Raw genomic sequence first — 72,089 nt, 5'->3', positions numbered from 1 at the left:
ATCAGAAAAAAATGCAAAATTTTGAGAGAATACAGAAGTTACTTCCAGACATCTAGGGTCAAATATCAAATTAATCAGTTTGTCTCATTAGATGCCATTATGGTAGGTAGAGAAGTCAAAGATTATGTAACTGGTCCTTGAGATTTTGGCATTATGCATGTTCTACAAGAAGTTAGACTCAACCCTAGGAGAAGGATGGGGGAGGCCAATGTTTACTAATGTTGACTTACTACTCAGGAGAAAGAGAGCCTTGCATAGATATTGTTTTACATAAGATTTTATAAATTGAATCAAAAATTAAAAAAAAAAAACAGTGAAGAATGTGATGTTATGCTCTGGTATGTCCTAGAAATAGACACATGCCACAATAGTATCCTATTTACTTCTCTAGAAATCTCTGCAGTACTATATGCAACAATTCACATTCACCTAGAGGAATGGATTATAAAGCAGCTCATAGAAGCAACGACAAGTATTCATTGCCATTATTCAAAGTGAAATTCCTCGTATGGCATTGGAGGGTGAAACAGGCAAATAGACTCTCAGGACATTGTCTAAAAAATAACACCCACGTTAAGCAGTGTAAGTATCATTCCTAACTAACTCGGTCCCTAGAAATCAGTCTTTAAACTGACCTTTAAACTCAGAGATCCAATGGGATAAAATTGCTAATTAATAGTTTAATTCTCCTATGAATTGTTGTAATGCATCCAACTATACACCTCCTTTAAATTCCCAACTTGGATTAGAATAGGCATCTATATGAGCACAATAAAAATAAATTAATATTGAAATTAATAAAACTACAGTAGAAACATGAGTGGTATGTATCTGGTGATGGAATATAAGTAACATCATTACTGTTTGGTAATAGAAGACTATCTTAGTGTAAATAAGTATGTTACACAATTTTTAAAAGGAACTGCTTCAATCATCCCACCAGTCCTAGGTAATTTTCTACTCGTTCCTCTCTTTTGATTCTTGTCACATCTCCTTAAGCCCTCTTCCTATTTGAGAGTAGATCCCAGAGGAATAGATAAAGATTCTTCCTCCCCAAGTGCTCTGAAAACCAAGTCTCAGATACTAGGAATAGATTCAGGCAATAACTTAGCTGGGTGGAACTGAGAAACTTGTGTGAATGGTACAAAGATAAAGCGGCTTTTCAAAATCAGTCATGATGTAATAGGGAAGAACAAATCTAGCTCCATATTAGATCAGTTTCTTTGTCTTTAACCTTGTGCTCTGCTTCCTGTGCTTAGTCATGCTGGATCCGTACCTTTTGTAAAAGAATGTTGCCTCTAGCCTGAAATATACAGGACAGCCTGTTCTCAAGGCTCTAACCTTAAGGGGTATTAACACTTCTCCATTCATATAAAGATAAAAAGTTGTAGAATAAAAAATAAACTTTTTTGTTGGAGGTTTACAGGAACACCATGACCTGACCTACTTGGACAGCTGCAAGAACAAAGGATTCCAATACCAAGAAATTTGCAACAACCAACCACATTCCCTCCCCTTTTTGGTATAAAACGCACCTGAATTCTGCCTTGGGAAATATTGTTCTCGAGGACATTAGTCTTCTATCTTCTCGGGCTGCCAGCTTTCCAAATAAAGTCATTATTCCTTGCCCCAACACCTCATCTCTGATTTATTGGCTGGTCGTAGGGTGAGCAGAATGAGTTTGGACTCAGTAGCAATGACAGTGAATTTCTGTAGTGGTGGCTAGTATTCTGGAGCTGTTGCAACTTTTGTCTGATCCAATTACTAATTCTAAAAGGTTATTTTTTGTTCATTGTATTCTATTTTTCCTTTTACCTGATACCCTAAAATCATCTTATTACTCATTCATCCAACACATATTTCTTCAAGGACCTACCATGTCAAAGGCATTGTTGAGGTATAAAGGTACAACAATGAATAAAATGAAATTTCTGCTGTCAGCTTAATAAAGAAAAATAACTTTGATAAAAAAGATGTCTTCTTTGATATGGTGAAATTTAAGTAAAAACCCAAAGCAGAAGCAGAAGGAGAAGCAGAAGCAGAAGCAGAAGCAGCAGCAGCAGCAGAAGGAGCAGCAGAAGAAGAAGAAGGAGAAGGAGAAGGAGAAGGGGAAGAAGAAGAAGAAAGAGGAGAGGAAAAGGAAAGATATTAGCTACATGACCGTGTGGAGTGGAAACTATATTTAGGCAGAAGAAACAGTAAGAAAAAAATTCCTGAGGTTGTTTATGTTTATTGTGTTTAAGAAACAGATGCCAGCAGAGTATAGCGTTTTTCATTTTCTAACAAAACTCAATCGTTTTATGAAACCCAGGGTTACTTTCTGTTTCATGTGTCAGAAAGCAGCTTCACTGATGTTATCAGTAACATGTACAGATGTAGAAATGTCTCTGAAAGATTTAATGTATTCTAAAATATATAAGGCCTACTTTTTGGAACTACTTATTCATTTTTTTTTAATGTGTGATTTTACATGTAACTATCTACTCATATAATTAACTATTCTTCCATTTATCTATTTATCACCTATTTATCTTCTACCATCTATCATCTTCTGATTCTTTCAAAGTATGACATACTTATTTAAGTTCTTTATATTCTGTTGGAAGCTGGCACCTACTGGTGACATTTAAAATTGATGTCAAAGTAAATGATCAGAAGAAATACAGAGAAGTCTCTACTTTTGACAACTGCAAGTAACTGTGGAAACAAGAAACCCACCAAAAGTACTCAAGGAAATTATGATGTGAAGATCTTAGTAAACTCAGGGTGAATGTGAGTCTTTTGTGCTTTACATTCAATTTACAAAATAGATCTTTTTTGTTGTTGTTACTTTACAGATGTTGTAACTCCTTGCTCCCTAGAAACACTGAAAGGATTTACTTCAGCCTGTAGTTCTCTTTACTTCTTTGTTTCCTTGATGAGATCTGATTATGATCTAAGTAGCTCTTACAAGAATAGCATAGAAAGGCTCAAAGAAAAATGTGGAGTATTTTATCTACTTTCATATAGTTTCTGGTCTTTACCTGTACTTTGTTTCTCAAATCAAATGGGTGAGATCTGTGCATATAAACAAAGACAATAACAAAAACAAAATCACAACTAACAGGTGTAACGGAATAATCAAATATGTCAGAAAGGAAGGTGAAAATGAGTTTCTATTCGGAATTTCAAGGAAAATGACAAGGAGACTGTTACATTTATAGAGAGCATTAAACATACATTAAATTTTTAAAAGATTTAGTACAAATAAAATTTAATTAAAAGGGGGGAATTGTTAGAGTCCTGCAAAACAAGAAGAGCAAAGGAGTAAAGGAATAGATGAGCAAACTCAGTGAGATGGTGTGAGGTCTGGTGTGGCTGGAACAGATTTTGTTAAGGACTGAGTAGAGATTAAAGTGTAATAGCCTTATTTTATCAGTGGAGAAAAGCTTACAGGCAGGGAAATTCATTGTATTTACATCGACCTATAGAATAAGGAGAGGTAGGAAATTAGGAGAACTTTAAGTAGCATATAAATTACACTACTTGTCCCAGCAAAATATTGCCGAAGATAAGAACTGGGTTACTAAGAGCATTCATTTAAGAATAATATGGAGGCGGAGGGTATAGCTCCAGTGGTAGAGTGCATGCATAACATGCTCGAGGCCCTAGGTTCAATCCCCAGTGCCTCTATTAAAGAAATTATTAGATAAATAGAACTAATTATTTCCCCCCCCAAGAAAAAAGGGTTTTTAAAAAGTCTCAAAAAATAAATAACAATATGGAAAAATTCATTAGGGATTTCTATTCCATAGACTTTTACGTGAAGTGTATGTTGGCAGTGATGAAGAAGTTCAAGGTGACATTCTAGGTTTCTAATTGGTAAAATGGTGATTCAAATAACTGAGAGGATTAACAGACAAATCACAGAGTGTGAATTAGTATCTCATTGTAGTTTCGATTTGCATTTCCCGAATGACTAATTGTATTGTGTCTTTTTATTTTATGTGATGATTATTTTTCAATTGTCTTTGGAAAAATGTCTATACAAGTTCCTTGCCTATTTTTTAATTGTGTTGTCTTCTTGTTGAGTTGTAGGGTTTCTTTATATATTTTAATATTGACTCCTTATCAAATATATGATTTTTAAATATCCCATTCTCTGGTTTAACAAATTAGGGTAAATTAAATGAGTAAATTTAATTCTATACAGTAATTACTTCAAAGCTCAGCTTGCTGATTCAGTGAAATACTGCCTTATTTTACAATTATTTATTTCAGATTATTAAGCTCATGATTTAAGGCTAAAATATATTTATTCCTACAAAAAAATGTAGCATAATCTTCTTTGCATAGACTTATAGAGCTGAAAGTTAGTATGTTGTAGTGGTGAAATTGTCTTACCAGAGAAAAGATGCAAAAAATAGTTAACTCCTGACCATGTGATATGATCAATTCACTCCCAATACGGTTTTAGTAACTTGACCATCTAAAACATTAGTTCTTGTTCATTTTTCTATTTAACTACTAAATGCTTATAATCAAATATTAACTGAACCAGCAACACTTTTTAACACACACCATTTTCCAGGCAAAGAAGTCTGTATAACGGTAAATTTTCAAATTTACCTCCAAGAAGTTCTTTTTGAAAAAAGGTCAAGTTTACACAAGTAAAGGCAGCCTATATAGTAATTCTATATCTCTAAGAAAATACTTCAAAATATCTGGTGAATGTATGAAAATGTGAGATGAAGCTATCACACCACAAGATGGCAGATTAAGGCCACTAAACCAGTATTTCTTGCAGGAGTAAGTTTCTATTTTCTCTTTTATATGCATGTTGAATTTCTACAGAATTTTTAATAATACAAACTATATAAAATTCAGGTGTAAGCTGATAGTTGGAGCTCTAGTATAAGTTAAACATTATTTTTCAATCAAGTATCACTTTACAGTTTTGTTATATTAAGGTATACTAAATAATTTTCTTAAATAAAGGGAATTATTTTCTATGATTTAAATGTGTGTGTAAGGATTTCCCTGAAATCCCCAAGTCTTCTCTGTACCCAATAAACATCAAAGTGAACACAACAAACTTTTGGCCTTATTTCTGGATAAAATTTACTTCTCGGCCATGTTTGGAATCATGAGACAATTATAGTTACTAAGAACAAACAAATTGAAACAAAAACTAAAAAGACTTGAAACATTTTTACTTTGAAGTCAGCTTATTTGAAAATTTTGGTGTTATTACTTAAATTCCCCAAAACTCTGCCTGCATGATCCTTTCTCATTTTGAACTTCAAGTCCTCTAATATCCTATTATCACCTTAAACTTCGCTTATATTTTAAAATATATGATACTGATGGTAACCCAAGTGTATATATATGTCAAAACTCACCAACTGTATACACTAATTGTATACAGTGTGTACAGTTTTTTGTATACCAATCATGCCTCAATAAAGCTGAGAAAAAAACCCTGCTTGTTCTTTAAATGAATAAATAATATATATAAGTAATTGTAATTATAGTTATATTTGAAATTGTATTAGAATTACCATTATAGGCTCAAGACGACTACATTATAGAATTAAAAAAAATCTATAGTGAGGCATTGGTGAAGTTGCAAATACAGGTTACATCTGGTGAGAAAGCTAGTAGACATAGAGAAATTGTAGAAATGTGTTTTTTGAGGGAATAGCAAGATGTCCAATGAGGCTGGGTCATAGAAGATGCATTTTGTTACTGTAGCTGGATAATGAGACTGAGAACATGTTTTCAAGGACAACTTCACTCCCAAGAGAAAATGCCTGGATGATCTAGCCAGTGTCGGGAAATTTTTTAAATGTTAAATAATTTGATTTTACATTTAAAAAGATCAAATTTCCAGCCCTATAGAAGATGACATGGACAGGAAGGGAGAGTCTAATTTGGGTCATAGAAAAACCAATTAGGAGTCTTTTCTGATATTCATGATAAAACATAATGAAGATTCAGACAAAAGAAGGGAAGCAGGAAATGATGCCTGAGATGGTGGAGAAATCACATAGTTAAGTGTGGGGAATTCTTAATTAGTAACCAGTTAGTTCAAAGATTACTATTTATTAATTTAACAAATTAATTGAATCCCCACACTATGATAGACACTTTTTTAAACATTAGATTGCAATTTTGCAATACAAAACCCAAAGCATTATAGAGCTTACCTAATACTGGGAACACATATACACACTGTGATGGCATGTCCCAGGCAGAGGAAACTAAAGTGCAAAAGCACTGAAACTAATATGTTTTAAATATATCAAAGAGGCCAAAACTACTATACAGGAATGAAAATGGGAAAAGGTATTGGGAAATACCTTTTTAAATCACCTACTAATCTGTGTATTAGCACTGCATAGGCATTAGATACATAGATGTCAGCAAGCATAACCCTCTGTTGATAGATCATGCAGTCCAGTGGAAAGCTTGCTATATTTGGAGAGAGGTGAGTCAGAAAAATATCTGTGGGTGTGAAGAAAAAGGAGTCAAGTCTAATGTTTGCAGTGGTTTCTTGGTTAAGCCACCTAGTTCTATAACGATGCCATTAACCTAGATAAAAACATCCCACACAAAGCAGTTATTGGTGAGACGTGATGAAAGAATCACAGTTACGAGGGTTGCTTTTCTTTTTTAAGAATTTGCCATACTATGGAACTGCTAGAAGATGTCAGCGCCAACTCAAATATTAAAGAAAATGATACCTAAGCGGCATTTTAAAGAAATAATGTAATTAGAATAAGTGAAGTGCATAGTCTCATGGAAGGTTGAAAGGAAGATCATATTAGGTTGAGGAACCAGAGAAAGTTTTCTGGAGTAGATACCAACTGACATAAAACCTCAAGAATGGGTAGGATTTTGGCAGAAGTAAGGTGTGTTAGGGAGAAACATCTGAAGCAGAAGGCAAAGCAAAAACACAATCAAGGAAATTTAAAGAATGTGGGAGAAGGGTTGTTTTAGAAACAATAAACAATACACTTTGGCTTATGCATAGGATATAAATAAGTAGGATTACCATCATCTTACACATGTATCATTCAGCTAAGGGAGTAAATTTTTCATTCATTCAATCATCTTATATTTTCCTTTAGTCAGCATGGTGTCAATGATAATGCAATGGTAGACTGAGACAAGAGGTGGTGAACAAGACAGGAATGAAAGTCCTATTTCTAACAGGTGAGGGCATGAAGATTGTGTTCACGTGTAAGATGAAAAAATGTGGCTCAAGCATCAATAGTCCGTCTGATTAATCATGCATCAGGCTAAACAATTCTCTACACAAAGCACTCTGTCATTCTTCAGGATGAATCTTGACCCAACACTTTTATAGTAGCTCACAAAGAATAACTTTTTTTTAATAAAAGGCACATATTGACTCAAAGGTTGCAATACCACATAAAGGGCAGGCTAGACTGCAGAATAGGCATGGAATTACATAAATTTCATAGATCACTAAGGTATATCAAATTGAGGTTGAAAGAGTAGTCTTTTTAATTAGTTATGATTTGCTAGGGTGAATGTCTGTATGGTGAATGTCTTCGTATACTGACAGACTGGGAGAGAGATATCAACCATCAGAGGAAAATAAATAATTCCCGTAGAATATGAGTAAGAATATGAGTCAATAGCTATACATGTATCTTGTTGGGCATAAGTGAGTGCATAGCCATCTTAAATACATATAGAATTTACCATTCCTAGGAGAGCTCTAATGGAGCATATAAGTGAGAACTCAGAGAAATGGTCATATGGTCAGCATTGACATTGATGTATCTAGAAGACGTTCATTTCACTTCTGTCTTCTGAGGCAAAGGGCAGACATGCCTTTGAATTTGCATTTCCCTCTGGCTGAACACTGTATCACAGTCAACATTTATATAACTCCATCCTTATTTCATTCCTGTCTCTCTTTTTTATGTCACTTCCTCACAGAAATCTTCACTCACAGACCTATCTAAAATAACCACCAGCCACGACTTTTGCTCTGCCCTAATATTCTTCATAATGCATTTATCATTTCCTGGCATTATATTGTATATGTTATTTGCCCAAGGCTATGAATCTGAAATAATTTAATCATAATCTTGGAAGCAGGGCAGATGGACTAGATAGCAGTGATGATCTCATCCTAGTCAGTGCTACAATTATAAAAATTGATTTCTATTAATTTTACACTATAAAATTATTGTTAGGAAGCCAAATGTTTTTGGCCTGTTTCAACAATCAGAGGGACAAATCTCTTTAGTTCAATTATAAATCGTAAAATTCTAATGTGAAGTTGTGCTCCTGCTTTTGGGCTTTCTGTATCTGCAATTTTAAATTTATTTTGGTGACCTACAATGCAAAACCTGACATCATCTCCCCCACCTTTTTTTTTTCTGATTGCAAATAATTAGATTCTATGAAAGGCTGTTGTAGCTTATGTAAGTGTTCATCAAAGTGGCACAGATATTTAGACCAGGTGGCACCGTGGGTGGTTCCTTGATGTCACATCTTTGGTTGGATAAATCCAATCTTACATGATATAGCCATGACTGACCGAAAGGAGATTATTGTCCTGATTAGAACTTCTGGTCATAAAAAATGTCTAATACAAGATTTTCTTCTATTATAAACTTACATTTGCCATTATATGTTACTTAACATTTAGTAATTAGAGATATTAGTAAGAAACCATATTTATTTTTCTAGTTTTTTTTTTTTTTGTCTTAGAGTTTTCAATGAGGCCTGACATTGGGTTAACAACCTTTTACAGTGAGAAGCTTTACAAGAGAAATTTAACTCAGGTTTCCAGAGATAACACACAGCAGCTAAACCATTAAGGTAATTACAGAGACAGAGAAGTGAACTGAGGCAGTTTGTCATACCAAGAAATAGTAGATCTAACTAAATTGAATTCTCTGAATAATAATTTTTTAAAAACGCATCAGCTGAGACAGAGAGAGGAGTTTCAAGCCAGTCCTGAGCCACTGGCAATATCTCATTATAATAGAAGTGGCTAAGTAGAATGATTTAAATGTCCTGAATGTAAAAAATGTGCTAATATATACAAAAATAGTATGAGTTTTACAAAGTTTTTATTATAATCTTGGAATATTTAAATATAAACAGATTCTAAGCTTTGTTCTATTTTTGCCAGCTTTAAAAAGCATAATTAGAGTAGATTAATTTTTCCATCAATAAATGAGGTGATACATGTAGGTGATTTAATCTGTTTTAAGTATATTGATTATTCAGGAAAATGATCCATAATAATTTAAAGGAGGATTTACTTTAACATTGTATACATACTAGGGAGAACAGATTGTTTTTGTGTTTGTTTATATCAGCTGGAAGCTTATACCACCTAAATAATTGTTTTATATTCTACTTACTGTAGTTCAGGTGCAGCTTACTGTAAATATTTCTAAAACAAAATATGTTTTAAGATATTTTAGATATTTAATAGTTTAGACATATTATCTACAAAAATGTCCTGCCTCAATTTTAAAATGACCTTGTTTTTTTCAACAGATCATGTAGAAAATTTGCTATTATTTCATGAAATATATTTAATAAATCATTCCTTCCTCTTCCCAACAGATTTGAAAAACCAAAAGATTTGAAAAACCAAAAGTAATCAAGTGCTTTCAATTATCTGAGTCTCTTTTGTTTTGTTCATTTTTAACAATTAGAAGAATGACAAATACAATTTCAGTTTTTGTGTAACGTGTCATATACTATCGATTATTTCATCTTTACAGGCAAGTAATCAGAGAAGGGTAATACATAAGCTTCTTATCATAACAATTCATTCCGTTAGATTTGCATCTAATATCTTTGACCACCGTGGCATTGACTGTCACATTTATCACAAAGTTTAAGAAGCTGTCAACCAAAGTAAGAGAATTTGATGGACCCCTCACTATAGAAAGGAGTCATTACTGGAAATGCAGTCTCTAATGTTTCAAAATATATTGATTTGAGTTTACTTTTAATATTTTTTTCCCTAAAACTGAATGCATGGACTCATTAAAATACATAATTTGGAACAGAACTTGAAGGCCTACTCCCGATTATAGCCAACGTGTTCAGATGGGAACACTGCTATTCATCCAATTTACCTCCTTGTAAAATCACCTAATTCTTTAAATCTCAGACCAGGAAAGTCCTGGGGAATAGACAAGATCACTCAGTCCATAGAAAGAGCCTACTTTATATAACCTTGCATGTAATGGATGATTGAAAATACATATATTTTTCATTAAGACCTCTATAAATTGTTTCTTTCCTTCACCTCACCAATTCAGACTTAGCTGCAGATTCTGCAGGAAGAATTGAATGTCTATTCATTATATACCATATCATTTATAATAAAATATGTAAGGCCACTTTTTGTGTCATATGGACCTGAGTGTGTTCTGTTATGACACAAGCAGATTAGAATTCTAAGATTTTGGATATTATCTTCATGGGTTTACACATGTGAAATTACTCTGGGGGTATGTGTGGAACCAAAAAACAAGGGTTTATGGAAGTTCCAAGGCTCAGTTGAACTTGGAAAATTTGACCTGGTTTCATTGATGATAAATATATTATTGAGTATATAAAATAGATAGAAAATGACAAGTATAATATGATAAAATCCTTTCTTATTTAATAGCTAATCAGTTTATCTAAACTTTGTCACCAAAATAATTAATTTACTTAATTGAGTAATTAAAAGGCAATGATCTTATAGTTTGTTTTACAGGTATTGCCTAAATAAGAAGTGAAAATTAACAGTTTAAAGAGTTATAAATTTTCTAGTTCAAGATATTAAACTGAGCACACTAATGAGACTCATCTTACTGGTAAGATCTCATTTAAACTATTGAATATAAAAAGATTTAAGTCTCTAACATGCAACAGAAAAGAAGGGGACATCAGTATATGAGAGATTTCAGTACACTTATAGGAAGTCAGAAAATAGACGAATAATTTATAAAATGGAAATAAAAACAGCAACATAGAATATATGCAGAGAGAATAGTAGGAACATAATCAGCACAATTGTGTGTAGATTATAGACTTGCTAAAACAAGTAACAAATATCAGGCAAAAAGGCCAAAAATCAGGCAAAAATTCAAGAATTAGTGCAAGTTCTGTATATGAAAAAGTGGATACCATTTACTTCCTTGTCTATTCTCCAACGCACATTAGGAAAAACAAAAAAGCATGCCCCAAGCAAAGAAAAACAATCATACAGAGCTTTCCCACATTATTTGATTGGGTGTCTTGAGAATCATGAAGTACTTAACATGGGTTTGTTACTTCTGTGTAAAGGCTAACATGACTCTTGCAAGTAGAATGACCCATGAGATTCGCAGAGCACCCAGTCAGATTTTCCAGTCTCATCGTTTAAAATCTTGAGAATTTAGGCAAGAATCCATGATAAACAAACAGAAAACACAGCTTCAGTTGAAATTATGTCTCTACAAAATTCATATGTTAAAATCCAACCCCCAAGATATCCTGTTTAGAGGTGGGATTTGAGAGGTGACTGTGTAAGGATGAATAACATTCCTTCCCTTATAAAGAAGACTCCAAAGAGCTCCTTCCCTCCTCCTACCTCCTAAGGATGCATCAAGCAGATGGCAGACTATGTACTAGAAACAGGGTCCTCACCAGACATCCAATTTTCTGGCACCTTGATCTTAGACATCTCATCTCTAGAAATATGAGAAATAAATGTTTTTTGTTTATAAGCCCCCCAGTCAATACTATTTTTGTTATAGCCACCTGGAAGGACTAACACAGGCAAAAAACTAAGAAAGACAAAGAGAAAACATGACTTGAATTGAAAGAGATAATGCAGAGAAGATATCTACAAGACAACTACAAAAACAACCATTCTCCTTTTTTTTTAAAAAAAAGAATTTAGAAGACCCTGCATTTAAGCCTGAGGACAAAATGTCATGAAACAGGAAAAATAGTAATTAAGAATGATATGTAGGAAATCAAGGATATTACTCAAAATAATAATAGAATGTTTCAAAGATAATGCAAAACAAGATGACAAAAGATTGACAATTGAGAACAAATTATTATCACCCCCAAACTGATCAATCCTAGCTCTCCAAAATAATACTAACAAAGAGAATTAAGAGATTTAAATTACAATAAAGCCAATAAAATATTTTTTAATGTTTGAAAGAGACAGGTCTTCAGTAAAAAAAGGCTAGCCAATCTAAGACTGAGTCAGGTAATACTGCTGCATAACAAATCACCCTTGAAACTTAATGATGTAAAATAATTTTTGTATTTTGCTAATTCTGTGGGATTCTCTGGGTCAGGCAGTGGAACAAGTCTTGTTGGGCTTGTTGTGCTTTAGCTGAAAAATCTCAAACTCTGGGAACAAATCAAAGTCTTGGGAGTATATTTTACTGAAGTTATCTGCACTCAATGTCTGGTAGTTGATACTGGTTACGGACTAGGACCTCAGCTGGGCTATTGGTGGGAACAACTACATGTGGTCCTTCCATGTGAAATCCTCGTATGGACTACTTTGTACTTCCTCACAAGATAGCAGCTGAGTTCCAGGAATGAGTACTCCAAGAGTGCAGGTCTTAAGGGAGTGGCTGATCTAGCCTTGCGATTCATATAACATAACATATCCTGTCCTCTGTTGGTCAAAGAAGACACAACTTTGTTATTCCAGATTCAGTAAGGGTGGACAGAGACCTTATCATTTAATGAGAAGAGTGACAAAGTAAGAAGACTGTGTATGATGGAAGATATTTTTATGGTCATCTTAGAAAATTCAATCTGCCACACTCATATTGAGAAAAAATTAGTAAGAAAATATAGAGAAATAGAAAAAGTGTATTCTTAAAAGCATCATCCACAAAGGATAAAAAGCATACTAGTATCTGACATTAATAAGTAACAAAGGATAATAGAAATTTAAAAAGGAGACAATGTCTTAATTTTGAGGGAAAAAAGGGATTTCTAACTTGACCTATCTACTAACCTATGTGCCAAGTATATAAAGAAAAAGAATATAGTAATTTATTTTTGTGCATGCTTACGTGGACTAATAAATGATTCTCCCTAGTCACTCTTCCTGAAGAAGTTACTTGAAAATACAGTTCAACAACAAAAATCCAATGAACAAATAAAGTTATAGAATTTAAGAGACAGTGGAAAATTAAGAGAGACGTATCATTTTACAAAAATATGTCTGTGGTCTCAATTAAGAAAATCTATATAGAATTAAATACAAACAATAGACATTTTAATACAAAGCTAGCTGTTATCACTAACATGTTTTGAGGAGGCACATGTTCATTTTCCCCAAGTAGAACGTAAGAGAAATAGAAATCCTAAGAAACAAATCAAAACTACCTTACAAAAATGGCAAAGCCCAAATGTGAAGAAAGGTAGAGTGTGATATATTTAGAGAATCACTGTATGTAATGAAGATGACTCAATTTGGCACATTATTCTATAAATTTCATAAGAGCTGCAACATTAGAGCCTATTCGTCAAGACATTTTGGGTCAATAACAAATTATATTCAGATTGCTACACAATTTAAATACTTTATTGCATTTCTAAACATAAGCCAACATTTGGGAAATGTAAGAGGCAAATAGAGTCACAAAGCAGAACCACAGTGATGTCAACATAAAGGGAAAGCTCGAGGTGACTGCTGTGGGAAGAGGAAGAGGGTGTGTGGAGGCAGAGTGGAGCTCTTTTCTGATGTTAGGAGCAACTTTTTTTGTAACAGTGGACAATCAAGAGAAGATACCAAAATCAACGAATCTCAAAATAAATTTTAAATGAAATATTTAAATAGATCACAAAGAGAAACAGCATTTTAAAAAAAGGAAAAGAAAATCAAGCAAGAAGAGACATTGGACAATTTGAACTAAATCTTTATGGAACTGAAAGGCTAATAAATTAGGCAATAGAGGTATAAAAATGTTATCTATAAATACAGTAATAACCACCAGACGATTCAACAAAAGGAAAAGAAATAATTGAGAGGAGTTGATTTGGGAAGTGGTGAGCATGGGGAGGTAAAAAAGAGGAAGGGAGAACTATCTCTTCTCATTAAAATTCTTACTGTGCAATTTCATTTTTTAACACAATGGTTGTGCTACTTTCATAAAAATTAACAATAATACAAACTCTGCTCACATTTATGTCTACTTATACGAACCCCATCATTGCTGGAATGATGAATTCAGGTCCACAGGAAAAAGGACGCATGCTATTTAAAAAATGGATGAAAGGTAAAAGGGCCATGACATATATTTTTAAGATGCTGTGACTTAACCATGGAATATTTCTTCATTGCTCATGCTGGGAGATAATGAGCTATGTTTGCATCGTAAGTGTCCTGAAGGATAGTTTTTCCATTTCAAATGAGAACCTGAAAATATTATGTAACTGACCTTCCTGGGAAACAAGATGACTTTGAAAATAAATTTATTCTACACAACTTAAAGACAAGGTCTTAATGAATGGCTACTCATATGGTTTATATTGTATTTTTTCAATAGATACTAGTACACTTGTCAAATAATTGCATTGTGTATAGACAGCTCAGTGAACACTTAAAGTTTCTGAGTGTTAATGAAAACTAAACAAATACAAAAATACTATATACAATTTTCATTGATGATAACTGCTGGGCAATTATAGACCTGCTTCTTCAGCCTGAAAAAAAAAATCATTTTTAACACAAATTCAGTCCTTGAAATCATCACTGCAGAAAAAAACATAAGCAAAACACTGATGTCTTTGCTCACATCATTTTGGAGTGAAACCCTTAAAGCTGTCATCTGTGAATATGGAAGACAATCAAATTCATGAATGTGAAACAAAGATTAATCTTATTCCTGATTGGAATGGTGGGTAAACTGTTTGCATTAGAAGGAGCAGGGCGTGAGAACAGAAGGGAACGATAGCATGCCTTTAGACAGAGAAATAAAGACTGTCTATTGCTCTAATTTTATATATGATGGCTCACTTGCTCTCTTCTGGGTTGAATATGTGCCACCAGCCACAGTTGTATAAATCAAGCTGCCTGATCAGCACTTCCCTTGAGCAGCAATTCAATCGATACATTTGATTTTAATTCCAGGAAGTCTTTGTTTTTAAAGATTCTAAGAATCTATCCCACTTTTAGGATTATGTGCCAATCATATAGTCCTAGTGACTCAATTAAGGAAATTAGAAATTTAAATCTAATAAAGTTTTGGTTTATATGAAATAAATATGAATACCTTTCTCAAGAAGCTACAAACTGAAATTTGATCTAAATGGTCTGAATTACAACTTTAATGGACATGCAATACAAAAATATACCATGAAATGAAGTAATGCAAAAACTAGTCACATATTCTTGAAGCTTTTATTTTGTAGTTTGAACAAATCATGAACAATTACATAGCTTCTATATGTATTTCACATTGCCTTTTACTTTTTATTAGGAAAAAAGACTGATTTAAGTATTTATTTAATTAGATTTCTTTTTTACAATAGTCTTCTATTCAGAGTCTACTTAAATTTAAGAAGCATTCATTTAGAACTCCCAGCTGCTCTGCATCCTGAAACATCTGGAAAGAGGAAATAACCTAGAGGTCCTATAAACCAATTAAGAAAAAAGAGTAGTAAAACATAATCAGATTTTGTTTTATCCTTTGTCCAATATTAGCTAATTTGATTTAAATTATCATTTTTTATAAAGGAAAACATAAATCCCACAGTTTCTTGTTAATGTTTAGGTTATTTTTATGTGTTTGTTTTCATCTTAAAGTGTTTCTTTATAGGGAGAAAAATAATATGGATGCCAAAATTTGTATATTCATTCAATTACCATTATTTTTAGCAGGACTGGGTTGTTGAAATTCTGCACATTGTGAACGTCTTTAGGACTGATGCTTGGTTGGCTCCTGGGATACAACCTCTAATAATATTATGAAATACTCTCTGTATTTTAGGCTTTTTGGATCTTTCTCAAAAATATGTCTAGGTAAATTATAGAAATTTAAGCCTATCTATTAAATGGATTTAAATAACTCTTAACCAGAAAATTTATCTTAGGAAATATACACCAACAGTATATAAGTGTTATCTGAAAATTGGCTTTCTTTTTTTAGAAGATATTGTAATTTTAGTTAAACTAAGTAATATAAAAGCAGAAAATAACAAACTCAAAGATGTGTCAAGTTAATACTATAATATAATTGAAAACATTTGCAAATATAAATTGAAATATGAAAATCTCTACTTCTCCTCTGCCAAATGTACACATGCACCTGTACAGAAGATTTCTTCTCCATCAATTTCAAAATTAATGCTCAGGGCTCGAGACTTGAAATGTAAATCCTAAGGCCACATCATACTGCCAGAGCATCAGCGTAGCGCTGAAATGGTACTGGCAACTATTTCACTTATTATGTAGCAAAATGAGACCCAGATACAGTGACTTGTTTATGGTCAGTTACAATGGGCAGTAAGTAACATCTGTATAGAGGTCTCATATCTACTATTTATCCATTTATTTACCTGTCCATCCGTCCATCCATCCATTTCTCCTTCTATTCATTATCTGTTTCAAAATATAATTCAAATCCATTTCCCCAATAAAATCTGTCTCTATGTTTAAATCTTTCTTGTCTTGCCATAAAATATGAATTTTATCAACTTTGTATTTCTATTCCCATATTGATTTTAAGATAATCTTTATTGCCAATTTCTGCAAGAAAGGAACCTAGCAATTCGATAAGAGTTGTGCAGAACGTGTAGATCAACTTGGGGAACATTTAATGTTGATTCATGTTGAAGAACATAACACAATCTCCCCTAGACATTAGCAAACATTCCACTAAGAAACAGGAACTCTTTCTCAATACCATGTGAATAAAATGAGCAAGTAAATCAGCCCCGGTTTGTAAAGGTGGGACATAACCTCAGTTTCTAAACAGCGGGTACACAAGCAGGCATTGTCAGATCCCAAGGAGCAGATACACAAGTGGGCATTTCCTACACATGGTATACATAAATATCTATATTTAAATCTTAGGCCAGGGGTTTTTCATCCTGTCTACCTGCTGCCACTTGTACGACAGTCAATTTTATGTCTGTAAATAGGAAAGGTCAAAAAAACTTGACTGCTTTCACTGTGTTACCCAGAAAGGTTCTCAGACTCTTTCTTAAAAAAATACAAGTCCTTCAACAGTCCTTTTTTAAGTCCATTTTATATGTTTTATGCCCTCACCCTCGTGTGACACATCCAATTTTATCCATTGGAAATACTCCTACAGTTTTTCCCCCATTGTATTGCTACATGGTGTTCAGTGCCATCATACTCAGTATTTTTCATTATTATAGCATATTTTTTATGCCCTAAAATATTGTCTTAGCACTTGGATATTCTTCACCTTTTAAAGACGGGATTTTTTTCCTGACTCATTGTTGGTTCAGCTTTGCCTCTTCCAGCACCAAATTGACGATGGTCTCCTGCTGAGAAAATTTTCAGCCTGCATTTGAAATTAAAATATTTCCCATCAGATGTTAGAGTTTATGAGTCGTTACAGTTTTTAACATTATCATTTGGATATTCATTGTTAAAATTGTCATTTTGATACATATTAAACAAGTTGTAGTAAAGTCAATGTGTCATATTATGTATTAAATATTTTAAAAACAGAGATATCTTTCATGTTGTATGTTCTCTAATTAAACTCTATGAATCTACTGTTATACATGAACACACATGCATGCTCACACATGTGTTGCACACACACACACACACATTTTCCTATCCGTAACTGTTAGCCAGGACCTGTGGGACAGGAGAATTAGACTTTCTTTCCCCATAGAGAGGAAGTCATGATACAATAAACATTTTTTTTCTACTGTTCTTGGAAAAATGAGTGTCTTTTTCCTTCACAGAGTGGTAATGATGTACTAGGTTAAAGGGTAACACTTATGTGTTTTCTATTTAACAGAATGGATAAAATAGATTTACTATGTCAATAGCCGCTCACAAGAGCCAGGGATGTATTGATTTCACCATTAGGGAGACCATGGCTACAAATGGAATCTTAACTTCATTAAGCTTAAGTAAGCGCATTACCATTACCCCAGACCCATCTGTCTTTTTCCATTGGCTGACCACGAGTATCAAGTGGGATGTAATAGAAATCACAGCACTTGTAGTACACTATAAGAGCAAAGGCATTAGAGTCCAAGTGCCCAGGTGCAAATTTAGTTTAATGTGGACTAGCAGTGGAACTTAGGTATGCTAGTCAATGTCTCCGGGCTTCAGTTACCTCTTTCATAAAATAAGAATAGTAACTGTGTCTGCTTCCTAGAGTTGTGGTTTGGATGCAATGAGAGATTGCATGTAATATTATCTTATATCAAAACTATTAACATAATAATTATAACTATTTTTATTATTATTCATAATGGGTTGTTATATCCATTTTGATAAATTTAGGAAGGGAAGATTAGACTGTTTGGCTTGGAATATCTTTGACAGTCCATTACTGCATTTTAATAGAAGGTGTTTATTGAAAGTCAGGATCCATGTATGGCTATTTCATGAGGGAAAGTGTCTGTGCATGTTGTGGCATTAGGGTTCTATGGCAAAGTGCACAGGTGAGCTAACTTACCAAGGGGGAACACAGAGAAACTACAACTGATGGTTTCAGGTTTTAGTTAAAGACTTGATTGATACATAGAGTCAAATTACCCTAATCAGCATGGAGACATAGGTAGGTTTTTTTTTTTGAAAAATGAATTATTTTTGGATTGTCTACAGCTCATTAACTTATATTACTCAAAGGAACCTATAATGAAGGTCCTGCATGTGGCTATCAAACTATTGTTTACATCTAGAAGCAAAGGGAACGTAAAAGAAAGGAAGGACTTGGATCCATCCAAGAACACACACAAAATGAAATATACAGCCAACTTAAGGCAAAGGAATCATCAGATGTTACTTGCATCTATCTGAAGGAAATGGATATATATATATATATATATATATATATATATATATATGAGACAGAGCAGTATCCCATAATACAGATAAAGAAGAAAAGGCTATTAATGCTACCTATGAAGTGGAATAAATTGCTCAACACTGAAAAAATTAAAATTCAAAAATTAAGAGAAAGAGCGTTTCTCTGAAATCCAAACATTTCTATTTAGCTGTCTAGGGTAGTAGCTATGGATAGGTAAATAACAATCTCAGTACAAAGAACTGCTAAGGGTGAGTCCACAGTTGGGGTAAATGTAGAAATCAGGGAGCAACCTCTCTTACCCTCTCTTAGAAGAAGATTTATTTTTTCTCAGCTCCTTATTTTCCAGAATAAGAGATAGCAGAAAATACAAATCGTATGTTTAGAGAAGAAGGAGGAAGAAGAGGAAGAAGAGAAATCTTATGATCTCAACGAATATAAAACGAATGGAAAGAAGGACAAGTGTTCAGAACGATTATGAAAAATGCATGGTGAAAAGATATCTTACAGTGTTGTCTTATGTATATAATAGAAGATATCTTGATCACGTGAAGAAGGTGGGAGCTAGATTTACTGGCAGAGTCCACATTCAGTCAGCATAGAGTCTACACTTATTCAGCACCATAGTGAGAACTACCATGTTTTTAAGGTTCTCACATGAATTGGAAACAGAGCTCCTTACTAGATGAGAATATTTATATTTCATTTATGTATTGACACAATTTCACAAGCCTCTAGTGTCGATGGTTCATTCTGAAAGCCAATGAAATTGAAAGTATAAACTTTTAGAGTAAGATTTTTATAGGGTCTACTGGAATCTTAGTATTTTAGTGGAAGTCAATCCAATCTTGTCATTGAACTTTAACTATGAAAAAAAAAAATACTCTGCTTTTATCCTGTTAAACAGAAAATATATAAATAATAACTAATCCTGGACTTAAGTAGTTAGTTACAGAATGTCATAAAAGTGGAGTGAGTCATTAGCAAGTCATACAAAAAGGACTGAAGGGGAAATTAGGGACTGTGTAATTAAGTAAGATATATAAAATGGGTGCTATAAAACATCTCATTTCAAACTAAATTATATGAGACAGTGGCTTTTGCTTCCAGGTTGGATATATTAGATTCCTGAAGGCCAACATTTCCTCTGTAATAGCTAGGACTAGCCAACTAAATTACAAAACCAGCAAGGATATGATAAACTAAAATTGTAGGGAGAAGACACATGCTCATGGTGAGCTGAGGGTCACTAGTGTTTTGTTTATAGGAGCTTATGGACAATTATGAGGGCTATTAAGATACTTATGTGGAAATGAGAAAAACACGGAGGCTTTTAGACATGAGAAGTGTCCACAACTGAACAACTAGTTTTCCCTATGAGACATTTAGGAAACACACTGGAAGTTGTGGGTACAATGATGCAAATTTTAGGTGGTGATGTGAAAATGCCTTCAGTCTCAAAGTTAAGAGTTCACAAAATTCTGGTGGAGGGAGTGAATTTGTATCAAATATGTGATGTCCCCTCAATAAATCTGCCACATTTGAAGCTCTTTGCAGTGAAAGCCCTACAGGGAAAGCATGAAATTCTTTCAGTACAAAACTAAATCTCATGCAGTCTTTCCTGTGTCAATAAAAGTTCTACCAGTTAATCAGAAGCCTGGGAGGAATATTCCAGGATAAACAAGATTGAATAAGTCTTATCTTCTCAGGAACTGGTTCTTTCTTTTTTTCTTTTTAACAGAGTGAAAATGGAGCTGAATCTTTTGAAAAGTGTCATCTAAATCCTCTATGGTTCTTTTATACAAAATTCCCAGTGCACATAGTATGTAAAGAGGTGTAAAAGTACGAGTGGTAATCAAGTAAAACAAAAAAAAAAATACTCAAATTCACAGATTTTATACATATATTTATATATATATGTGAATTTACTTAAAGTGCTTCAAGTGAACTATGACAAAATTAAGAAAAACCTAAAGAAAATGGAAATTTTCAACAGTTACAACAGAGCAATCTATTAAAAGATTCATATACTCATTCAGTAGTGGATTATAAAGTATTTAGAGTAGTGCCTCATGGTGTGCCTGACAATATAGCAGAGGATGCTAAGCTCAATGACAGAGCCATGAAATATATCCCAACGGAAGCACAAGAAAAACTGAAAAAACAAAAATGAAAATAAAACCAGTGTAAGGTACCTGTAGGGTAGAGTTAATAGTTCTAATATGTGTGTCATTGGCGCCACAAAAGGAAAGGGGAAAGAGAATAGCAGAAGGAGCGTTTGACAAAATAATGATTAAAATTTTTTCAGAAGTGATGAAAAGCATCAAGTCAGAGACAATTATCTCGGCTAACTTTAAATAGGAAAACAAAACCTATGCATACACACATGCAGATGTGCAGACATACATACATACATACATACCAAGACACAGTATAGTCAAGCTGTTGAACATCAAAAATACAGAGAACACTTTTAAAGTGGCCAGGGAAGAACAATATTAGTTTCAAAGAAAAATAGTAAGATTGATGGGTGACTTTTTGATAGAAGCTATGGAAGCAAAAGAGTAAATTTATGACAGAAAATAATCTAATTTATAGTTTTAGAGCTAGGAAAAATATCAGTTCCATGAATAAATACATTTTGGATACATTTAACTGAGAAAAATCATCACTAAAAGGAATACTAAAGGAAATTCTTCAGAATGAATTAAGTTATTCAGGAAAGAAGAATGGAAAGCACCAGTTCTTCAATACTCTGAGTTCTTGAGTCCTGGCAGGAATGAAACTTACAAAAACCAAGATGGAGATGTTTGTATTCAATCTAATGCAATTAAATTCACTTTACCTTTGTAAAAGCCGTAGGTCTAAGATTATAGAATATGCTATAAAATTTCTAAAGATATAATCATCTTTAAAATGTTTATTTCAAAATGTCAGTCACATGTATACAATCCTCATTGACTGCAACTCCCTTCAGATACTGTGCTGCACTGACTGTGCACCAAATGTGTGGGGAGGGCGGCTTGAGGCTTGTCAGGTAAAGACTTGGTGATTGCCTTTGGCCAGGCCTGAAAAATCATACATCGGTTTTTAGTCAGGAGCTGGGCTCCCCACAAATATTCTCATAAAGAGGTATGAGAAGTTCCTTAGGTCTGGATGCTACATAACAGAATATCCAGAAGAAAAAAAAAAAAGGTTTTTTGTAAAGTAATTATATGATAACCAAAATAACATACAGTTAACCTTGAAGAAGTTTTGTATAAACTACAAAAACTATGGAAAATTAAAAGAAAAGATAAATATACAGAATTTTCCCATGTGATCCAAAAGCCTAACAATTAGAAATTCCAGAAAGTGATAAAACCAAAATTAGACCAGAGGACATTATCAAATATATAACTTTAGAACATATCACCAATGTAAAGCACACACAGTTGTGGATTAAAAGGACACACCAAGTGTCTAGCTGGGTGGATATAAATAATCCCGTACTGAGATACAGCATCCTCACATTTCAGGTCAGCTGATATCAAAATTAGATCCTCCACACTTCAAGCAAATAACAAAATGGGCTTAGTTTAAAATAAGGAATCAAAATATTCCAAACATTCTCAAAACAAAAATGGAAATTAGAGAGTGGGGATCTGTTTTCAAAATTTCAGAAATGTCAGCTGCAATTGGGGTAATCAATAGGATTCATAAGGTGCTAACAAGGTATGCTGCCGGGAGACTCCTAACAGCCACAGCATGTTTACTGTCAGTAGGGAAGGAAACCTTTAAGCGAGCAGCAGGGATACTGGAACACGCAAGCAGAGCTTCCTGCGTTCTCTGTAATTGTTGCGCAGGATTCGGATCCCTAACCCTGAAGATATGTGTGAGATATCTCAGTCTCAGGGAGGCTCAGGCTGCACGATGACAAGTAATAACTAAACCCAGGTGCAGAATGTCAAACAATGTATTTTCAATAAACAATGTAAATAAGCTAGAACTGAACACCTCCAAGGGAGTTTTGTAATGTGAACTTTTGTAACGTAAAATATGCTACCGCCATCACCAATACAGCCCACTCCTATCTTGCGCAAACCTCAGTGCCCTGGCTCCAGGTGGTGTGCAGGTTCCCGTGAGCCATCTGAACGTTAACCCACTGCTTACACATTATCTGACCTACAAATTCGTGCTTTGCTATAGGTATATGTGGAATTAAAATGTTTTTATATAGGCAAAACCTCATAGTTTGATCTTTATCAAGGAGCAATTGGAGAGACTGCTACATAAAAACTAAAGAATAGAAACAAAGTTAGACATTGGATTCAGAACAAAAAACTCAACACAAGATAAAAGTGAAGAAAATCCCCCAGATGACTGTGGGTGGAATTCCCAAAACGACAGCCAGGGGTCTGGCCTCGAGAACCAATTTTCCAGATTGAAGCAGATCTGGAGGCTCTGGAAGAGATTTGCTTAAAATGATAAAATTTATAAAATTCCTAATGTACTTACATATATTTGATGTAGTAGTGGTTTGAATTGTGTCCCTCAAATATCTGTCCAAGTTCTGACCCCTGATACCTGTGAATGCGACTTTATCTGGAAGTAAGGTCTTTGCAGGTGTAATCATGTTAAGAATCTTGAGATAAACTCAGGCATCTTTATAAGGGAAAGGAGAAAGAGACTTGAGACATAGAAGCATATAAAAGAAGGTCATGTGAAGATGGAGGAACAGATTGGAGTTATGCTGCTATAAACCAAAGAACACTAGGAGTCATAGCAGCTGGAAAAAGAAAAAAAAAGTTTCTCCCCTAGAACCTACAGAGGGTCATGGCCCTGCTGACACTTTAATTACAGATTTCTAGCCTCCAGAAATCTGAGGAAGTTTCTGTTATTTTCTGACACCAAGATTTTGGTAATTTGTTATAGCAACTTTAGGAAACTGAAACAGATGTATACAGAAACTAAGCAAACAAAATCATGATAATCATTGTCCGCAGAAATCAAGAATTTCTGCCAAAAAAAGAAAATTATATTATCAAATACTCTACGACTTACATGTAAGTAAAATTGAGATTGTCTTAATAATATAAACGTGGAATACTAATCTATCATTTAATAAAAATTTTAAGCTGACTATACTTGGGTTGTGGGGAAAAGGGAACTATGCTTGAGTGAAATAGAGTTGGACTGAAATGGAGTAGTCCAGACTTTCAAAACTTGGATGTGAGAGATAACAATTGCAAGGTTTAGAAATAATCAGATCAGTGAAGTGTGTAATGACCAAGATTGACAAAAATTAGTCATAAAATCTTTGGAGGACTTAAAATAAAGTCAGATGGTTAAAGATGGCTCTTAAATTTCTACTTGATTAGCCAGATGATGGCAATACTATGTACTTAGAAAATCTTTAACCGCTTTCGTTGGTATGTAGGTCTACTGACTGGAGTTTTGAGTGATACTTTTGTATAAATCGCAACCATATTTCATCGTCTAAGATTTTGGTTTGATTCATTACAATATAATGTAACAAAGCAAGACACTTGAAAAGTAATATTCAACTTCAAAATATTTTAAATATTTATATCTTTTTTAGATTATTGTTCCTCAACCTTTTTTTAAAAATTATTTTCCTCCTAAGGATACTTTGTAGATATTTTTCCTAATTTCCCCATGAAATTCTAATAGCAAATATATACTACTGTTTATCTGTTTAGGTATAGTGGGCATAATTTTTGCTTTATAAGTAAAATATTATAACTTTCTTCACATCGTCCCAAGCACCAACAATCACACCCTTAGTAATGCTATTATTGTCACTGAAAATACAGTTTTACAGTAGTCTTCCCTATAATAATTACCTAGAATTTTTGATGGGAGCTATTCATCTTTATGGAGTCCTAATAATATGACAATTTACCTAAAAAATGAATTCTACCTTTGGTCTTATATTCAATTGTTTATATAACTCCCTATTCAATTGTTTATGTAATACATAAATTAAATCATTTTTATATTGATAATATCAAACACAACTAACATAAACTGTTTTAGGAAAAAAGCAAATGATTTGGTAGGAATATAAAAACTAAGAACTCATCTACAAAACAGAAACAGATTTGCAGACATAGTAAACAATCTTATAGTTACCAGGGAAAAGGGGTGGGAAGGGATAAATTTGGGAGTTTGAGTTTTACAAATGTTAGCCACTATATATAAAAATTGACTTAAAAAGTTTCTTCTGTGTAGCACAGGAAACTATATTCATTAACTTGTAATAACCTTTAATAAAAAAATGAAAACAAATATATGTATGTATATGCCTGACTGAGACATTGTACAGTACACCAGAAATTGATGCATTGTAATTGACTGTATTTAAAAAAAAAAACTAAATAAATATTCAGTATGTTGTGGCCATCTAGCATGACATCTTTTTCCCACTGATTGGACAACTCTAGTTAATTGACTAATCTATTAATTGGCTATTAATAATGGAAACTTCCACTGTAAACATGTTATTCGCCTTGGATTCACTTATGTGTGTGTGCATGTTTATTTGTGTATACATGTGTGTGAGAAGGAGTGGCTTACTTACTGTGTAAATGTAGCATATTTGAGTGGCCCCAAATCAAAAAGAGTTGATTGAGAATTGACTGATATTTATTACTTTGTTGATGTTGTTTTTCAATTAGGAAATTAACAAGAATACCTTTGTCAAAGAAATATTTCAATACTGATTCACACTTACTGGATTGGAGACATAAATTTCAATTGTAATCCTAAAAATTCCTTGATTTAGTTTATCATAGACATACCTTTTAAATAAAAATTTATTATCCTTAAATGATTGAGAATAAATATGTAAAGTTACTTTTTTTATTTTAAAAACAGCTACAACTTATTCTATAATAAGAAAATGTTAATTTTGCTTGAGTTATCTGACACAAGAGTTATCACAGTCATAGCTTAAACTTCTTACATACATTCCCTTTTATACAAATGAGCTGCAAAACAATGACTTTTCACATATTCTATTTAAGGAAATCTTTCAATGATAAAATTTTCTCCTACTTTATTAGTTGTTGAATTTAAATTAGACTTTTATCAACTTATTTTTCATTCTCCATATTAGTGCAGCAGAATTCAGACAGCTTAATATATCACAGTATTAGTGAAGATCTACATAGCTCCATCACGAATGGCTGGTGACTGTCACAATGGTGCTGTATATTCAACAGAACTCATACTGGGTTTTATACTGTTAGACATATATCTGGAATTCAGACTTTGGAAGTTACACATCATTATTGTATAACATTACAATAAAAGTAAAATCACATTAACTTTACAAAAAAAAAGCCATTGATATATGAGGAAAGAGTTTTTATACCAATGCAAAAAATAGTAAATAAACAAATAGGGAGAGTATAAGAGAAAAACTTCTTTATTAATAGAAAATTGAACAAGGGAACTTTATATCTTTATATATAAGATTTGGAATACATCCCAGATTTCATTCACATTTATAAAGCACATTAAGCCCTGTCAAAGCAGGACAATTTGTCTTCTCTAAGTGGTCTCTGTTTACAATGGATTTTACTTCTACTCCTTCTAATGACTCACTGAAAAAGGTTACAGAAGGCTATTGGAAAGGTTACGTAAAGAAGCTTTTCTGATCATCCATTTTAAACAGGAAAAGAGAAATAAAAACAGAAAACAGGTCATGCCATTACTTAAAAGGCTCAACAAAAATGTAAAACAAGAGTCCATGATACCTTTCTAATATTAAGTATGCACATAAGGTACCTTTTGAATAATTGGGTCTTATGCCTTCTTTTGTTATCATATTTGTGATAGAAATAGCCAATAAATCCCACTTCACTGGAAAAAAAAAAAGCATGTTTTTCATTAAATCCATCAAGTCTCGGGTGTATCTGTGTGTGTGTGTGTGTGTGTGTGTGTGTGTGTGTGTGTGTGTGTGTGTGTGTATCTATTGTCTTCACAAAGGTAAGTGATTTAGTTTTTGGAAAAGGAGAACGCCATTGATTTTCTTCAACTTTGGTTTAGAAACTCTAATCCACACGGTAACTAGCACTATGCGAATTTTCCACTATTTTCCAAATTAAGCAAGGAGTATATATGTCCTCTCTCCTTTCCTCTTGTTTAAAAATGAAAAAGAAACAGTCAGTCTTGACGGTCTCAGTTTCTTCCTGTAACAGACAGTAGGATATAAAAGTGAGAGTTACAAGGCTCTCTGCTGATAGTGGCAAGCTGTACAAGCAGTACTCTTTGTTCAGTAAAATAATCCGGCCATGAAAAATGGACACGATGTCTACACTTTTATCTTTATTTTACTATATGCTAACGGCCTTATGCCACTGTATATGCTTTTATATGCACTATGGTAAATTTAGTCACACACATAAAATTGTGAAATGAAGTGGTGTGAAAAAAAAGGGAATAAAGGTGCTGACCAACACAAGATGGAGGAACATATGCTAAGGAAAATGTAGCCTGAAGTAAACTGTTTGAGTTGCTGTAATAATCACTACCCACAAGTGGAAACCATTATCACTGGTCAGTAAAAATTATTTAAACTATTTAAAAAATTAAAAAAAAAAACCCTGATAGTATGCAATAGAGAAAGAAAGCAATTTTTTTCTTGTTTACCAGACTTTCACCTAATTTTCACTTCTAGTATTTGCTTTTTTCCTCTGATGAAGATAAATTGGAAAGCCATTTCATCCAGGTGAATTGTTGCCACTCTTTGTAGGTAGGCGTGTAAGTGTGAGTTATAATGTTCCTGAATACATCTTAATAATTTCTTGATTTTTCTTTTCATTGTATTGTGTGTGTATGAGAGGGGGAGAGAGAGAGAGAGAAGTGTGAGGGAATTGAAGACGGTAGAGCAGAGAGGAAGGGGCATTTGTTGACCACAATGTTCTAGAAACAGCATCTCTCAACCATCAATTCATTTATTTTCATGGAATCTATATTTTATAAATTTCAGTTGAGAAAATGAGTTTCAGGTGGGTTAAGCAACTTCTTCTAAGGTACTTTGTCTGTACTCATTAAATCAATTCAAGTACCCTGGGCTTTCTGCCTTATCAACTACATTTCACTCAAGGTGAGTTTGTTAGAACATCTAGACTAGCAATAAGTTCTTTCTGTGGAACATTGTATTCAAAGTTGAAGGAGTTTAACAATAGGTTTATTTTTTCAAATATATGCTTTCTATTAAAGTATGGTCTTATGAAAAATACCATGAACATTTTGTTATTTAGAAATAAGATTACAAATCTCAAAAATACTATTTGCTAAAGTTGTAATGATGTGGTTGTGAGAACCTACTAATTTTAGCTGCTGAAGATGCTGTTGTTATCACAGCTGACCACAACCCCACCATTGTGTTGTTCACAGGTAGTTCCCCCATATCCCCCTACACTTCTTTGTCTTGTCTTGCTCTTGATTTATATCTAAGTTAATATTCCCCCATTCCCTCAATAATGTTTGGAAGCTGAATTTCATTCTCATTTGCACAAAGGTAAATGGCAGTAATATGCTACATGTCAGTTTCTTCAAATGAATTGTAATAGGTTCCTGATGAAAGTTCATAAAAATCTCTTTTGATATTACACTGATATCCTTTTCATTATGCATTGTCACTAAGCGATGATACGATAATTCTTGATCTCAACTGAAGACCTGACTTCTCCTAAAAAAGAATGCATGAAACTAATTGTCATTCAGAAATTAGGTTATTAAGAATATAGTCAGAAATAAAGGACTGTATAAGGAATGGGAATCATGACTTTTGAATCCAGTTTGCAATTATTTCTATATTCATCTAATATTATTCCTTAAAACAGTAGCAAAGATAGTTAACATATTAGAGTTGACTATTAAAATTGTATGTAAAATAAAACATAGCTAATATAAAACATAACTGAAAACCATACGTTTTTACATAATTTGATTGGAATATATTTCTAAGCAATTGAAAACACACACGCAATTTATATGAATTTATATCTTCCTGTGTATATATAATTTAAATATTGTTATAATACTGTACATGTGTACACATATTAAAAACATATTCAGATATGTATGTACAAATTATATCATCCTAAAGATACTATGGTTTTTATTATTTCCTTCATTTTTAAATACATCTTTTGTCATTTAAAAATATACCATTTAAGAAATCATGAAAATATATAGATTTGCCTCAGGACTAATATATGTAAACAGAAAAATCACATGAGAAATATCCAAAGCAGACTATATTGGGGCAAGTATCTAGTTTTGAAATTGTGATAGTGGGTAACCTTTGTGTGCATGCCTTTTCAGTTTCACAAAATAAATTCATTTGATTTTGGAATCCCACCTCACTACCAACAGATCAACCTATTATATAAATCGGGTCTAGGGAGGTTCCCCAATCTACTGAGGCTTTCGGTTCTTGAGTTTAAGGTGTAGGTTTTAGGTGCCACTTTCACAGGTTTCAGAACAGATTCTAAAGATCAGAAATCTAGAGATGTCCTGGTAATGGCCAAGTTCTCTGGAAGGGAATAGAAAAAAACCAAAACCAAACAAACAAAAAAACCCACCATTCTGAATGCTGTGTGAAGAGGTTCCGCTGGCCCGGTTGAGTAGATGTTGCCAGCACCTACGGAAAACCTGTCCCATTCCCCTGCACCATACTGGCTTGATGGAAGTCCACCATTGTGTATACATTACTTACAGTTTTGCTCTTAATTTGTGTCCTGTCCTGCTTTGATGAGCGGTGGCCATCTCTAAGAAATATGAAGGCACCTCAGAAATAAGAGGCTCCTCACCAGCCTCAACAGAGAGGTCTCCCATTGCCAGGCCATGGCCAGCACTGAGCTCTCTGAAAAAGAAAATCACATTTAATAGTCGTAACTTGCCACTTGTCCAATGTACATATGGAGGGTCCCAGTAGTATGGATGCTAAGGCAATCTATGCTTTCTGATATGGGTAAGTCAAGAAAGATCAGAACTACCTGAAATGAAATCTGAAGAAGAAAAACTTGAGCAGGGACCTCTTCTTATGCCTAAAAAAAAAATCACATAACAGAGCACTTAGGTAGATATAAAAGGATAGTGTATAGACAGATAAAAACAAAAAGCAATTATAAAAACATTTCATGAAAATAAAAATGACAATGGACACTTGAAAAGAAAATTAAAGATGCTGAAATTTAGTTGCAGGAATTATAGCATAGAGCAAAAATATGAAGAAATCAAAATCGTGACAGAAAAGAAAGAGGTATTATAATGTAATACAACATTGTTACCGACAGACACACTGTTGTATTTCTTGTAAAACTGAAATCTGTGTCTTCTGCACAGCAACTCATTTCCCTCACCCCCAAGCCCCTGGCAACCACCTTTCCATTGTGTTTCTATGAGCTCGTGTATTTCAGATTCCTCAGATACATGGAATTATGTAGTATTTGTCCTTCTGTGACTGGCTTATTTCACTTAGCATAATATTCTCCAGGTTCATCTCACGTTATTGTTTAAAAATAAAGGCAAAATTTGCAAGAATAAGTTGCAGGATTCCAAGTCTATTAAAACTAAAAAGAAGGACAAATAGAAATCTGAAGGTCCGGTGTTATTTGTATTGGCGTGGGTCAGAAAACAACGGTAACAATAATGACAACAAATTAACATGATTTGGATTCAGAGATTGCTTTTTCCATTAAAAATTCTGGACATATGCAGCACTGAAAGGCTCAATGCACATATCTATATGAGAGGCAGAAATGCCTTTCTAAAATTGCATCAGACTGTGCCACTCTCTTGGTTTTAATTTTCTATGGTTTTCATAACCCACTCTTCTTAGCTCATCCTGAAGAAAGACCAGTTTTTAGTTAAGTACTTGCACCTCCTCCCATCCTAACCAGAATGTTTCTCAGTTCAGGCCCAAGAACATACCAAGAATGTTGCCTTCATGTTTAGAATACGTGAGACCCTCCCACTCTACAAATACTCTCTTTCCTCTTTGCTCTATTCCTATGTACTCTTGAAATATTAATTCTACCATCATCTCTAGAAAAATTTCCCAACTAAATTTAAATTAGTTAATTTTCCTGCTGATGGAAACTCTTGTATCTATCTCAGATACAGAAATTCCACATTATTTTAGTTAATCATTCTAAAATATTTTTCTCCAACCAGACCATCAACATAGTGGTAGCATTTTAATTTCAATTCATTTTCCTATCTATATCACATTAAATATAATTTGGAGCACCATAAAATGTTAAAATTAATTGTTCAGTAAATAAAGTATAATTGAGAAGGCTTTACTCCCCTTAATTTTTGTGCTGATGTTATTCTTTATTTTGTGGCCTAGGGCAAGAAAATATTCAGGATCAGTTGATGCACTATGCCTTACCAATAATATTTCTCACTAATGATGGAATTTAGGAAATGAGAGAAGCTGCATCTTGTATCCTAAATGCATTTCAGTGCTGGGAAGGGAAAGCTGACATGTGCCATTCTTACGTCAGTGTTTATGAAGATGTGGGAATCAAAAAAGGCTTTTATTAATGTAAGAAAGAAAAAAACCCCTTATCTTTTGGCTAGGCTTGAGGTGTGGATTGGAGAAATGGAGAAATAACTGCATCATGGTGTACATGTGTGTGTGTCTCCGCATAGGTGCAATTCTCAGTTTAGGAAATATTTCTTAACATTCTTTATTTCATTATTCAATCCCAAACAAAGAGCCATTTTAAACATTTATTTCCTAATCCCCTTCCCAACATGAAATTAATTCCAGAAATACACTCTACATCTTTTTATGCATTGTGGTCCAAATCACAGTGACATATTTGCATTTCTGTAAGCAATTTTGACCTCCTTATAGACAAATTTGACCCTCTTGAGAATAGGTAATTTAGAAGCACAGTCATAAGGTTATATTTAGAAATAAAATTGAAGTCAGGCAGATACAGACATGAATTGTATAGGCACATGAGTCTGTAAATAGAAATTGTGAATATGGATTACTATTTTAATAATTTTCTATCATTTTAATTTAAATTTTGAAAATGACTGATGCTCTATTACAAATAAGAAATTTCACTTAAAAGGAAAATTTCTATTGTCCTGAAATTATCTGCTTTCTAGTTACTTATCATATATCAATTAGTTTAATAATTTGTGAAATATTTTTTCTCTCAGAGGCTGAGTATATTCATATGCAAATCTGTAAGAATAAAACGAGGCTTCCAGAGTAGTTATGATTACTAATTCATCAAATTGTAAAATATGTGAAGTAGCATGGGGAATCGCATGTGGTAAGTCTTCAGCGACTATTAAATGAAGATGAAACTTAAATCATCCCTAAATATGACTTGAGTGCAGGAATAAGAACTAGCATTTACTGAGAAATTTCTACATTTCATGCACCACTCTTAGTACTAGATCTATCTCACCACAAAGAATGACAATAGAGGTTAAAGCTTGAGTTTCCAGAGTTTAATAAGGAAACTAACAAGCTAAGAGCTCAAGAGAAGGCACCTAGCAGAAAACATTTCTCATTGTTAAGTTCACTGGAGAGTGACAAGATTCAGCTCCATAGCAAGTGGCCTGAAATAAAGTCATAAATGGTAAGGCAAGCTCTCATAAGTGATGGCCACCTGATCCAGCTGCCGTGTTGCCAAATTTTTAAGCAAAGTATGATTAAACCTCCAGTAGACTTCTGTCTGTAGCAATGGGTAGAGCTAATCAGAACAATTCTGAATACCTTTGCATTGTTTTTTAGGAAAAAAAATTAAGATCAAAATTGAACTCCCAGTGGAATCATGTAAAGGAAACTCATACTTAGCACTATGTAGTCATGTGTTCATGGATTCACTGATCCATTTCCCTCTCTCTGACTTTCTCATTCTCACTTCCCTTTCTCTTTCTCTCCTTTCCTTGTCAAAGGCTCAAATTTAACTTTGTTTTACTCCCCAACTTAATGGCTGCTCAGCTATTTATTTGTCCGCATATCTATTTATTAGTCTATATAGATATTATTTTATGCATTAAAATTACTTTATAATTTTGGAACATAAGGGAGATTTTAGCTCATGCTTCACTTGCATTTTTATATAGAATTTTGCCAGGGAACCATGTTCTTTGGCAAAGAAAAAAGACCTCCATTGCACCTTAAAATGTGAGCAACGTATGTTCCATAAATATACAACTCCAATAAGTTGTTATTTTTAATGTGAGATCAGTTTATCTTCATTTATTATATGATTTAATATATTTTTTCTACTATATTTGCAAATTGTTTTGGGACTTTTATGCTTAAATTTCTCCTGCATTCTTTCCGCTTTTACTTTTGCTCAGCTTCTCCAGTTATTTCTAAGATTTGGCTTTTTATGTTTATCAATGATATTTAATTCAATAAATATTTGTGATTGTTTTAAAATCTTTACTGATTTTATTTTCAGGAAATCCTTTTTTTTAAAGAATTTTATTTTAAAGAAAATCCTTTTTTTAATGTAATAAATCTCATCTTGAATGTCACTTTGTTTAACATTAAGATCAACTCTGCTTTCACCTTTGTATTCTTGCAGAGTTAAAACTGAGTTAGTGTCCATCAACACGTTCTCAGTTTTGACTGGTTGGTATCCATGCTATATCCCTGTTAAATATTTCAAATATCACCAGCAGTTCAATGCATATTTATCACTTATAAGGTTATTTTAATAGTTTGTACTCCATATGTTAAAATTTGTGAGTATTTTAAATAAGAAACTTTACTTTTATAAATATTACTTACAGTGTCTCTGTCTTGTATTGTCTATATTAGATTTCTGCTTCTAGGTTTTCTAGTTTCTTTCATTTAAATTTATATTTCTTTTTTTGTGTGTGCTCCACCATTAGAGTGATTCTTTCTATATTTCTTTGTTTTAATGAGTTGAAATGAATAAATTTTTTCCATTCTATTGACCTTATATTTATCAAATAAATAAGTGAGCATGTAAGTGAAAAGGAGCTGAAAATTATAGAACGGTGTGAACACAATATAGCTCTATATGTAGACAGAGGATATGCAATTATATGTCAACAATTTTATTTTACTTTTAAGGGAAATGACATGAAAAATTGCTTCAGGTATTCTATTGAAGGCAAAAATATATTTATGCTCCACATGCCTGGGTATCTTTTCAAAGGAAGCGATAAAGGGAAAGAGAGAGAAGGACCGACAATAAACAGCTCACAAAGCTAATCATTTAGGTACCACTGAGTGTAGATAAAGTTTTGGGTTCTTAGCCACACTGATTTGGTGTTTTGTCAGAAGACCAGTGCTTTTCAGATTCCCAATTGGTTTATTCCTGCTTAAACCTCTTAGAAAATACCTCCACTTTAATTGTGAAGGGGACAGCTGAACAGTCACTTTTAAATATGTTTAGCTGTATGTTGTATTTACATTTAGAAATATCTCTTTTCATTCAGAGTAAGAAATAGATAATGATGAGAAAAACATGTTTTTCAAATGTTTCATAAACAAAAATATAAATTATTTAGAATGAAGTTTTGCTCAGTTTAAACAAAACCATTTAAATCCTTGATTTAATTTCAAATACTTCCTCCTACTTAAACGTAAGCTGTGTGAGGATAAAGACTTTGACATATTGTCCACAACACTTTGAATAAGGCCAGGTACATGTGAGATTCTCAAGGCACATATAAAGTGAATATGTAGAGAGTGGATGATAGAATCAAATACTCATGACTCACGGAAAATGATAGAATATTTGGAAAGAAAGGGGATGGGAGAGGAGAGCAAAAGAGAAAGGGATTAAGGCAGAGAGAAAGGGTGGGAAGGAAGAAGAGAAGAAAGGTAAAAAAGAAAGGAAAGGAGGGTTGAAGGAAGGAAGAAATAGCATTATGAAATACATTTTATTTTGTTTGGAAAGATGTTATATTATATACAGAATTCAAAAACGTCAAGCTGAATTTCTTTTCCCAGTTGGAACAAAAAGGATTCTTATGCCAATTTCAAATTGAAATCTCTTTTCAGTTCTCCAAACAGTTGGTAACCTGAATGTTCGTAATTTGAATAAAAAGTAGGATGATTTCCAAGGAGGAATTGAGATTTTAAAATTCAGGTCTCTCAAATGGGAATAGGAGAGCAGTTCTCTGTTTGTGAAATGCATTGCCTGCTGTTTTCATTAAACAGTAACTGTACTTTTTTTTGAAACTGTGCCCCGTAAAAATAGAAAGGAAAAAAAAAAGATCAGACAAATTCAAGTCAAACAGTTGGAGTTTTTGGTATAGCTGTCGTATTTTACCAAAATGTCAAGTACCTAAATGCAGACAGTTTATGTTCACTGCTATTTTAAGAGCGACAATCCTTGGACGGAAGCTGGTTTTGATGAAAGTAGTGCACACTACCACGTCCTCAGGAGCTGAAAGAACTCACCCGTAGGAGAAGAATAAAAGCAATGAAAGCACCTGCTCTGAGCCAGAGAGGATGCTGTCTGGAAGTATAAGCTGTTTTCCTCCTTAGCTATGCCATCTGAACCACTTAGTGAAGAGCACCAAGCAAACAAATCGTGTTAGATCACAAGATACAGCAAAGGCAGAAAATTCAACAAACATATTTAAGGAGTGTTTCGTTATTCACATATTTTCAATGAGATTTGCAAAAATTCTATCTGATCACATTTTTACAGTTTACTTTTTCAATGAATTGAAATGTTCTAAGTTTCATTATGAAATGATAATAAGGTAGTTTGCAAGAGTTGATTACAAACTATTAAAGCATGTTTCCAAGGTCTTTATTTTCAAAGAAGTTTTTGTAACTTTTAAAAAATTATTGACAAAATTCAATTCTTGCATTTGTATGCTATTTAAATTAGGGTAACATATTCTCATCTGGAGATCTGGATGAAATATATGGGAGCCAACAGTTTAAAAGTAAAGGAATCTTTTTGCTGTTGATCTTGACAGGTAGAGTAGACTTGGGAGATCAAGTATCCAGTTTCCACTCCAGGGTTCTTATAAGTCAAAAGATCTAGACGTTTATAATAGTACCTCTCAGATACTCTCAGACACAGTCTACCCTCATTGCTCTCTATTTGAAAATGAGCCTACTCAAAACCCAGAATCAATACACGCAGTTCTTTCATGGTCATCGGTGGATCTGTGTAGAGTGGGTGAGTCACCTGACATGCTAATTTTCCAGCTGAGTTCCAATAAGGCGATGTTCTGCCTTCTTATAAGAAGCTCTTATAAGCTCTCATATTGTAAATAAGCATCCTTTTTGCAATCTAATTAGTGACATAGTTTGTTTTTTGCATCTGTATGCTTTCTATGGTGATTTTGTTTAACATGACCCCAACTATAATGTTGACATGCAGTCTAGCGTTTATGAGCACAAAGTGATGTGTCTTACAGAGAAAATATTACACTCTCTGTTTGTTAAGGTATGTGTTATAGTGTTGTGGGCCATGAGTTCAATGTTTATGAATCAGCAACATACATTAAAAAGATATCTTTAAAGAGAAACACAGATAAAACAATGTTATGTATTGAATGTTTGACTAAAACATTCTGACCAGAAGTCACAGAAAACTAACCTTTATTTTCCCTAGGAGCGATGGCTTAGTGTTCACTAATTCAGTGTTTGCAGCAAAATTCTGGAACATAACTATTATGAACAAACAGAATTAACTATATATGTAATATAATATGGTATATATAGTAACAATAGCAAACATAAGTTAAATATAAATATTTGCGACTTACAACTGTTAATTTTATTCTATGTGTCAACTGGACTGGGCCACAGGATAGCCAGATATTTGGCCAAACATTATTTTGGGTGTGTCTGTGAGGGTATTTCTGGTTGGGATTAACATTTGAATGAATAGACTGAATAAAGCAGATTGCCTTCCCCAAGGTCAGTGGGCCACATCTAATCAGTTGAAGACCTGAACAGAACAAAAATCCTCAGTGAGAGGGAACTGCTTCTGCTTGACTGCTGTGAGCTGATACATCTGTCTTTTCTGGCCTTAAGATGTGGACTGAAACACTGGCTCTTTTTGGGTCTCAAGTCTGCTAGCTTTCAGACTGGAATTTACACCATCAGCTCTCTGTATCTCAGGCCTCTGGGCTCAGACTAGAACTACGTACAGACCCTCCTGGGTCTCCAGCTTGCAGACAGCAGATCTCAGGAATTGTCAACCTTCATAACTGTGTGAGCCAATTTCTTGTAATAAATCTCTATGTCTGTCTTATCTATATTTATCTATCCATCTATTCTATTGGCTCTGTTTCTCTGAAAAACCATGACTAATACTTTAATGTTAGCTCTCCTTCATCTGCATGTGTGTGTGTGCATGTGTGTGTGTGTATATATGTGTGTGTAAATGTTTGCTACCTAAGGGAAATGTGTGTATGTGTTGCTATTGTTATTATCTTTTCTCTCTCTCAAAAAAATCACATTAAAATGACAGTAAAGTAGCACAGATTACAATAAAGTCATAATGATAGCAGTGGTATGGAAGTAAACCACAGATTGTGAAGAATTTATGGATAACTTTACGCAAACTGAATTTTACTGACAGATCAACTAGAAGCAACAAGTTCTAGTCCACTGCACTGACAAGACAATGATGTAGCTTTTCCTCTCAAGAGAGACTCATAAACACCTTGGTCTCTATGCCAAGTAGGTATAAAAATGTCAGAAATTGGATGGAGAGCAATCATAAAGACAGCAGTGAGCAGTGGTTAAAAGAGAAGATCTGCTCAAAATAAATCACTGCCAAGGAGTGCAAGAATCTATAGTCTGCAGGCTGGCACCCCAGAAGGGATTTTCACCTAAGTAGAGAAAACGGCCGATGGACAGTGGGGGCTCTAAGATCCCTTGTCTGAAAGGGAATAATCCACACAGGCAAGGCACAGCTTCATGCTTTTAATCAAAGGGGAAAACAACAGGACAGCAGAGCAAATATATACCATTGTCCTCGATGGATCAACTTCACAATTAATTCGTGTATCAAAGTAAACAACAGGGAATGCCAGACATACAATAAAAACAAACAACACACAAGAGAAAGACTATGATGAACAAACTGATCAAAGAACTCTAGATAAAACAACAATAAATTAGAAAAAGAGAAATTTTAAAAAACTACTTGAAAGATAAAAAGTTCTGGATATTGTAATGTACAGCATGGTGACACCATTAACTATTCTGTACAGTGTATTTGAAAGTGGCTAAGAGAGTAGAACTTAAAAGTTCTCATCACAAGGAAAAGAATTAAGCAGTCTTTTAACTGATATAACAATGTCAATTACTGTGGACTGTGTTGGTGTATGCATACATATATATAAATGTGTATATTTATGTATTTATAAATTATATATATATCATATAATTCCAACAAGTGATCTTGAGATATAATAAGTATATTTGGCTAGGATTGTGATTTTCAAAGCCTTAAATTTGTATATTTTCTATCTAGTAATCATCTTTGTGACTTACATAATATTTTCATTGTATAAATACATTTTATTAAATTTGCAGAACACCAGACAATTAGTATAAATAATGAATAAACATAGGTAAACATATATTACAAAGAAAATAAATGTATAATTTAGGGGGTATATCACTACTGACATGCAATGATATTGCACTATTTCATATTATAACCAATAATTCTAACATATGCATTATTATATCTATAAATACACATTATTAGGAATAAACTAGGTAACCTTATCTGCTTAGTATTTTTGTTGCTAATTTGCATTTAAAATCTTTGAGGCAATTAATGGTACATGCTGTTTATACCTGTCGACAACTATTTAAAACTAAAGTGAACTGTGAAATCTAATGGTCAGGGACAGTCCATTTTCTCACCCTTACATCTAATGTATGCGTGTTTATCATATATAGATGTATGCACTCATGGGGTGAATATGATTTGCCAGGAACTCAGCCCACATTTGTACTTTGATTCTCACAACAACTTTATAAGATATGGTACTCTATCTCTTCTCTGCAGAAGAAGAAAAGGAAGAATAATACAAAGGCAAATTGCTCTGATGATAAAGAACACTTTGTCATCAAAGTGACCACAGTCCTAATCTATATATAAATGTTTTGAAATGTTAAATAATATAAATTATTTAGTCCATAATGTATTTGTTAATACTCAAGGACAAGTATAATGTAATACATTATTTTTTCTTTCTTACTGAAGTATAGTCAGTTTACAATGTTGTGTCAATTTCTGGTGTATAGTATAATGTTTCAGTCATAGATATACATATATATTCCTTTTCATATTTCTCTTCATTATAGATTATTACAAGATATTATTAATTGATAGTAAACTGAAACCCCAGTGTATGTTATTACCTACCGTGTTCTTTGCTGGAGCAGTGGTTCTTGTACAATATAACCAAGACCCATAACTCCTATCACTGGGATTAACAAAACTAATACACACAGTTAGGTTTCCAAGAGATATTATCAGAAGTTATAAAATTAATCTTAAATATTTATGTATTTAATAATTACTTACACTGCTTGTTAAAAGTATTGATTTTTTTTTTGTCTCCCTCCTTGACATATTCATTCAGTAGGTTTGAGGTGGGGAGGGCATAGCTCAGATGGTAGAGCACACGCTTAGCATGTACAAGGTCCTGGGTTCAATCCCCAGTTCCTCCTCTAAAAATAAATAAATAAGTAACCTAATTTACTGCCCCCGTAAAAAAAAAAAAACATTCAGTAGGTTTGATAGAGTTGTCCCCCAATCTGTATGTTTATTTAAGAATCCATGTGATTATTGATTCATGTGGTTCGTGGACCACCTTGTAAGTGTATTGTTATGGATAATGTTACATCCTGTATTACCATCTCAGAAGTGAGCCCTTGGATCCTTCTCAGTGTGTGTTCTCTTGGGCTAACAGACAGGGCCAGTAAATATATTTTTTCAAGTCATTCACTTTTTAGTGAAAGTAAAGTGACCTTTCACATATTTATAGCATATAGTGAATTAATGTAGTTCACAAGATACCATACTTCAACTGTTTTTCCTTCCCACTTCATATTTTATCATTCCCCAACACCTGTTATCTCCATGTATATAACTCAATGATAGTAAACTGATTTCAGTCTCAGGAAATTTATTCAACTTCCAATATCTTTCATTTCTTACAGCTGATCAATTGTCAGATTAAGATTTACTAGCCATTCTAATCAAGACTTCTTCTCTTGAAGACTTGACCCAGCACTCTCCTAATGTGTTCCACAGTGTTTTGGGAGCACTTGCTTCACTACACTGCAGTTGTGATCTTACTCTCATCACCTTCTCAAGTTGCAGAAATCCATGCATTTCTACACCCACAGCAATTCACACAGTGATTTAGGCCTGGTTAAAACACGATGGTTTTTATGTTTTATTTAATTTGTAGAATTTTTTTAAGTATAATTGACATCCAATATTATATTAGTTTCAAGCATACAATATAGTGATTCAATATTTTATAGATTACACTCCATTTAGAATTATTACAAAATAATGGCTACATCCTTATTGCTTATTTATTTTATACATAGTAGTCTGTGTCTCTTAATCTGATATTCCTATCCAACCTTCCCCACTTCCCTTTCCTCACTGTTAACCTCTAGTTTGTTCTATATATCTGAAAGTCTGTTTCTGTTTTTTTACAGACATTTTCTGTTGATTTTTAAATAAAAAAGTTTTATGTTGGTAGTATCTTTTAGTTTAGGATTTACCATATTTTTCTGAGGTTATTTTTTTAAAGTTTAAATTTACTTTCCTTACCTTGGGGATGTCAAATCGGAAGCCATTTAAAACTTCAAAATCTTGTTACATATTATTTAAATAATTTATTTTTCCACTGGATAGAGAAAGGTTATACTGAGTAAAATTTGTATGTATAATTTTTATACACAGTAAGTACTTTATATTAAAACAAGTGAAAAAATCACAGATTCTGATGCTTTAGACTCCAAGTATAAATAGTATAAAAAAATCAATAAGCTTTTAGGCATCACTGAGTGAGATGTACACTTTTTTTGAAGTAGTCTATGGATATTTTAAATATTAAATAAGACATTCATACTTAATATTATATTAAAAAGTCTGATGTAAAATATCTGAGGAACACTCACAAGTTATAAAGAATTCTGTCAATTTTGCAGATAGTCATAATTTATTAACATTTTTACTTGTTCAGTTTTTCATTTTTCCCTGAACTTCTAAAGAAAAATGGCAATAACCCTGAAAACTTCAGTGCTAAGAAGAGTGTGATAATCTACAATCTGCTTAATTCATCCTCACTAATAAATTATTTGACATTAAGTGAAAAACATATTTGCAGAAATTTTTGCCTAACTCATCATCATCAATGTCTAATCACTTAGCTGTTATAAATGAGAGCAAGTGATTTTTCTTCGTTTATACATGAGAAACAGTAATGAGCAATGGAACTCGAGCACTAGAAAAGTTAAGAGAGACAAAATTATACATCTCCATCACACCTGGACTATGTTAGTCTTTAGGCCATTAGCCTCCTCTTAATTTTTGTGGTGTATATATGAAGAAAACTCTTTTACTGGAATCTTCAATGATGTCTCAAAGGAAAACACAATCTATTTGTGTTTGTGGATGCTTCCCTTATAAGGTGTGCAATGTTTAATATTTTGAACACCACAGAAATTACTCTTATATTATGTCAGCACTTATTAACTAACATAATTCACTGATTCATGACTCCATTAGAAATTAACGTGGATCTAGTATGTTCCAAGCAAACTACATGATGAAGTGGAACAAATAATTTTCACAACCAGTTCAAGCTGGAAAACTTGGTTTCCTTAGGACGGATGACTATTTATCTTTCCACAGATGACCTGTTACATTGGATGAATGTTTGTTTTAGTTCTCATTTTCCTGTGTGAAGGTGATAATATAGTATAACAATGAATAATTTAGATCAGCATCTTGAAAATGTTAAAAAAAAATTGTCCCATTTAGTATGGAATGAATTTTTTTGATCTGAAATTCCCTCAGACTGAACTCTTCTTTATTCTAAAATGGAGAAAACATTGACTGTGATCTAAGTGCTGTCACTTAGTGTGAGGGAGGTAGCAGTGAACACCAGCCAGCTACTTTCTCCATTGAGTGCAGACCATAGCATCAGGTATCATAATGTAAACCATTGTCATGATGTCTATTAAGAGTATCTATGACTATTTGGTGTAAAGCCTGAGAGTTTGTGTTGAGGGTGGTGCTATAATTTATAAATTTAATAATTTATCTGTGTTAAAGAAAATGTGTGAAAAATGGTAATGCTACCACTTTGTTGAGGATTCAGTGAGTTGAGTGGTTTGGAAATTTGTCTCATTCCATGTAATTCAGTGTTTCTAGTTACATCAAATTGTTTAAGAAAATGCAAATCCTGTATAATATTAAAAGGCTAAAAGTCAAAAACATCCCCATTAAATTTGTTTAATTTCTAGAAAAATATGAGACTTTCTCTCAAAAAAATTCTCTTTATGTATTTTGTATCTTAAATTGGGTGGGAGGTATTTTTACTGGAGAAATAGTTTAAAGGAATTTTCATTTTTATAGTTAGCATGGAATGTGTCTGATGTTCTGGGGTAGGAATGTGTAATTACACAGGGAAAAATTGGAGATTCTATAGAGGCACACCTACTCCATGCAAGAGTTCAGATATCTGCAATGAAACTAAAACATAATAAATATGCTGTGTTGGTCAGGATTCTCCAGTTAAACAGAACCAACAGGATGTGGGTGTATAGAGAAAGAGATTTATTATAAGGTATTGGCTCATGCGATTATGGAGGCTGGCAAGCCCTAATCTACAGTATGACCCAGCAGTCTTCAGACCCAGGAGAGCTGATGGTGCAGTTCTTGTCAAAGACCAGCAGTCTGGAGACCCAGGGAATCCAATGGTGTAGCTCTAGTTGGAAGGATGGCTGGCACAGATCCAGGAAAGAGACGGTGTAGACGAAGTCCAAAGGCAGTCTGCAGGAAAATGCCCTCTTGCTAGGGAAGGCTGGTCTTTTTGTTATATTCAGGCCTTCAACTGGTTGGATGGGGTTTATCCACATTATGGAGGCTCATTTTCCTTTTCAATGTTCCCCAATTTAATATTAATGTCTTAGCTGATACAGAAAATCAATCATCATATGTATTTACTAATAGTTTTCAAATAGAGTTTATATATATACAATTATTTTATAAGCATTCTTAAATTCTTTCTGATTGCTTTGGTTATTGTTTTTACATACAATTTTTTAAGTTCCCTAAGGTTCACTCTAAAGGGATGACATGAATTGCAGGTGGAATGTGTTGCAGTCATCAAGCATGGTTGGGGTTACAGAAAGGGGATAGACAAGCAGTAGTGCCTGTATAATTATGTATTTTAGTATTTTAAAATATCCATCAGGGTGTAAGTGTCGGTGTGTGTATGTGTGTGTGAGTGTGTGTGTAGATATGGAGTGTGAGATATAACTTTCAAGGATTCAAATAATATTGTGTGGAACGTATGAACTAAAAAGAAGTCACCTTAAATTTAAGGAAAAACCACGATCATAATTCCAAGGACAAAAACTAAAGGTATTTTTGAAGGAAATAATGTAAATTATGGCAAAGTTAGGAAAGCACTATTTCTGTGAATGTATAGAGAGGCTAAGAAAAGGAAGTCAGAGAAGCTAGAAATAAAATATTTCACATGAACTTAGGTCAAGGCAGAAATTTTTAAGTAATTTCTCCAATGCTTGATAGGATTTCAAGGTCACTAGTTAGATATTGAGTAATCTCTGATCTCTAAAATAAGTGTATAATAATGGAAACATTATCAAATACATGGTTTTAAATTAATTAAAATTGTCACTCTATGTGGCATATACACATTGTCTTAAAAATAAACACACTCTAAGTAGTTGACACATTATGTGTGCCCCATGTCCTTTCTTTATAGATTTTCTTATTGTTCCTTCTAAGAGGCATACAGAAGCACCGAAGGGTAGAACGTCTCAGATCATAACACAGAAAAGAGGTCTATAAACTGGGAAACCCTTCTGGTGTTATGTGCAACTTGGAAAAATAAAAGAGGGAGAAAGTATACTACTCAGCTAGAGGACAAAGATCAAAGAAAAGAGCATTTCAAAATTGCCTTTATCCAAAGGAATTAAGAATGACACGAAGAAAGGACTTTATATAGAAGTAGTCTAATTTTAAAGTACACTGTGGTTCATTTTTGACAAGTTTTATGCAGCATTTTCCACTTCTTTAAAAAAAACCCAACTTTATATAGAAGTGTGTGTATTTCAGTGCATTTGTGATGGGTTAAATATTGTTCTTAATTCTCCACTCTTCAGGAAACAGGGACATATAGCCATACTATGTAACATATATAGATAGCTCTGCCTCCTGGCAGAGATTGCAAAACCTGCATCCCTGACAAACTGACATTAGGTTTGGCCATTAGAGATGACTGAACCAGTCAACTTTCAGTGGACCAATTGGAGCAAAGTCCTTAAATACAATTGCTAGGCTTTGCCCCACCTCTCATGCCCCTACCATGTACTATGAGAAGAGCACACCTTGGGTTACTGCTGGTCCAAGGAGAATGGGAAGACCCCAAAGCACAGAAAGCTGAACAACAGCCTGAAATTGAGCTGCTCCATTGCACCAACAGAGACATGAGTCAAGTGAATATTTACTGTTGTAAATCACTGAGATTCTGGGTGTTATTTGTCACATACCACTGTTGACGCAATAGTTGACTAAGGCAGTTCCATGGGTATCTTGCAAGGGGAAATATTGGCATTGCTCTATGAAAGACACCTTTGTAATTTTTTTCAATTGAGATATAATTGATATAGAATATTATATTAGTTTAAGGTATAAAACATAATGATTTAATATTTGTATGTATTGAGAAATAATCACACTCTAAGTCTAGTTAACACCTATCACCACACAGTTACAATTTTTTTCTTGTGATGAGAACTTTTGAGATCTACTTCCTTAACAACATCCAAATGTACAATATAGTTTTATTAACTACAGGCACCATGCTGTACATTACATCGCATGATATTTCTTTTATAACTAGAAGTTTATACCTTTTGAACCCTTCACCCAACAGCTTTGTTGTTTTATTCATTTATGTCTTTGTTTCTTTTTATCTCTATCCTTCTCTTTTTACTATGGTGATGACCATCAGTATAAGGTGTTTGATATATATCCATTTACTTTATGTTTTAATAAAAATGAGTATTGATTTCTATGTCTTTTTTAAAATTTTCATATATATTTTGTATTTTAGGTTTGGTTTTTTTTTTTTTTTTCCAGAATGTTACAGACCTGGCTGACTTTAATTTAGAAGCAGCTTTTGGCTGTGATCATTCATGTCTGAGTCACACTCCAAATTAAAGAAGCCCTGCCTTCCTTCATAGGAGAAGGAACAGATTATTTTCTGATCACTTTTTCCCCTTTTTCTACAAAGGAGTGAGTTTGGCAATAACAAATTTCATGACATTCTTACCAGATTCAAAAGTCACCCTTGAAGCTTTTCCCTTTCACTCCTCCATGAGGATATGGTTGTCCCTGATCCACCCTCTCTCATCTAAAATGTGTATGCAGCAAAGAGGCTTGTGTACATCTGTCTGATAATGACTATAAACAAATGCCTTCAAATAAAAATATAAAATCACATGACTGAAATAAAGCCAAGAGCACACAAGCAAAATAAAACATCAACTTTAGCAGCAAAAGGCTGTGGTATGGGGAAGAAAAGACCTCCTGAGGGACCTGGTGACTGACCCGCGTCCATCAGCACAAGCACGATGCAAATATCAGGAGAGGCAGGCAGAGGACAGAGCCGAGGCTCTCTGGATGGTTCACACTGGGACATGTTGGGAACTATTTTGTGGATTTGCCAGGAAAAGACAGGCATTCTTTAGGCCTTTTCCTGGCATTGCGATTGCTGGCAGGTGGACAGCAGGGAGCCACCAGGGTCACCTCTCAGTTTTTGCCATCACAGATCTTCACCAGAATCATCTGGTGATCCTTCAGAGTATCTCCCAAGATGTCGTGGTACAGCGACTTACTACACAGCCACTCACACTCCAATCTGTGATCCAGAACGTCCATCTTCCTGCGAGACTCCAGGATGAGAATCAGGATCTTGGGCCTTTGTTTCTGCTTCCCTGTGGCCTTGTAGAGCCTTTTAGCAAAGAAGGCCGGTGTCCCTCACACATCCCACCATGCCAGCATTCCCTGCGCCAGGTCTTGAGATATCTCCTGGCAGATGCCGTTAGTGTCTCGCTAACCTGTCTGACATTCGCTGATACTCATTGAAAACGGCCACTTTGGGTCTGGCTCCTCCAGCACAGAGCTACTTTGAACTTGGACTCATCTATTCCCAGGCAGTTCCAACCAGTTGCATACAGTTTCTGGACATCTCTTTGGACTAGTCACATGACCACATTTGTGCTACCATCCCAGTTTCCCTGAGAGAGAGAGAGAGAGAGAGATGAGGAGCTGCTGAAAGTGTCCTGACATGTCACATTGAATGGTCCTCTGCAGGGTCTATTTGAATATTGTTTTGTAGGCTTTGCTCAGTTCCCGGATGTGCTCATTGCTGAAGGAGGTGAGGACTTCCTGAGTCAGGCTTCATCCATGCCAGCCCTCTTGGGGGCTTCCTTTATCTCATACACATTATGGAGGCCAGGATCTTCATCAGAGACTAAGTTATCTTCTCAAAGGTTCCTGGCAGTTCAGATTTCAGATCTTTGTTCAAATCCTCCCCGTATGCTGTCAGGACAGGAGAATCTGCTGCCACTGCTTGCTGGAGCCACTCCCCAGGCAGCTGTTGACGGCCTGCCCCCAAGTCCTTAACGTTTCATAGCCTTTTGTGGGGCCTTGGCATCTGCAGGGGTCAAAGCCAAGAGCACACATGATGGTGACTTGATTTCCAAATTGGGCTGGGGGTTGACAGGTCCAGACTGTGGATGTCCTGGGTAGCCTGGCCCCGGCTGCTGCTGCTGCTCTGGAGGTGGCATTGACAGCTGCCCAGGGTTGGCTCCTGGGGGCTTCTGACCAGAAAGCAGCATGGGCTGGCCTGACGCTGGGGTCCCTGAAAATGGGCTTCCCTCGGTAAACGTGTACATTCCACATGGAGAAACTGGCCGTTGGGCAGAAGGAGACTTCCCAAAACCGCGGGGGAGACCAGAAGGCCCAAAGCTACAGGTTTAGCATGTTGGCTTCTCTGAACATCCCAGATCTGTTAGCTACCATTCCTAAGAGGCAGTCCTGGTTGAACTGCCCTGCATAGTTGGCCTTGTTTTCCAGCCAGATGACACCACCTGGTCCAGGGCCACCTGGTGCAGTGGACTGTTAGCCACTCGCCAGCTGGGGATAGCTTGTGTAGTCAGTCCACGGCTACATCTGGCCACCGGCCACAGGAGCAGTGGGCCATGAAGGACAAAAGATGACATGGCCGGGAGCAGCTACCTCTGTGTGTGTCCTGGGCAGGGCACCTTGGGTCTAGGGGCCACTTGAGAGACTTAAATGAGGGCAGGGCATTTTATATCCTCCTCCTTGACCTCACTGAGGTGCAGAATTTTTACTTGCAAATGATCACCTAAATTTTACCAGATCCTTTGCTTTCCAAATGTATAGTGAGTAAAAATCTTCCTAAGGGAAGAGTGTGTACCTGGGTGCTTAATCCCATTAAAAAAATTCTTTGACTGATGTATATATATTAGATTGTGAAGATTCAAGAAACTCACTCTTAGCAAAGTTTACATTTGAGTTTTCTGGAAAGTAAGATGTGAAATAAAATGAGGGGTGGAGCACTGAGAATAGATTGTGTTGGTAGTGTATTATAGTTAATAATAGCATTATGCTAGGATTTCCATATATCTATTTTTATGAAACGTTATAATGAAAGAAATAATGGGCAATGAATAAGGTCCTATTTGTTACATACATTAATAAGTAACTGCTCTTATACCAGTAGGGTAGAGTTAATGGCCTCATTTCAAGATAAAGGATAGCTTTGAATAAAATTAATCCATTCACAGGTTGAAATGTTACACTGTAGCCTTTACTGCACATGCATGAAGTTAACATTAAAAAAAAAAAACAACAGTCCTTATATTTATAAAGTACACCAATTTATTTTGTTTTTCTTTGTAGCTTCAGACATTACCTGATATAAATCATGGTTTAGAGTTAAGAAAACAAGAAAGAAAAAGCTGTTATTTTTTTACCTGGAGATGAATAAACCTATAATATGCACAATTCATGTTTTGACAGAACTTTTATTAATACATCACGGACAATTTATCTCAATTTGTTTTAGATTAATTACATGGTAGTATTGATAGCTTTTAGTCTGTCAAACTTGAAGAACAAAAGCTTAAAAAATTCAACAGTATTTTATAATCAGGTAATAGAAAAATGTAATGTTTATGACAGAGACTTATTAAAATTTTCTCCTTTATTTCTAAATGCTTTAGAGTATTTATATGAAGGGAAGTTATCAAAAGTTATAAAAAAATTTCATCTGAACTTCAGAAGTTATGGATCACATAATCTTATTTTCTGTGATCAAGATTGGAATAGTGAAAGCAAATTAAAGCACACCTTCCTAAGAATTCTCTCAGAAGGATAATAGCATTTTTTGAGGACATCACAATTAAGCAACATATTTTATTTTTCTTGCTAATGTGATTTGCTTTTAAAATGTAGTTAAGGAAATTCTTCAGAATATATTCAATATTCTTACTCTTGTATGAAAATTATGCCTTTAAACTTTGTATAACACATCATTTTTATTTTGAATATTAACATGATTGAAATTGATATTATCTCTAGGAATATAATGCATAGCATAGTGACTATAGTTAATAATACTGTATCATACACAAGAAATTTGCTAAGAAATATCTTAAATGTTCTCACTACAGGGATAAAATGGTAATTAAGTAAGATGACGCAGGTGTTAGCTAACACTATGGTGGTGATTATTTTGCAATACATAAATGTATCAAATCAACACATTGTACACCTAAAACTTGCACAAAGCACCATATTAATATGTCTCAAAAAAGCTGTAAAAAAATTAACAATTGGCATTTTCATAAAAATAACTGGGAAAGTCCTAGGAAAAGGCAAGTGATGGATTTTACTATTTAAAAAAAAAACCCACATAGGACTTCTTCCAGTTTCTGCACATATGTAGAAATGGCATAGCACAAAGGCACCAGAAGTATGCGGTACCATAAACAGAATATGCTCAGACATTTAGAGCCAACTCTACCACAGCCTGTTCATCTGAAGACCCACTTCCATGTGGTGGTATTTTTAGTTAGTAGAATATTGTCCTCCTCACCCCTACCAAAGATGTCTACATTCCTATACTCTGAAACCTATGAATATATTCCCTTACATCGCCAAAGAGATATAACAGATTGATTAAATTAAGACTTTGCCATGAGGGAGATTATGCTGGGGCAGTATAATTCCAAGTTTGCTTACAAGAGCAAGTCAAGAGAGTAAGAGTCAGAGAAAGGGAAGAAGCAGAAGTCTGGGTGATGTGGGGCCACGAGTCCAGGAATGTAGATGGCCCCTATAAGACCTACAAGGCAAGGGAATGGATTCTTCCCTAGAGCATCCAGAAGGAACATACCCTGCCAATACCTTGATTTTAAAAGTTTTAAACTCCAGAACTGTAAAAGTATAATTTTGTGTTATTTAAGCCACTAATTTTGTTATAGCTTATTAAAGCAGTGATGCGAAACAGTGTTTAAGAACAAGAAGGTAGAATAAAAATTAGAGCCATATATAAAGAACTGGAAAGAATTATTATTCTTTCTTCTAAAAGGATTTTCATTCAAGAAGTATTATTAGCTATATTGAGAATCAGAATTTTCCTCATTTATTTTCTGTGTCAACTATGTCTAATTTTGATCCCAGTTAGAGTCTTTGGAAATCATTCACAGTGTGTTTTTCAAGTTTTTTTTCTAACAGATGGGGTCTGCTTCCCCATTCACTGAATGCTGCTGTGGCTAATAGAAATGTGGTGGAACTCTGTTTTGCCATAAAAATCTGCTCAGGTCAGCCTAATAGAGGCATGGAGCAGAGAAAGAAATTGCAGCTGAGACCAACCTAATCCTGGTGTCCACCAGCCAACCCACCCAAAGACTGTAGGTGCATGAGGACTCTCAGGGAGACCACCCCAAACCGGAAGAATGGATCCAACTGACCACAGATTAAATAGCCAATTCAGAGAATCCTGAGTAAAATCATTATTGTTTTAACCTACAAATAACCACTATAGTTTGTTACATAGCAGTTCCTCTTTTCAGCAGATACACATTTTATTATGAAAACTATGAAGTGTAAACACTCAAGATTCCAAGAGGGACTGAGAAAAGACTGCAGCTTCCAAGGATGACATACTCCCAACGCCAACCCCAAACATGGCCCCCAGGTGCTAGGAAAACAGACTTTTTGTGAGAAATCAACTTTATATGATAAGCGTATGAAATGTCAGGAAGGTTTGTTACAGTACAGCCTATCCTGTCTCTACTTTTAAAGGTGTAGACATAGTTACAGATTTAATTTATCATAAATATACCATGATAAGGAGGATCAACATTTAGTGGAAACATTATTTGTTACGCACTAAGATCTTCATTCACATGTTAAATGCTTTTAGTGCCCTCAAAATCCACGTGGGTTATGTGTCATGATTATTTTTTACTTTAAAGATACAAACACTAAAGTATAGGAGAGTAAGTAAATTGCCTAAGATTACATCACTTATAATTGCTAGGACCAATGATTGATACGTTAAAAAATTCTGATCACTTTACTGCAACATTTGTCTCAAAACAAAAGAAAATGAACAGACAAAACTGAGGTGGGTTCTAATCTATATGCTTCCAGTCAGCTCCATAGACAATAACCACACTTAAAATTCTCTATCAGATATCATTTACAAGCTTAATTTACATTTTTCTAACACATTTTTTCCACCTTCATGGCAATTACTTGGAACCTGTTGGGCTTCAATAAGAAGACTATACATGTTGTGGATTGAATTTTGCCCCCAAAAGATACATTCAATTTTTAATCCTCAGTATGTGATTTTATTTGGAAATACGGTCATTGCAGATATAATTAAGATGTAAGTTAAAAAGAAGGCTTAAGATTCAGAGTTGTCCATAAATGCAATCACTAGTGTCCTTATAATGACAGTAAAAGATACACAGAGACACACAAGGATAATGACATGTGAAATGGAGGCAAAGATTGGAGTGATGCACCTGTTTGTTAAGGATTGTCATCAAACACCAGAGCTGGGAGAGAGGCATAGAACGTATTAACCCTCAGAGCTTCCAGAAGAAATCAGTCTTGTTGACATCTTGTTGATTTCAGACTCCTAGACTCTAGAACTTCGGGAGAATAAATTTTTGCTTTAACCAATCAGTTTGTGGTACTTTATTATGGCAGCCATAGGAAACGGTACAATATCCTTGACATAAATTTTGCCATAAATATTTTTATTCATCAAGCAATTTTACTTGGTACCAATCCTTAGACTAATCCTTGCAATTCAGGCATTTACTAGACCGAAATCTTTTTCATTCAAAACTCATTTATAAATCTCATCTCTTACCTTTTGTGGACTAAAAGCAGTCAGCAACACTAAATTTGGCAAGTCTCTAAAAGTTTAATGTGTCTTTATTTATTCCCTTTCATTTCTGCTTGTAAATTGGCTCCCCTTTTTCCCTGAGTTCAACTTGTTTTTATAAATATAATATTTTGCCAGATGCAGCCAATAGTAACAACTTTTTTTTCCACTAAGCTTCTGTTTTCCAACATTTATCCCTCAAGAGGTAGGCATACAGGCATACCTCAGAGACACTGAGGGTTCAGCTCCAAACTACAGCAATAAGCAAATATCACAGTAAAGCCAGTCACACAATTTTTTGGTTTGTTTCATAGCACACGTAAAAGTTACGTTTACACTATATTGTAGTCTATTAAGTGTTCAATAGAACTATGTCTAAAACAATGTGCATACTTTAATTTGAAAGTAACTTTTAAATATTATGTTGCTATGAAATACTGTCATCTGAACCTTCAGGGAGTCATGATCTTTTTGCAATAGTAACACCAAAGATCATTGATTGCAATTCACCATAACAAATATGATAATAATGAAAAAGTTTGAAATACTGCAAGAATTACCAAAATGTGACACAGAGACTTGAAGTGAGCAAATGATGTTGGAAAAATGGCACCAATAGACTTGCTCAATGCAGTGTTAGAACAAAGCTTCAATTTGTAAAAAATGCAATCTCTGCAAAGCCCAACAAAGCAAAGCACAGTAAAATGAGGTCTCCCTGTATGTAATTCTTGCAAATTCATCAGACAACCAAATTAATAAATGTTTTGTTACAGCTTTATACTAAAATGTTTTTCCAGCCTCAATGATAATTTTTCTTGCTGCTGCCCCTCACAGGACAGGCGGGTTGAGTGAGTTTCCTCAGATCTCCCATATAAGGGAATCAATCCTATTCATGAGCTCTCCACTCTCATAACCTAATCACTTCCCAAAGGCCTCACCCACTAATGCCATCACATTGAGGGGTTAGGATTTCAGCATATGGTTTTTGGAGGGACACAAACATTCAGTTTATAACAGCCCTGCTAACGGTAAAAGTGCTGGAAAGTGTGGACATCCATATGTCTAAATTGAAATGGGAACATAACATTAGTGAACAATAGTAATGTCTATGAAAATATATCTCTGTAGGGATACATTGAATTGATATTTCTGATTGACAGAGGAAGGTTTATAAAATTTAAAGGAAAAAGACAAAAAATCAGAAGCATGTAAAAAATAGCAACAACAATTCTGATTATTTTGTGAACTAATTATGAGGTTTAACAATAGTTTTTTCAACATTTTAAACACTTGATCATATAAATTATATCTTGGAATTATTCCATTATCATTTTGTTTTGTTAATGAACACTATCCAAACAAGGAATAATGTAAGATGGAAAATTAATGTCATTTCTAAAATACACAGATATGTACAATTATTTCACCAAACAAAAGCATATTATCATACATTAAAAATATGCAAAGGTTTGTTTATTATTTATGTTCATTATATAAATGTAAGATATAATCCATGATATAGACATTGTGTTACTATATATAATATTTCTAATTCCACCTCTGTATGTATGTGTCTGCTCTTCTGAATTTCTGAGAATACATGGTGATGTTAAGGTGGAAACCAGGAGAAAGATAGTCAAGCACAGTGGCAAACGCTTCCAGATGTCTTGTGCTGAGGAGCACAGCTACGGTCTCTCTGCATCATTTAGGCTGGATTATATTTACAAAGACCAGACTGAACCTCTAAATGATCATACTGAGTAGAATTTCACTCTTTTCTCAACATCTGCTCAAAGAAATTTGCATTGATACCACATGTGACAACCAGCAGATAATGCTTGAAACACTTGTACGATGTTCTCCGACTGAAAGGGGCAGGTCTACTTCAACACTTTCACTCCTGATAGAAATTCTACCTCTTCTATCATTTCAAGGAATCCTGTAATTGTCTAGTAAGGAAAAATGTTATAAAGTTAATTTAACTATGAGAAAAATAATTTGGTAACGAAAACCAAAGGTATAAATGGAAAAAAAAAAAAAAAAACCTTTATGTATTAGATATTCTAATGAGGCTTAAAAAAAGAATTTTTTTTTTTTTTTAATTTTAGGGACTCAGAAGTATTCTAGCCAGTTATTAAATGTATTTCTTTTAGGAGATTAGTACTGTATTGTTTAAAAAGGGAAAATCTGATTGGCATAAGTAGAATTTGATATTGCTGTTTCCATAACAATTAAATGATATGCCATGTTTTGTGAAGATATGACCTGAAACTTTTCCATTTTAATAGGCTGATTATTTTACTTTGGGATATCTGGGAAGGGGGGCCCTTATTTCTAATTAGAGGAATTGGTTGCTTTCTTTAGAGATTTTCTACCACTTTGAAGTACTTAAATATACAGTAGAACTGTACTTAAATTTTCAAAACTTAAAATGCATTTTTGCAGAGCATTTTTAAAAATAATCACACCCTGAATATATTAAACCCCCAAATGTAAATAATTTGTCTTAACAAAAGATAAAATAGAGGCCTCTTTATTATGAAGATTCATTCAAATTACTTTTTAAACATACAAATAATTCATTATTTTATTTATTTTATAAGCTTCCTCAGAGCATATATATTTTTATAAGGTGGAAAATTACAGATTAGTAAAAATGAAAATGTTCATGCTTCAACAGAAGAAACTGTGTATAAATCCTTGTTAAAACAGTTGACCTTTAAACGAAGGGGATTTAAACTGCGTGGGTCCCTTACTTGTGGATATTTTCTGATAGTTAAAAATACAGTACTACAGGGTCCATGTTTCATTGAATTGGCTGATGTGGAAGAACCACGGATGTGGAGGAACTGAGTACAAATTACAGGCAGATTAACTCCTGCCTTGTTCAAGGGTCAACTGCAATCATTTTCCCCCTATTTTATGTAGATTATCTCAGTGTATAGGACAATAGAAAATAAAAGAAATATAGTTGGTTTTCTTATTGCTTTGATTTTTTAAAAAAAATCAAAAGTATATTAATAGCGAATGTCTGTATAAAATTCAACATTTAATGGTGTGCTTTCTTACGCAAAGGACAATCATACATTTTATGGACATTTGCAAAATTTGATTTTCTGCATGTAAAATTACGTTGATACATTGTAGTAATTCTGTGAAAAATTATAAAGAGAAAAGAACCTACATTTTGTAAATATTTTGCATGTTTTTTAAATAAAATGTTTGCTTTAGAAGGCTTATAAATAGTACTGCATTTTTTAAAAATTTAATTTGATTTAGCTTTTTGGCTTGGTTTACTTTTTCTAAAGGGATTACCCTTTCTAAACTACTATCTTTATATACGGAGCACAGTTCAACATGCCTCAAATGTCCTGACATGTAATTCTTACCTCATCAGGGAACTTAAATACCAAAATCAACAGTAGTGGCTTTACACTTACTCAACACTGTAAGGTCCCCACGCACTCATTCATTCATTCATTCATTCACTCATTCATCTTCTTTCTTTCTTTCTAAATTTTGGTAAAATAAAAATAACATAAAATTTACCAGTGTAACTATTTTAAATTGTACAGTTCAAAGAGTGTTAAGTGTTGTGATCCACATTGTTGTGAAACCAGTCTCCAGACCTTTTTCATTTTGCAAAATTCAAACCCAACATTCATTCAACAACTCTGTATTTCCCCTCCCTCCATCCCCTGGCATCCACCATTTGACTTTCTGTCTCTATGATCTTGAATATTTTATGTATTTCGTATGAGTGGAATCATATATTTGTTCTTTTTGGACTGGCTTATTTCACTTAGCATAATTTCGTCAAGATTCATCAATGTTCTAATATGTGTGAAAATAGCTTTCTTTTTTATGGTTGAACAATATTCCATTGCATGTGTATACTACACTTTGTTTATTCATTTACCTATTGGACATTTGGGTTGCCTTTATATTTTGGCTATCGTGAGCCAATCTGTATGCTCACATGTGAGCTGCTATGAATATAAATGTGCAAATATCTCTTTGAGATCTTGATTTCAATTCTCTTGGATATATAACCAGGAATGGAATTGCTGGATTATATAGTAATTTTATTTTTAATTTTTTGAGGCACTGCCATACTGTTTTCCACTGTGGCTGCACCATTTACCTTTCCAACAATAGTGCACAAGGGCTCCAGTTTCTCTACATCTTTACCAACATTTATTATTTTCTGAGGGTTTATTTATTTTTGATAGTAGCCATCCTAATCAGTGTGACAGAATATCTCATTTGGTTTTAATTTACGTTTTTGTGGTGATTATTGATGTAGAATATACTTTCATGTGCTTGTTGGTTTCCATGCATTTTCTGCATTTCATAATGTCTTATTACTGCTTTTGATCTCAGAGATGCACAATGCATATGAAATAGATATATATTTATTTTCATATATATTTACATATATATGTATACATATATACATTTATATAGTTTCAGTCTCATCCTATTGATAGTGATGTTCTTGCCTAAGAATGCCTGAGGCACACATCTGGGCCAATTTATTCACAGAGCTCCCCACAGTCATTCCACCACCATCAGGTCCAATCACCATCAAGACCAATGTTGTGGTGGCCCTTGTTCTCATTAAGTGTGCAGGATGCACCTTAGCAAAACCACAAGGTAACATTGGAAAACAAGACTTAATTATTCACAAGTCCTGAAGGGTACACGGCATGCTCAAGGGTCACACAACTGAGACTGAGGGTCGAGAGACATAGAAGCAGTATAGACCTGGGGCTCTGCCTGTATTAGGGTCAGAGGGTGGAGTGTCTAGGGTTTCCAGAGTCCACTCATTATTGGCAAAATTAGGATGCAAGAGGATAAAGCAGGGTCACTCAGGCCATCAGTTGTTTTGATTACCCAGGGCTTTCTAAAAGAGAAACTTCATGGGTAAGATTTGGTTTCTATCTAGCTGTTTTGCTGGATGCCGGGTCACACAACTGGCAATATATTTATTCAAGAATGGATGCGTTTGAAATGGATGTTTCTGCAATCAAAAGCTGAATGTCAGGCACTTATGTTACAATAAAAAGCTTAATGTCAGGTGCTACAATATGGAATGTATTACTTTTAATATTTACATACACTACAATATGGAACTGGAGAACAGTTTTGAATACTCAATGTACTTATTTTATTTCATATTTACAGTATTTTTCTGTTGACGATCTTGAGTTTCTTCATATGCAGAACACCTCATCTGCATGTAATGTCTTATTTTCTGCAGTTATGTGTCCATTTTTTATAACTTTTGAAATCTTGAAGGAGAAGCATAATTATTATCTTTCACCTCAATAAAATTGTGTTGCCATGGCTTCAGATTTGAAGTTTTATTTAATAAATACAATGTGATAATTATTTCCTCACTGAATTTAAGAAAGGTGATTCCCTTGTGCTTTATAGAAAGCGATCTCTACCCATCACCTACTATTCCCCCCTGCCCCAAAATAATGTGACATAATTTTATCTCTATCTGAAATAAGCTTGGGCCTCTCACCAGTCTTTTCCTGGTCACGAATATCTCACTGCCTCTCCTCAGAAGAGAGCGATGCAGTTTTAATACTGGGAAATCTAACACTCTGCCCCCCTTAATGGCTTAACTCCATCTCTCCTGACACTGAACCTCAGAAAAAATCACTTCTTTTAATCTTATATTCCTGTTTTCTTTTCTGATGATATCAAAAAAATTTAGTTAAAGGACTTGAAAGGAAAATTTTACTATTCCTACATACTATAGAATAACTAAATTCCAAAATTCCTGAATACACGTCTCCTCATTTCATCAATGCAGGTTTTCAAAATCTTGGGGTTTTTTTATTTTTCTTGTGCCACATATATCATTCTGCAACCTTATATGGGGGATTCTTTACAACTGTTTTATACCAAATTATATTTGTGTACTAGAAAACAATTATTTTTAGTTTTTTATAACCAATAGAAAGTTTTCATCTATTTTTAAATTTTTATCATAAAAATATTTGCATTATTGAGACATATATTGTTATTCTAGTCTGTAATTCTGTAAAGTGAATTTTGTAGAACTAAATGATCCCTTCAAGATTTCTCTCTTTGTGTGTGTGCATGTATGTGTGTGTGTGTGTGGTGTCTGTGTTTTAACTGGTAGGTCAATAAAATACTTTCTTATAAGTCCAAGAGGAAATAAAAAGTTCACATCAATTATATGAGTGTGTGTGTATGTGTGTGTAGGCTTTTCCCAGATTGCACTTATAGCATCATGCTGATATTAAAATATATTTACTTATGTGTCTAAAACATAAAAATAAGTATAGGTAAAATTTATAAAACTATACATCTCAGTTTGAAAACATTACTCATTTGTATTGTGTGTTTGTGTATTTATGTACATTTCTGTGTGTGTAAAAGTATGTATTCTAATAATCAAGAATATGATTTTCTTCACAATAGTAAGCTGTAGGATTAGTATATAAAATATTTTATTTCTTTTATTAAATTATATCTGCTGAATATGATTAAGGAAGCAAACAATATAGGAAAAAAGTTACCAACTGGGGATCAGAAGTTCCTTAGTAAGGCTAAAATCACTAATATATTCTCATGAGAATAATTAAATGTAAAAAAACAAGTCAGTTGTGTATAGCCAGAGAGTGGTTGATGGGTGAAGACCTGTTAATAAAATAATGAGAAAGCAGGTCTCATTAGGAATGCCATAGAAACTAGCATGCACGCTATTTCTCTTCCTACCTCAAACAGTTTTAGCAGATCGAATAGGGCAAAACAGATCTAGAAATCCTTCCATATTTCTATCTGGAAATTAATGGAAAACAAATCTACTCACCATATATTAAGTTTATAAACTTACAGTCTTAGTACTATGCTGAATGCAAGTAATGTATACAACTCATATTCAATGTAATTTTTAAATTTGAGTTTGTCTAATTATCATCAAATAATCTAGACCTTCAATTTATTTTGATGATTCTCTATGGAAAAGATAGTTATAAATACACTGAATCATCATTATAATTGTCTATACAATGAAGTCTCATAGGGCCTAATGCTTAAATACAAGTCTATTTAGATGTAGTAATATACAATATCTGGACATCTTACTCTTGATCTATCTGTCTACCTTGTTAGTATTGTCTTAGTTTTTTAAAATAAGACTTTTGTTATAAAACTAGAATGCAATTAAAATCAGATTATGTGTAATTAATATTTTTCTAATATCATAGCATATTAAAATTAATTTGCTTATAGTTAAATATTAAATGTATTTTAGGTATCAATTAATGTTACAAACTAGGATTCAAGAAAAAAATTAAACCTACTTTAAAAATGTATGGAAGTAAGTCAGGGAGCACAAGATTTAGATATAACCACATATATTTCTCAGCCTAGAAATATCATAATTTGAATGACTGGAGATTCATAATAATTCTTTAGGAGAATTTCAAATGACATCGACTGTACAGATCCTTTGAGTTCTAAAATGTGACCAGGTGCTTGTTTGTCTGGGAAAGATGAAGTGAAAAATCATAGGTTTTTGGAAGATCATCATAATAGGATATTGGGACAACATGGTAGGTGGTATAATCTGATTTTGGGCATTTCAATTAAAAGTGATATTGTTTCCTAAAAATAGAGCTACCATAGATACCAGATGAAAACTCTTAATTTGAAGAGATACATGTACCCCAATGTCCATACCAGCACTATTCAACACTATTTACAATAGACAAGATATGGAAACAACCCAAGTGTCCATCAACAGATGATTGGTTTAAGAAGGTTTCCACACAATGGAAAATTACCCAGTTATAAAAAGAATGAAATATTACCATTTGCCACAACATGGATTGACCTAGAGAATACCATCCTAAGTGAAGTAAGTCAGACAGAGAAAGGCAAATATTATATGGTATCATTTGTATGTGGAATCTAAAATGTAATACAAATGAATCTATATACAAAACAGAAACAGACTCGCAGGCATAGAAAACAAATTTATAGTTACCAAAGGGAAAAGGGAGGGAGGAGGGATAAATTAGGAGTATGGGATTAACAGATACAAACTACCATACGTAAAATAGATAAGAAACAAAGATTTACTGTATAGTACAGAGAATTACATTCAGTATCCTGAAACAACCTATAATGGAAAGTAATCTAAAAAAATGTATAACTTAATTACTTTGCTGTACACCTGAAACTAACACAATATTGTAAATCAACTATAACTCAAAAAAAAAGAGGAATGTTAAAAAAAGTGATATTGTTTCAAAATATCAGCAAAGAGTAATATAGATTCATTTCCTTCTTTCAAGCTGTAAGTGTCTGACACTAGCATTTACACATAAACACAAATTGATGTTTAATAAAACTATATGTATATAATTTTTAACCAATAAAAATTGTCAAATTGTCAGGAAATTGATTCTACTTATCATCTTTTAAATTTTTAAGTGCTAAGTATATTTTTGCAGGGGTCATTACTTAGTCTGCTACTATTAAACATTTTTAAAATTAATGATTAGGGTGATGAACCAGAGTGTCTTTATTAAATTTGCTGATGACACCAATTTGGTAGGCCAATTAGCATATTTAAAAACTGGATTAAAATTCAAAATGACCTTGATGAGTTGGAGAGGAGCCTGGTTATAAACAAGATGAAGTTGATTAAGTTCAACTGAGCAATAATTCACTTAGCCTTTTCACATTTACAGTGGCCAAGCCATTATGCAACTCTGATTGGAAGTTTTAATCAAATAGTTTGAATGATCTATCTTTATTGCAGTACAGTCACAACAAATGTGAATTCAAGATTTTTGTGCATCCAGCTGGCATAAAAACTAAGTTATTAGTTTAATCAAAATGATGCTGCTGCCAGGGTTCTTCAAGGCATGAAAGCCAAGGTTTAGATGATATTTCACACCTATCAGAAATTACTTAGAACATGACAATGTTTCTAAACTGAGTTAAAAAAATCAATAGAGAAGTCGGAACCACCATGTAAGTTGACAAATGTGTTAAAAGGGAAAATAGTGGTAAATACATGATTACATAAAATTTGGGTAAGTGCTTTTTATATATTAGTTACTTAATGTTTTGGAGAGAATTTCTATAACTGAATTACAGTGTCAAGACTTTGAAGGATTAATTATCTGTGAATAAAGTTTTTAACATATGAGTAAACTAGATTAAAAGATTGTATGACTAACAAATAATTTTATACATCAGAATTAACATTAATATTAACATTTTTTTCTTTAATGTGAGTTTTAAAATTTGAGGATCAAAGTTCTTATACACATTTTCAATTGTGAGGACAAAATGTTTTCACAGAGATCCAGAAATTTTGTCGATATCCTAGAACTCATCTATTATACATTTCCTCTGGTCAATATAGCCAAGGATGAGAAATGTAAGAAATGTCTTCTCAATAAATATGGTTTCAGGGCACTTCTGTTCTTTCTTCTAATTAATAGACTTTTATTATCTAGTGTATTTTAAGAGATTGTGAATGAGTGTCTCTCCCTCTCTTACTCCTACCCTCTCTCTTCTTTTTCCTTTTCTCACTCACTCATGCAAAAGAGCTAGATAGTAACCAAATGGCATAACTGAAAAATTAGATGATTTAATGTGAAACAATATTGCCAAAATGGAATGTCTTTAAAATTCTAGAAGCAGAGACGCATTGTATTGAATATCCTGAAAAAAAAACATGTTTTTCGTTTTTTTAAAATCCCTTAATCATGTTTCCTTGACTTCCTGAAAGTGGCAAAATTCTTTCTGCTTTTGGTGTGATAACTTGGTAGAATTGTCAGAAAGATCAAATTTCCTTCAAAGTATTAGATTTTGTCACAAAATTTGCAAGTACCAGTTCCCTGGAGGCAAACGTAAATATACTGTCAGTTTTTTTGTTTGTTTGCTCCAACACTGTGTGATGTATTGTCTCTTGGGGGGCAGATTTGCTTCACTTACTTCTCCAAAGATTTACTTTGAACTAATAAAAATTATTTTAGGAAATGCAAGTTGAAATGATTTTTAATCAACAATTGATGAATTTTTTAAGTTTCAAAATTCTTAAAGTTTTAGATGTGAACAGAGATGAATAAAATATTCAACATGATAAATGCAATTTTATGAATCTTTATTAATAAACCAAGTTATTGCATTCAGTTTAAAATTACTGTTGACATCAAATAATTAACAATTTAAAATAGGCATAAACGATTTTATCCTCAACTAAATAGTGATGGTGAAAATAAAGAAACTCAGGATTATTTGATAAAGTATAAAGTTGTTATAAATTCTAACATTTACACTTTGACACTATCAATCAACAGTCAAAAGCAAGAGGAACAAAAACAAGATAAACTATGTAAATATAGTCTCTAATATTTAACTTCAAGAATTAAACAGTTCAAAATAGTATCCAAATTTGTAGTAAATTTTTGGGTATTAGATATCTCAATACTTAAGAAGTACAAAATTGAAAATACAGTAAAAAATGTTAGTTACTTTACGTAAACATGTAAACACACCTATACACGATCAAATCCACACTCACTAAGTCCAGACTTCATAAAAATGCCTGATACCTGGCATGGGATATTTACTAAGCACTTGGCATTTAATTTCATCTTCACAACAGTACTCAGTGTATGCACTCTTTTACCCATTTAACAAATAAGAGGGTTGAGATTCCTTGGTTAAATAGCTGGCAAAAACTTGAAGTGGCAGAGGTGGTATTTCATTTCAGACGTGCCCTTTAAAAACAAGAAAGCTCATGATATTATATTTATCATGTTGCAAATATTTGCTGTATGACAACACAAATGCATAAATGGACAACCATGAAACAAAAATGCACTAGAGCAGACTAATGTAGTTCGCAGTCTTTTATCCAACTGTATCTCCCTGATAAAGAAACACAAAAAATATGTCTGTCAAAAGGGAAATGTTTGCTGACTTTTTTCCCTGTGTATGATCTTCAATATGACTTATAATGACTTTTTAAAAGAGCAATGTTCATACAATGCAGGCATAACTGTCATAACCATTAACTTTCACAATTTTCCAATATTCTTTCTAAGACTCATCTAAATACTTCTCAGTAGATTATTTCATGACCAATCGGATTTTAACAAACATGAAAATCAAACTGAGATGGTATGTAAATACTTAGAAAAGTGATAACAACTCAAATCTAAAGAAAAGGATGAGTATTCCAAGGTGAAATTGATAAAATAATTAAATTTTTAAAAATTGATACAACAAATGCAATTAAATTGTTTGTTAGATTTAGTGAGATATAATTCATATACCATAAAATATACCCATTAGACTTAATATTTTTAGTGTATACAAGAAGTTGTACACACCATCAACACAATTTAAATTTAAAACATTTTCATTACCCCAAAAAGAAACCCTATATCCATCAGCAGTCACTCTTGTTCACCCCACATGCCCCTACATCCAGGGGATCTTTCTGTTTCTATATATTTGCCTATTTCAGACATTTTATATTAATAGATTTATACAATATGTAATCTTCAGCATGCACCAGTATTTTAATTACATTGTATAGATAAATAATCTATTGTATGGATAAACCACATTATATGTATACATATATATCAATTTGTCATTTGGTATACATTTGGGTTTTTGCCCATATTACAGTTAAACTGAATAATGCTGCAGTGAACATTTATGTATAACTTTTTGTGCAGATATGTGTTTTACTTTCTCTTAGGTACATAACTAAAAGTAAAAAAACTTGGTCATACAGTAATACTATGCTTACATTTTGAGGAAATACCAGTTTTCCAAAGTACACCACTTTATATTCCCAACAGAAAAGTATGAATATTTAAAATTATTTGAAGCCTTGCTAACACTTGTTGTTGTGTGTCTTTTGGATTATTGTCATCCTAGTGGATATGAAGTGTAACCTGATAGTTTGATTTTCATTTCCTTAATAACTAGTGATACTGAACATCTTTGCATGTGCTGATTGGCCATTTGTATATTTTTGGGGGAGTTATGTCTATACAGATCCTTTGCCTATTTTTAAAATAAGGCCATTTGTCTTTTTATTATTTTATTATTGTCTATTTATTATTATTAAATTTAATAATCATTTAACTATATCCTGATAAATATAAAACTCCAGAATATATAAATTCAGAAGTCATTGCATTGCATATATTTTCTACTGTTCTAGGAATTGTTTTTTCCCTTCTGGTGAGATACTGTGTACAGTACAAAAGTTTTGAATTTTCATGGAGGATGCTTTGTTTTTAATTTTGTCAGTTGTATTTTTGTTTTTTTTGGTGTTATATCGAAGTAAACACTGCCTAACCAGATATAATGAAGATTTACTCCTACGTTTTCTTCTAAGAATTTTAAAGTATTAATACTTACATTTACTTCTATAATGCATTTGAGTGATTTTTTGTGTATGACTTGCAGAAAGGGTCCAAATTCATTGTCTTGCCTCTGGATATCCAGTTTCTCCAGTAATGTTTGTAGAAAAGACTTTTCTAATTGAATTATCTTGCACTCTTCTTTGGAATCAATTGACCACACCTGTAAAGGTTTATTTTTAAACTCTTAACTCTATTTCATTGATCTATGTGTCTACCATATGCCAATACCACAGTGCCTTGACTGCTATAGCTTTGTAGTAAGTCTTGAAATCAGGAAATATGAGTCTTCCGAGTGTGTTCTTCTATTTTAAGAATGTTTGACCACTTTGAGTTTCTTGCTTTTCTGTGTGAAATTTAGGATTATTTTAACCATTTATGAAAGATACATGGTGGGGATTTTGATATGGTTAAGTCTGAATTTGCAGGTCAGTTTGGGAAGTGTTGCCATCTAAATAATATTATTTTCTGCTTCATGAATATGAGATGTTTTCTTTCAGTAACAGTTTAGAGCTTCTCCTATATAAGTCTTTCATGACTTTTGTTAAATGAATACCTAGTTATTTTAATATTTTTGATTTTAGTATAATGTTTTAATTTAATTTCAGGTTTGAATTTTTCATTGAGCTTATATTAAAATTCAATATATTTTTATATTAATCTTGCTGAACTTAATTTTAATAGTTTTAAATGAATTCTTCAGGGTTTTCTATTTATAAGAACATGCCATTTGAAAATTCATAGAAATTATTTTACTTTCATTCAGTCTATGTCTTTATGTTTAATGTTGGATTGCCTTGGTTAGACATACCTGTACATTTTGAATAGAAATGTCAGAGTGTTCAGTCTTTTATCATGAAGTTTTTTTTGTTAGTTGTTGAATTTTGTTTTGTTTTGTTTTGCTTTGTTTTGGTAAGCACCTTTCATTAGTTTGAAGAGTGTTATTTCATTCCTAGATTGTTTTGAGTTTTAACTGTGAAAATGTTTTAGATTTTGTCAAAATAAATTTTTGTATCTGTTGAGATGAACATTATTATGTCCTTTTATTCTATTCAAATTCTACATTCTATTGGTTAATTGTCAGATATTAAACCAACCTTTCACTCCTAGAATAAATTAGACTTGATGATGGAGTATAGTTCTTTACTTTCGGCTTCAGTTTGCTGGATTGTGATGAGGGGTCTTGCACCTATATTCATAAGAGATACTAGTTCATAGTACTGTTTATTTGTGTTGTCTTTGATTTGTCATCAAGGTAATGTGTATCTCATCAAATTTGTTTGGAAGTAGTTCCTTAGCTTTCACTTTGGGGAATAATTTTGAAGGATTGATAAAGACTTTCTTTAAAACTTTGGTAGAATTCACCCTTGAAAATCTGTTTTTTTTTTTTAATATAGATTTCATTTATAGAAAGTCTTTAAATTACTAATTTAACCTTTTTACTTCTTACAGATTTATTGCAATTTTCTGTTTCTTCTGAGTAATTTTTGTGAGCATTTGTCTCCCTAGGAATTTGTTCATTTCATATGTTAATTTGTTGTTGTACAGTTGGTAGAAATTCTTGTTTAATCCTTTGTATTTCTAGGTCCCCTTTCATTCCTAATTTTGGTAATTTGAGCCTTCTCTCTTTTTTTCTTAACCATATATCTAAAGGTTTGAAAATATTGCTGATTTTTTAAAAGGCAAACAATTTCTGGTTGTTGATTTTCTCCATTATTTTTCTGTTCTCTATTTCTTTTCTCCCTAATCTTTACAATTTTCTTTCTCTTAATTGTTTTGAGTTTAGATTGCTGTAATATTCTTTTAGAACATTCTTTGTGGGCCTATACTCCAATGTCTAGGTTCACCAGACTTGCAGTCCTCCTCTCTCAACTTGGGGAGGCCCCATTGGACTGTCCAGCCTCTGGGCCAACAGCTCTGCTCTCCTGACTTTGCTTCCATTTATCTACCCTCAAAGTCATTTTTTTCCCCTTCATTTTATTCCATCTCTGTCTCTATGAGTCCTGACTGACAGTGTCTTTGCTGGTATCAAATTCTCATGTTCTTTTTTGGTCTACTGTAAACTCATGGATATCCGAGACATCAAGGCTGCTCCACACCTTCTTGGATAACCTATTTTCTGTTTTGGGTTCTGCTAAAATGTTTATTGAATTCATAAATCACATGCTTGATCTCTTTTATAAACTTATCAAATGGTTGTACAGTCACACATTCAATATTCTTTTGAGAGCACGATTCTCATCTTTGGCTGCTACCTGGATAAGCTGGTAATTTTCCAAATATTCAAGTGTTGGTTACTTTTGCTTAACAATTCCTTCCTCATTTTAATCTCTTTCCTCTCATATTTTACTCTAAGCAGTGAGGAAAAACCAGGGTATATTTTCTACAGTTTATTTAGAAATCTTCTCAGTTAAAAATACAAGTTTGTTGCTTACAAGCTCTACTTTATCCAAATGTAATTCAGTCAAGTTCTCTGCTACTTTTAACAAGAATCATCTTTCTCCAGTGTCTGGTAACGTGTTCCTCATTTCCATCTGAAAGCTCACCTTTAACATTTATATTTCTACCAGTGTTTTTGCTCATGCTTGTACATATAAAATGACAGAAGCATTTTCTACCGTGTTCCTCACTTCCATTTATATACTCACCATAATAAAAATATGTATTTTTAACCAACTGTCTCTTCAAGGAAATGTAAGTTGCTGTTGTCATTGTTTTCTATCAAGTGCATTAAAGTTCTTCTAGTCTCTACCCATTATCCAGTCCCAAAGCCATTGTGACATTTTTAGATATTTTTTATAGCAGCACCCAAATTCCCAAAATCAAAATCTGTATTAGCTTCCTAGGACTATTGTTATAAGACCACAGACTGAGTTGCCAGAAGCAGCAGACATGTATTCTCTCAGAGTTCTGGAAGCTAGAAGTCTGAAATCAAGGATCAAGGTGTCAGCAGGGTTGGTTCCTACTTGAGGCACTGAGGGAAAATCCCTTCTGTAATTCTTTCCTGGCTTCTGGTGGTTGTCCGCAATCTTTGTCACTACTTGGCTTATAGATACATCACTCCAATTTTTACCTCTGTCTTCATGTTACATTCTTCCCAAGGCTGTCTTCCTTCTACATATACCTGCATGCCAAAATTTCCTTATCTTATAAGGATATTAACCATTAAATTAGGGCCCACTCTACCAGTATGGCTTCACTGTAACTTGACTATATCTGCAAATAACCAATTTCCAAATGAGATCATATTTACAGATACTGATGGCTAGGACTTGAATGTATCTTTCAGGGGTACAAAATTCAACCTACAACAGTGTCCCCTAACATACTCCTGTGTGTATGTGTGTGTGTGTGTGTGTGTGTGGTGTGTGTGTTAGCACCGTCTTGCTTTCTGTCAGTATAAGTTGCCCCAGGTTCATCTTGTGTCTTTACTGTCCATGTCTTGGCATCAATCCTTTCTCCAAAGAAATCTGGCTCCTTTTATTGCAAGTGGTATTAGAAACCAAGATCTGGATACTGGACGTACTCCCAGATAACAGAAAGTCATTTCTTTAAGCCCTTTCAGTTGGCACAGTGAAGAAATATATGTATGTATGTGTATATATCCATATACTTACATATATATAAACATGTGTATGTATATCATGTTAATCTTAGATTTTTCCTGATCTCTCCACCATGTGAATCGTTCCACCCTTCTCCCTTGTTTATATATAAATTCTCACTGCAAAAGGGAGAAAACTGCCTCCCATAATCTGCCGTCCTTTCACCAAGTGTTTAATTCTGGTGCACATGTATAATAGTGTCAGTTGTCATCACATATTCCAGTGTGAAACAGCGTTATCAATGAGAAGACAGTTCTTTTGCACAGTTTTTTTTTTTTTGCTATAATTCTTCCATATACCTATCATTTCTAAAGTTCAACAACCTTTTCCCATACCACCTTCAGTGTAATTGTTTCATTTATGTATAGTATATTTAAGTTTACACATCAAAACTGCAATCCATCCTGTTATCCCTTGACCATATAAATATATATTTTAAATTTGTATACATCAAGGCTCTATTTTGTAACTGTGAAAGCTGTAAAGTTCTCTAAATACATTTTAATAAATAGTAAATAAATGGTTTTAATAAATACATAATATCATCTATCCACCATTGCAATATCGAGCAAAATGGTTTCACTATCCTAAACAAAACAAAATGAAACACTCATACTTCACCTTACACTCTCCTGTCATAACCCTGCATCCCTGGCAACCACTAATCTTTTCACTATCTGTATGGTTTTGCATTTTCCAGCAAGACATATAATTGACATCATACAGGATGTAGCCTTTTCAGCTTGGCTTCTTCCACTTACCAATATGCATTTAAGGTTCCCCCATATCTTTTTATTGCTTAATGGATTAATTTTCATCATTGTATAATATTCTAATGTATGGACCTACCAGAGTTTATTTGTTGTTTCCAGTTTGGGCACTTAGGAATAAAGCTGCTATAAAAATTTTTGAGCAGGTTTTTATGTGTACATAGTTTTCAGTTTATTGTGGATCTACCTTCATAATTGCTGCATCTTCTGCTAAGACTTTGTTAAGTTTTATAAGAAACTGCCAAAACTGTCTTTCAAAGTTGCTGTATCATTTTTTTCATTTCTACCAGCAATGAAAGAATGTCCTTTTTTCTTGCATTTTTGTCAGCATTGGTATTGGCAATGTTTTTTAGTTGTTATAATAGACAGGCATTGATGTCTCATATTGTTTTGTTTTGTTTAACTAGCGGACATTTTTTGAGAAGTTTTAGATATACATTAAAAAATGAGTGGAAAGTACAGAGAGTACCCATGTGCCTTCTCACCGGCTCCAACGGCCCCAGTTTCTCTGAACATCAACATCTTGCATTGGTGTGTGTCCTTTGTTATAATTAATGAGCCTGTATTGACGCATTATTATTAGCAAAAGTTTACAGGTGAGATCACTCTTCGCTTTGGGTATTGATAAGTGACATGTCTCCATCATTACAGAGTCATAAAGGATATTTTCAGTGATTCCAATTTTTTTCCCTTATTTGAATTCATATTTTTGGTCATGATGCTTTGTTTTCTAATAGACCCTTTCCCCAGTTAGGGATCACTGAGTCTACATTTCTTGAATTCTTGAATGCTTTAATTTTCCTGTCTAAATAGAATTTACACTTGAAGGGAGTTTTGACTGAATATAACATTTTGGTCTGTTTCTTTAACCCAGAATTTTGTAGATATTTGTTCAACTGTATGTCATGATGCTTGTTCATTTGGTTGACCTAGACCTTTGATTGCCTAAGAGATAATCGATGCCTTTATGATTTCAAGAATCAGTTGGCTTTCTTACTAGATCATTACTTCTAGATTTTTTTCTGAGTAAGAATCCTTGAAAATTCCATGCAAATCAGGTTTACAGAGAGCTAGTTGCCAGGCTGAAGCCATAATGTGAAACTTAGCACAACTTTTTCCCCCAGATATAAGCTTCCTCAAAGGAAACTTTTATTTTCACCCAAATTTCTAATTTATTTTATTTAGGGATAATACATTTTTTTAAGGGAATGTATTTTTTAATCTGTGCTCCAAGTTTGGAGGAATGAGAATGGTGCCATTGGCACCTTTTGTTTTCTGTATGTATGTGTGTGTATATGTGTGTGTGTGTGTGTATCTCAATAATATCTGTTTACACAGATGTTTCTCACTCCTGCCCTCTGTGTGACCTGCTGATTATGAACCCAAATCTCTCCTGAAATTAATGGGGCACATTGATCATCACTAACACTGAACAGTGTACCATCTAGATAGATTTGCAGCATTCTCTGATACCCTCATTTGTCCATTTCTTCATCAGCTTTCTCTCTAATGAATTAGCTAATTAAAACAAATTTCCCTAACTAAAAATCCACACAAAAGTTTTAAAAATAGTGCAGTTAATATTTTGTTCTATTCTTTATCAAGATTCATTGACTGTTAGCATTTTATCTCATTGGCTTTGTGTCTTGTGAAATACATTTCCTGTACTATTTTCTATCTGTTGCTTTGTTTAGCCTGGCTTAGGTTTGGTTTGTTTGCTGATTTGTTTTGCTTTGTTTCTTAACAGATTGCTTAATTAAAATCCTTGAGCTTTAAGGCAGTTTTAAAGCCTTGGTAACACATTTTTTTGAATCAGGTAGGCATTTCCCTCTTTCTTTCCAGACTGTCTGTTAGGTTTCTTTCGCCCTTTACTTCCACTTTAAAGCGTGCTGCCTTACCTTGGGACCCTGTAACAATTCACCACAGACTGGGTGGCCTAAACAATTAACAGTTATTTCTCACAGTTCTAGAGTCTGGAAAATCCAAGGTGAAGGTGCTGGAAGACTGGGTATCTGGTGAGGGCCCTGGTCCTGGCTTGCAGATGGGCCTCTTCTGCTTGTATCTTCACATGGAGGATGAGAGAGAGGGGGATGAAGAAGCAGAGCACCGAGGATTTTTACAGCAGTGAAAATTCTCCGTATGTTACCATGATCATTGATACACGTCATCTTACATTTATCCAAACCCATGGAATGTACAACACTAGGAATGAGCCCTAAGGTAAAATGTGGCCTGTGGGCAACTGTGATGTGTCAGTGCCGGATCATCAATTGAAAGTAATGTACCACTCTGCGGGGAGGGGTGCTGATCATGAGAAAGCCTATGTATCTGTCGGGGTAGGTGATATATGGAAAATCTTTGTACCATTCTCTCAATTTTACTGTGAATCTAAAACTACTTTTAAAAAGTAGTCTTAATATAAAAAAAGTCTGGGGCTAGGCACCAAATTTCTGGCCTTTGAACTATGTTAAAATGGGAGGTGATTACTTTCCAGGGTTGGCACTTACATTTTGTAAGGCATGATCCTCTATTATTTCTTCCCACTGTCATTAAATTAAAGGCAATGTGGTAAAAATGGCGACCCCAATGAATGGAAGGAACCTCAGTCATTGAAGGGCTTTGTGAGCAGAAATGCAAAATTCTAAAAACTTGCACTGAACTTTATGTTGTAGCAAATGAATGTTTAGGGTGCTCTAAGAAGACATTGGTGGTGTTGGTTCTGTCATTACTAAGTCAGTAACAAACTTCAAGGGGCAGGGAGCAAAGATATAAAGGTAGAAGTAGTAGCTGAACTGGAGACATCAAAGGAAATCTAGCAAAGAGAGTTGACTATGTAATAATTATATCTTTAATTCTGCCTTGTCAGCAACCACCTACCACTAACTCATACCATTTTAGAATGTCATCAATTACACCAAATGTGTTTTTTCCTTGTGGAGATTGTTAACAGCCATCCACTGACTGTTACTGCAGATCCCTATGACAGACACGTGAAAGTGCCATCTGTGGGCTTATCAGCAGCTGCTGTCTACAAGAATGTTTTAGTTTCACATATTAGTAAATTTTGCTTTAATAAGAAAGATATGACTTGAGCTAATAAGAGTTAGGTTCCCAATTCTTTCTGCAAGCATTCTTTAAGTAACCAGACACCGAGAGAGAATTCCTTACTTCAGACGGGACAACCATGTGAGACGTGGGACTCCTTTAACAGGGTCTGTGGAGAGCAGGGCATTTTTGATATCATCTTTAGTGTCCATTTAATAATGTGTAACAAACTTATTAGGACAACAAAAAAAGAACGAGGTGATAATCAAAGTTCTATAGAATAAAGGTTTCAGCCGTAACTGGACAAAAGTGTCTAAGATAACTTTCAGACTGCTTACTAAATTTCATCTCTGTTTTTCTATATGAACTGGCTTTCAGAAACTCTTTGTCACATATATTGACATGGTCACAGATAAATCTCAGGTTTCTCACCCCCAAAAAAAG

The 72,089-nt window shown here is 33.6% G+C and overlaps 1 pseudogene; it reads right to left on the bottom strand.

Moving 5' to 3' along the window:
* Positions 1–46,090: 46,090 nt before the first annotated feature.
* LOC105069462 (annexin A11 pseudogene) lies at positions 46,091–47,245 on the bottom strand (annotated as a pseudogene).
* Between the last annotated feature and the right edge of the window lie 24,844 nt (positions 47,246–72,089).

The sequence above is a fragment of the Camelus bactrianus genome, chromosome 3, assembly GCF_048773025.1.
Source record: "Camelus bactrianus isolate YW-2024 breed Bactrian camel chromosome 3, ASM4877302v1, whole genome shotgun sequence".
In the NCBI taxonomy this organism is placed as follows: Eukaryota; Metazoa; Chordata; class Mammalia; order Artiodactyla; family Camelidae; genus Camelus; species Camelus bactrianus.
This window is presented reverse-complemented; position numbering and strand designations above follow the sequence as displayed.